Raw genomic sequence first — 72,089 nt, 5'->3', positions numbered from 1 at the left:
ATCCAAGGAATTCTCCAGGCAAGAATCCTTGAATGGGTTGCCATTCCCTTCTCCAGAGGATCTTCCCTAACCAGGAATCAAACTTAGGTCTTTTGCATTGCAGGGAGATTCTCTACCATCTGACCCACCAGTGAATCCCAGCTTCCAATGAGACATTCTTAGAATAAGAAACTCTCTTTACCAAAGTAACAGGATAATTCTGACCCCAAAATCCCATTTTCCCCATAACCATCAAGTGAAGCAAATTCCCTGGCATTGAGCCAGTCTACTGTAGAGTGGCCAGTCCAGTATCCATCATCCAGAAGCCTGTTTCTTCCTCCTCTTGTTTCTACCCAATAGAGATGAAAACTCTATGCTTATTCCCATTACTATAGATGAGACTGTTGAAAAGCTTTCTGCTCCTTGGGCTCCTTGGGAAACTGAAAGTTTAGTTTACAAGAAGAGGTTTTCATCAGAAGCAGGAAAGTGAGAGGTGCCCAAACAACCTTGAGAAATGGGTTGGGGGTTTCTTTTTGTGCTTTGTCAAGTTTTAAGACTCATAAATGAATGATTTCTATCATCTGCCAAGTTTTAAGGTGTGTTTGTTGCCATAAAAGTTAGCCCCTCTATAAAGACTTGAAAGAATTCACTGCTGATAGAATTTGGCCCTTATGCCTTCAAAGGAGAAATACATACTTAGAAGTTTTACAATAATTTCTGTGTTGGTTTTCTGAGATTGATGCACACACATAACTAAATTTCAGTGATTTATATTTTTCCACAAATTGCCCATCATGAAACTTTTTCTTTCAATAGATGACATTCTCTTAGAGTTCTATTGTTGTTGTGTTGTATTTTGCAGTTTTAAATATAAGAAGAACTTACTGAAAGGCTAAGGGATAAAACAGGTGAACACACCAAACTTGAGAGTCACAGGGCTCATTAACCAGTTCACCACATATTGTGGAATCTCTGTGTAAAATCAGATTTGTGGTTGAGCTGGTGCTATGCGGTTTATTAAGAAGATGACATCTCTCTGACTTACCATACTCTCTACTGAAGATGAATGAAAATTTACTTTTAGCTGAAGGTATTTCCACATTTCTTACATGTGCTGGGCTTCTCTGTGTATGGCCTTTCAAATGTAGAGTAAGAGATAAGGTTCAAGAGAAAACTTTATCATAATCAGTACATTCAGAGCTAACTCTAAATTTTCTAAAATATTCAGTGAAGATTTATAACCTTCACTGACTTCTCTCCAGTATGAATTTTCTTCTGCTCAATGAGATGTTATCTAGGTAAAGACTTTTCAATATTCTTTAGAAGCACAGGATTTCTCTCCAGCCTGACTTCAACATTGAATGAGGTGCAGCATACAAATGAAAGTTTTCCCACATTCAGTAAATTCATAGGTTTTCTCTCCAGTATGAATGCTCTGATATCATGTGGGGTTCAAATTTTTAATGAAGGCATTTCCACACTGATTTTATACCCTTTTATAAAAAGGGTTATTACTACAAGGAGTAAGCTGTGGCAGATTTCCACACTATTTAAATTTATGATTCTTTCCTACACAACTAACTCTAAATTGTGTTTCAAACTCTAGGTTGAAAAAGTTTTTGCCTTAAAATATAGTCTGATATCAGAGGAAGCACTTCTCCAATTTTCTTAGTCACTGCTTTTTTTCTGTCTGTACTTTATTGAAGCTGGATGCAAATTGTCTCCCAAGTCTTGTTGCCAATCTATCTGTTCATCATCTTCTCAAGCTTACTCTGAGCAAACTTCCTTTCCACTTCTTTCTCCACCATCCAGAGTTCGTCTTCATGCTTTAACAGAGGATCACATCCAGCCTGATCAGTTCACAACCTGCTACTGGGGAAATGACACAGCACTAGAATGTTAATGCTGGAGCCAAAGTTCTCTCCTAAAACTCGGCTGAGCCCTGGGGCCTCCAGGCCTTCTGAAGGATGAGGACGGTGCACAAAGAAGTGACCCTCCTATTTTCACGCCATGTGGACCCAGGGGCCGGACTGACCCACGGACAAAGACCAAAATGTCTGGGTTGTTCTATATATCAATATAAATTGGCCCCATGTTAACATATTCTTGTTATTGATCGAATTCAGTTCTTGGCAGTTGTAAAACTGACGTTTTCATTTTAATTTGGTTGTAGGCTTTCTTAGCTTCTGGAGACCACCACATGTCCTGAATTTCTGTCCCTCTTACTCCATCTTCAAATACAGAAATAGTATGTCAAATTCTCATCTTTCATCTTTCTGACTCAGTTTTCTACCTCTTATTTTTCTAGTTTTGTGAACTTTCATGATTAAAATAGGACACCTGGATAATTTAGAGCAATCTCCCACTCTCAAGGACCTTAACCTTGATCACATCTGTAAGACATACACAGTCTCAGGTTCGGGGATTAGTACATGGCCATAACACAAGAAAATAATGAGTATAGATAATGAAGAAAAATTATATGGATGGTCTGTGTCTGACCCCTGGGATATTCCAGAATTTAGAGATTGAAGAGATAAGAAAGAAACTAGTCAAAGCAACTAGGGAGCTACCACTGAGTGTGAGAGAAAGGATTGAGACTGTTGAATGCAAGGTGATGCAGGGATTCAAGCAAAGACAGCTCCATTGCTGCTGAGATTGAAGGGAGATGAAACAGGTTGTCTATTAGATTTATTGATAGTTTAATGAAGTTTCCTACTGACTTGAACAAAAGCAGTTCTATTGGTGTGGTGGGAATAAAGCATGATGAGAAAGACCCAGAGAGAGAAATGAATTAATTCAAATAAGGTATACAAATGATTAATACACAGGAAGTGATGTTCAACCTTGTTATCATTATTGTTGTTGTTGTTACGTCACAGTCATGTTCGGTTCTTCACAACCCCATGGGTTGCAGCACTCCAGGTTTCCCTGTTCATCACCATCTACCAGACTTTGACAAAGTTCATGGCCATTGAATCAGTGATACCATTCAACCACATCATCCTCTGTAACTCTCTTCTCCTTCTACCTTCAATCTTTTTCAGCATTGGGTTTTTCCAGAGTCAGCTGTTGTCATCAAGTGGCCAAAGTATTGGAGCTTCAGCTACAGCATCAGTCCTTCCAAAGAGTATCCAGTATTGATTTCCATTAAGATTGACTGGTTTGATCTCCTTACTTTCCAAAGGATTCTCAAGAGTCTTATCCAGTACCACAGTTCAAAAGCATCAATTCTTTGGTGCTCAGCCCTCTTTATGGTCAAACTCTCACATCCATATATGACTACTGGAAAAACCATAACTTTGACTATATGGGCCTATGTCACACAGTGATGTCTGCTTTTTAAAACACTGTTGAGACTTGTCATAGCTTTCCTGCCAAGAAGCAATATTCTTCTAATTTCATTAATCATTAGGGAAAAGCAATTCAAAAATGACAATGAGATATTACATCACACACACTAGGAAGGCTATAATTTAAAAATGCATAATAGTTATACACAGAAATTCTCCTATAATGCTGGTGGCAATGTGAAAATGGTGAAACTGCAGGTAGAATATAGGAATAAAGGAATGAGAGGAGGATGGACTACAAGAAGCATGCTGAAGAATAACCCAATGGAAGATGATGATTGGTTGGATGTCCTGAGAAATCTGTATGCAGGTCAAGAAGCAACAGTTAGAACTGGACACAGAACAACAGACTGATTCCAAATAAGGAAAGGAGTATGTCAAGGCTGTATATTGTCACCCTGCTTATTTAACTTATATGCAGAGTATATCATCCATAATGCCAGGCTGGATGAAGCACAAGCTGGAATCAAGATTGTTGGGAGAAATATCAATAACCTCAGATATGCAGATGACAACCACCCTTAAGGCAGTAAGCAAAGAAGAGCTAAAGAGCCTCTTAATGAAAGTGAAATAGGAGTGTGAAAAAGATGGCTTAAAACTCAACATTCAGAAAACTAAGATCATGGCATCTGGTCCCATCACTTCATGGGAAATAGATGGGGAAACAATGGAAACAGTGAAAGACTTTATTTTATTGGGCTCCAAAATCACTGCAGATGGTGAGTGCAGCCATAAAATTAAGAGACACTCACTCCTTGAAAGAAAAGCTATGACCAACCTAGACAGCATATTAAAAAGCAGAGACATTACTTTGCTGACAAAGGTCCATCTAGTCAAAGCTATGGTTTTTTCCAGTAGTCATGCATGGATGTTAGAGTTGGACTATAAAGAAAGATGAGCACCAAAGAATTAATGTTTTTGAACTGTGGTGATGAAGAAGACTCTTGAGAGTCCTTGGACTGCAAGGAGATCCAACCAGTCCATCCTAAAGGAAATCAGTACTGAATATTCATTGGAAGGACTGATGCTGAAGCTGAAACTCCAATACTTTGGCCATCTGATGAGAATGGACTCATTTGAAAGGACCCTGGTGCTGGGAAAGATTGAAGGTGGGAGGAGAAGTGGAGGACAGAGGATGAGATGGCTGGATGGCATCACTAACTCGATGGACATGAGTTTGAGCAAGCTCTGAGAGTTGGTGATAGGCAGGGAGGCCTAGTGTGCTGCAGTTCATGGCATCACAAAGAGTTGGACACAAATGAGCAACTGAACTGAACTGAATTTACCTGGATGCCTGGAATAATGGAGGAAAAAAGAGTCAGAATTAGTGAAATTATAATCCTCTGTAAACCCAAATCAGGCATATTACTTTATTTGGGGAACTTAAATGTGGTGTTTAACATCTGTAAGTTTTATTTTTCCATCTCTTCAGTGGAAATTTCTGCCTCACAGTATCATTGAATGTTTAAATGAAAAACTTATGTAAAACATATTGAGCAGACCTCTGAATAACAATGTCAGGGCAGCTAGTTGGAAGACTGTGCTGCTGAAATCCAAAACACACCTTGTAAAGAGAGGAAGAACACTTACAAAACCGGAGATTGAGAAGCATGTCGTCTCAGAATGTTTCCTCTGAACTGAAGTCAAGGTCCCCCTTTCCAGGTCTCCCCATTGTTCATTTAAGGGGTAATTCCTCTATTAGCCACCAGCTGATTCATCAACAGTGAACTCAGTCCATATTGAAGCAGCAGCATCAGAGACTAGGTCCTTGGGAGAGGAACAAATGAAGAATATTCCCATCCAATACTCCAGGATTCACTGACCATGTAGAGAAAGGATAAGATGTGAAATCTGCAATCACTCAGTGTTGGATTTAAGGCTTTCCTCTGTCACCAACCAGCTTGGGAATAACAATTACTGTCCTGTAAAATACAGAACATGGTACCTACCTAGAGGGTTCTTGTGAGAATTAGAAGAGATAATATTTGTAGAGTGACTATCAGGGAATGTTTAACAGGAGGATTCCTACGTGCTGTTTCTCATAAATTCTCTGTTCCTTATCAGTTCTTATTCCGAGAACAAGTAGAGCTGCATGCAGCTCTCAGGACTGAGATCATGAAAAACAGTATCTGCTTGGATTCCTTTCAGTAACTCCCTTCAGTGACTCTTTTCAGCATCAGCGACCTCATATGTATTAGACTATCCATATTGTGGCTATTGATAAAATTTCATCCTGTGTATGGACCTAACAGAAGCAGAAGATATTAAGAAGAGGTGGCAAGAATACACAGAAGAACTGTACAAAAAAAGATCTCCATGGCCAAGATATTCACCATCGTGTGATCACTGATCTAGAGCCAGACATCCTGGAATGCTAAGTCAAGTGGGCCTTAGAAAGCATCACTATGAACAAAGCTAGTGAAGGTGATGAAATTCCAGTTGAGCTACTTCAAATCCTGAATGATGATGCTGTGAAAGTGCTGCACTCAATATGCCAGCAAATTTGGAAAACTCAGCAGTGGCCACAGGACTGGAAAAGATCAGTTTTCAATCCAATCCCAAAGAAAGGCAATGCCAAAGAATGCTCAAACTACTGCACAGTTGCATTCATCTCACACGCTAGTAAAGTAATGCTCAAAATTCCCCAAGCCAGGCTTCAGCAATACATGAACATGAACTTCCTGATGTTCAAGCTGGTTTTAGAAAAGACAGAAGAACCAGAGATAAAATTGCCAACATCCACTGGATCATGGAAAAAGCAAGAGAGTTCCAGAAAAAGATCTCTTTCTGCTTTATTGACTATGCCAAAGCCTTGAGTGTGTGGATCACAATAAATTGTGGAAAATTCTGAAAGACATGGGAATACCAGACCACCTGACCTGCCTCTTGAGAAATCTATATGCAGGTCATGAAGCAACAGTTAGAACTGGACATGGAACAACAGACTGGTTCCAAATAGGAAAAGGAGTACATAAAGGCTGTATATTGTCACCCTGCTTATTTAACTTATATGCAGAGTACATCATGAGAAACACTGGACTGGAAGAAGCACAAGCTGGAATCAAGACCACCGGGAGAAATATTAATAACCTCAGATATGCAGATGACACCACCCTTATGGTAGAAAGTGAAGAGGAACTCAAAAGCCTCTTGATGAAGGTGAAAGAGGAGAGTGAAAAAGTTGGCTTAAAGCTCAACATTCAGAAAAAGAAGATCATGGCATCTGGTCCCATCACTTCATGGGAAATAGATGGGGAAACAGTGGAAACAGTGTCAGACTTTATTTTTGGGGGCTCCAAAATCACTGCAGATGGTGACTGCAGCCATGAAATTAAAAGACGCTTACTCCTTGGAAGGAAAGTTATGACCAACCTAGATAGCATATTGAAAAGTAAAGACATTACTTTGCCAACAAAAGTCCGTCTAGTCAAGGCTATGGTTTTTCCTGTGGTCGTGTATGGATGTGAGAGTTGGACTGTGAAGAAAATTGAGCACCGAAGAATTGATGCTTTTGAACTGTGGTGTTGGAGAAGACTCTTGAGAGTCCCTTGGACTGCAAGGAGATCCAACCAGTCTATTCTAAAGGAGATCAGTCCTGGGATTTCTTTGGAAGGACTGATGCTAAAGCTGAAACTCCAGTACTTTGGCCACCTGATGCAAAGAGTTGACTCATTGGAAAAGACTCTGATGCTGGGAGGGATTGGGGGCAGGAGGAGAAGGGGATGACAGAGGATGAGATGACTGGATGGCATCACCAACTCGATGGACGTGAGTTTGAGTGAACTCCGGGAGTTGGTGATGGACAGGGAGGTCTGGCGTGCTGCAATTCATGGGGTCGCAAAGAGTCAGACACGACTGAGCGACTGAACTGAAAGAGCTGAGTAATCGTCTTACTAAAGATATGTAAGCCTGCATTTTTGCTAATAAAATACCTTTGCTCCATCAGAGCTTGGGTCCCCTTTCTTTCCTTCCTTCCTTCCTTCTTTCTTTCTCTCTCTCTTTCTCTTTCTTATCATCATTTCTGGACCACCAGGTTCCGGTCCATTAAAGGACCCCAACAAGTGATGCCCAGAACAGGGACGCTGGTATACATGGCATTTCGGATGGAGTGACTCAAGGCCTATTGAGGTTGGGACCTATTGAGGTCGATAAGTACTAAGACACAGGTCAAATGGCTGGAAAGCCCCATCCTTTCTCTACTTTACTTCATCATTTGTTTAAAACTCAGGGGCTTTTGGTTTCATGCCAATGAATAGAGGCTTGCTTTCAAACATTGGCTAAATGTAATCTTTGGTTCCCTGATAAATGCAGTTTTGACTTAGAAATTTGGCACTGGGTCAAAGAAAATGTTGAACGAGCCGCCACGCAGGGAAAAAAATATTCCAGTTGATTTCTCGCCCCTATGGGCTCTCATTAAAGCTGTAATTCTGCCATTTCAAGGTAAATTCTAGCCCTCCCAATATTCAACAACAGACAGAACACTTATTACATGAATATAAATTAAATGATAAAACTTTACAAAAGGCCCAATTAAAACAACATAAAATATTTCAGAATTTTCCTACAAGCCCTGCCCCAGCTACTCCAAATGCTCCTCCTCTGCCAACAGGTGCAACTCCAAAAGTCTCTCCTTTGCTAGAACCTAATGGTTCTAACAACGACTCTCCTGAGACACTTTTTGACATCAAAACTGGAAATACTTTTTTAGATAATAATGGTAAGTCCTTAGCACAGACTCATATTTGCAAAAAATTGGCCCTTACTCACTCTCCTCTACAACAGAGGCTCTCTGAATTACTGGCTTTGCAATCACAAGTCTCTGAAGCCAATGGGTTTTCCATCTTCCCAGTTTTAAGAAATCCTGATGCTCAAGGGCACATAATACCTCAATATGAAGGTATTAGTTTTTTTTTTACATGCAACAAATGAAAAAGGCTATAACTATGTATGGCCCACATTTGCCTTTTACTAAAGAGCTTCTGAATGTTGTGGTATCTTCTATTGGAAACTTTATTCTCTATGATTGGCAAGTTTTAATGAAAGCTCTCCTTAAACCAGGAGAATATCTTCAATGGACAATGTAGTTTCATGATATAGCCAGAGATCATGCTAACAAGAAAGCTCGAGCTGGCACTCCCCAAAACCAAATTACTTTTAAAATGTTAACTGGCACCAAACAATTTAATACCAAAGAAGCTCAAATACAATGCCCTCCTTTGTTGCATGAACAATTAAAACAGTGGCCTTGAAGCTTGGGATAGAATTACTCCTCAAGAAGAGCCTACAGGTAGCTACACTAAAATATTAAAAGGACCTAATGAAAATTATGCTGATTTTTTAGCTAGAATAGAAACTGCTATTTCCTGTACACTAATCAGAGAAGAAACCAAAGAACAACGAGAGAAATTATTTACTTATGAAAATGCATATCAGGAATGTCAAAAAGCTATTGCTCCAATTCGTGCTGCTGCTGCTGCTGCGTTGCTTCAGTCGTGTCCGACTCTGTGCAACCCCATGGACTGCAGCCTACCAGGCTTCTCCATCCATGGGATTCTCCAGGCAAGAACACTGGAATGGGTTGCCATTTCCTTCTGGGACTGAAACTATTTTTGATTATTTGAAGGCTTATCGAAATCTAGGATCAGAAACTAAAAGATGCAAATGCTAGCTGACACAATGGCTGCTGTCTTTAGAAAGGGAAATAAAGGATGCTTTACATGTGAAGATAAAAACCATTTAAAAAGGGGCTACCCTAAGAAGACTAATAAAAAAACCTACAAAAATCTACCCTCAGTGCCATAGAGGAATGCACTGGGCCAAAGACTGTAAATCTAAATTTGATATTGAGAGAAAACCTATTCCAGGAAACTCCAAGCAGGGGAACCCCCAGTTCCCCTTCAACAAAAACCAGGGGCAAATCTATCTTTTAATAATATACTGTAATAGATGGGGAAACAGTGGAAACAGTGTCAGACTTTATTTTTGGGGGCTCCAAAATCACTGCAGATGGTGACTGCAGCCATGAAATTAAAAGACGTTTACTCCTTGGAAGAAAAGTTATGACCAACCTAGATAGCATATTGAAAAGCAGAGACATTACTTTGCCAACAAAGGTCCATCTAGTCAAGGCTGTGGTTTTTCCAGTGGTCATGTATGGATGTGACAGTTGGACTGTGAAGAAAGCTGAGCACCTAAGAATTGATGCTTTTGAACTGTGGTTTTGGAGAGACTCTTGAGAGTCCCTTGGACTGCAAGGAGATCCAACCAGTCCATTCTGAAGGAGTTCAGCCCTGGGATTTCTTTGGAAGGAATGATGCTAAAGCTGAAACTCCAGTACTTTGGCCACCTCATGCGAAGAGTTGACTCACTGGAAAAGACTCTGATGCTGGGAGGGATTGGGGGCAGGAGGAGAAGGGGACGACAGAGGATGAGGTGGCTGGATGACATCGCTGACTTGATGGACGTGAATCTGGGTGAACTCCAGGAGTTGGTGATGGACAGGGAGGCCTGGCGTGCTGTGATTCACAGGGTCACAAAGAGTCGGACACAACTGGGCAGCTGAACTGAACTGAACTACAAAAAGGAGAAATGATATTTTTGACACTGAATGGCTATGATATTCTTTAGACTCCAGAGAAAACTGATTAAAATAAAATCTTTTTTGAAGTTGCAAAACCGGTTCTTCTTACACATGCAGTTAGGAAAAGGTTAACTTGTTAAAATACTTTTTTGGAGCTCCAATTCTGCCTGGGAAACAAAAACTGGCCTAAGAAAAAACCTAAAGTTAACTCTTATCATGTCCTTGGGATACACAGTCCACTCTATCTGGGACTCCAGCCATAAACAAATTGGTGGAACTCAAAAAAAAAAAAAAAAAAGGACAAAAAATTTTTAAATTTCAAGTGGAAAACTATGTCTGTCTATCTATCTAAAATTATCTATGTCTCAATGTATGTCTTTATTTTTAGATAATACGAAGTTAATGAGCTCTATTTAAATTCAAGTTCACATGGACTGAAAAATATTCAATATTAAATATAATGTTTATTTCAATATAAATATATAATTTAAATATAATTGTTTGCTAATCTAATTAAGATATGTCTTAAGTCATCAACATTGTATAATACTTTTATTATGCCTAAGTTTAAGATAAAACGAAATTTGTCAACAAAAAACTAACTCTTTATATATATATAAATATATTAATAAGATGAAAACTTTTGGATAAACTCTATTAAAAATAATTAATTTTTTTAAAATGTCTATCTAAAATAATCTCTTTGACTCAAATTTCTTTTTTTTTTTTTATTTTTTAAACTTTACAATATTGTATTAGTTTTGCCAAATATCGAAATGAATCCGCCACAGGTATACCTGTGTTCCCCATCCTGAACCCTCCTCCCTCCTCCCTCCCCATAACCTCCTTCTGAGTCGTCCCAGTGCACCAGCCCCAAGCATCCAGTATCTTGCGTCAAACCTGGACTGGCGACTCGTTTCATACATGATATTATACATGTTTCAATGCCATTCTCCCAAATCTCCCCACCCTCTCCCTCTCCTACAGAGTCCATAAGACTGATCTATACATCAGTGTCTCTTTTGCTGTCTCGTACACAGGGTTATTGTTACCATCTTTCTAGATTCCATATATATGCATTAGTATACTGTATTGGTGTTTTTCTTTCTGGCTTACTTCACTCTGTATAATAGGTTCCAGTTTCATCCATCTCATTAGAACTGATTCAAATGTATTCTTTTTAATGGCTGAGTAATACTCCATTGTGTATATGTACCACAGCTTTCCTATCCATTCATCTGTTGATGGGCATCTAGGTTGCTTCCATGTCCTGGCTATTATAAACAGTGCTGTGATGAACATTGGGGTACACGTGTCTCTTTCCCTTCTGGTTTCCTCAGTGTGTATGCCCAGCAGTGGGATTGCTGGATCATAAGGCAGTTCTATTTCCAGTTTTTAAAGGAATCTCCACACTGTTTTCCCTAGTGGCTGTACTAGTTTGCATTCCCACCAACAGTGTAAGAGAGTTCCCTTTTCTCCACACCCTCTCCAGCATTTATTGCTTGTAGACTTTTGGATCGCAGCCATTCTGACTGGCATGAAATGGTACCTCATAGTGGTTTTGATTTGCATTTCTCTGATAATGAGTGATGTTGAGCATCTTTTCATGTGTTTGTTAGCCATCTGTATGTCTTCTTTGGAGAAATGTCTATTTAGTTCTTTGGCCCATTTTTTGATTGGGTCATTTATTTTTCTGGAGTTGAGCTGTAGGAGTTGCTTGTATATTTTTGAAATTAGTTGTTTGTCTGTTGCTTCATTTGCTATTATTTTCTCCCATTCTGAAGGCTGCCTTTTCACCTTGCTAACAGTTTCCTTTGTTGTGCAGAAGCTTTTAAGTTTAATTAGGTCCCATTTGTTTATTTTTGCTTTTATCTCCAATATCCTGGGAGGTGGATCATAGAGGATCCTGCTGTGATGTATGTCGGAGAGTGTTTTGCCTATGTTCTCCTCTAGGAGTTTTATAGTTTCTGGTCTTACGTTGAGATCTTTAATCCATTTTGAGTTTATTTTTGTGTATGGTGTTAGAAAGTGTTCTAGTTTCATTCTTTTACAAGTGATTGACCAGTTTTCCCAGCACCACTTGTTAAAGAGATTTTCTTTAATCCATTGTATATTCTTGCCTCCTTTGTCAAAGATAAGGTGTCCATAGGTGCGTGGATTTATCTCTGGGCTTTCTATTTTGTTCCATTGATCTATATTTCTGTCTTTGTGCCAGTACCATACTGTCTTGATAACTGTGGCTTTGTAGTAGAGCCTGAAGTCAGGTAGGTTGACTCCTCCAGTTCCACTATTCTTTCTCAAGATAGCTTTGGCTATTCGAGGTTTTTTGTATTTCCATACAAATTGTGAAATTATTTGTTCTAGCTCTGTGAAGAATACTGTTGGTAGCTTGATAGGGATTGCATTGAATCTATAAATTGCTTTGGGTAGTATACTCATTTTCACTATATTGATTCTTCCAATCCATGAACATGGTATATTCCTCCATCTATTAGTGTCCTCTTTGATTTCTTTCACCAGTGTTTTATAGTTTTCTATATATAGGTCTTTAGTTTCTTTAGGTAGATATATTCCTAAGTATTTTATTCTTTCCGTTGCAATGGTGAATGGAATTGTTTCCTTAATTTCTCTTTCTATTTTCTCATTATTAGTGTATAGGAATGCAAGGGATTTCTGTGTGTTGATTTTATATCCTGCAACTTTACTATAATCATTGATTAGTTCTAGTAATTTTCTGGTGGAGTCTTTAGGGTTTTCTATGTAGAGGATCATGTCATCTGCAAATAGTGAGAGTTTTACTTCTTCTTTTCCAATTTGGATTCCTTTTATTTCTTTTTCTGCTCTGATTGCTGTGGCCAAAACTTCCAAAACTATGTTGAATAGTAATGGTGAAAGTGGGCATCCTTGTCTTGTTCCTGACTTTAGAGGAAATGCTTTCAATTTTTCACCATTGAGGATAATGTTTGCTGTGGGTTTGTCATATATACCTTTTATTATGTTGAGGTATGTTTCTTCTATTCCTGCTTTCTGGAGAGTTCTTATCATAAATGGATGCTGAATTTTGTCAAAGGCTTTCTCTGCATCTATTGAGATAATCATATGGTTTTTATTTTTCAATTTGTTAATATGGTTAACAATCAAATATCAATAATTGATTGATTTGTGGATATTGAAGAATCCTTGCATCCCTGGGATAAAGCCCACTTGGTCATGGTGTATGATCTTTTTAATGTGTTGTTGGATTCTGATTGCTAGAATTTTGTTAAGGATTTTTGCATCTATGTTCATCAGTGATATTGGCCTGTAGTTTTCTTTTTTTGTGGGCTCTTGTTCAGGTTTTGGTATTAGGGTGATGGTGGCCTCATAGAATGAGTTTGGAAGTTTACCTTCCTCTGCAATTTTCTGGAAGAGTTTGAGCAGGATAAATTTTTGGTAGAATTCAGCTGTGAAGCCATCTGGACCTGGGCTTTTGTTTGCTGGAAGATTTTTGATTACAGTTTCAATTTCCATGCTTGTGATGGGTCTGTTAAGATTTTCTATTTCTTCCTGGTTGAGTTTTGGAAAGTTGTACTTTTCTAAGAATTTGTCCATTTCTTCCTCGTTGTCCATTTTATTGGCATATATTTGTTGATAGTAGTCTCTTATGATCCTTTGTATTTCTGTGTTGTCTGTTGTGATCTCTCCATTTTCATTTCTAATTTTATTGATTTGATTTTTCTCCCTTTGTTTCTTGATGAGTCTGGCTAATGGTTTGTCAATTTTATTTATCCTTTCAAAGAGCCAGCTTTGGGCTTTGTTGATTTTTGCTATTGTCTCTTTTGTTTCTTTTGCATTTATTTCTGCCCTAAATTTTAAGATTTTTTTCCTTCTACTAACCCTGGGGTTCTTCATTTCTTCCTTTTCTAGTTGCTTTAGGTGTAGGGTTAGGTTATTTATTTGACTTTTTTCTTGTTTCTTGAGGTATGCCTGTATTGCTATGAACTTTCCCCTTAGGACTGCTTTGACAGTGTCCCACAGGTTTTGGGTTGTTGTGTTTTCATTTTCATTCATTTCTATGCAAATTTTGATTTCTTTTTTGATTTTTTCTGTGATTTGTTGGTTATTCAGCAGCATGTTGTTCAACCTCCATATGTTGGAATTTTTAATCGTTTTTCTCCCGTAATTGAGATCTAATCTTACTGCATTGTGGTCAGAAAAGATGCTTGGAATGATTTCTATTTTTTTGAATTTACCAAGGCTAGATTTATGGCCCAGGATGTGATCTATCCTGGAGAAGGTTCCATGTGTGCTTGAGAAAAAGGTGAAATTCATTGTTTTGGGATGAAATGTCCTATAGATATCAATTAGGTCTAACTGGTCTATTGTATCATTTAACGTTTGTGTTTCCTTGTTAATTTTCTGTTTAGTTGATCTATCCATAGGTGTGAGTGGGGTATTAAAGTCTCCCACTATTATTGTGTTCTTGTTAATTTCTCCTTTCATACTTGTTAGCATTTGTCTTACATATTGCGGCGCTCCCATGTTGGGTGCATATATATTTATAATTGTTATATCTTCTTCTCGGATTGACCCTTTGATCATTATGTAGTGACCATCTTTGTCTCTTTTCACAGCCTTTGTTTTAAAGTCTGTTTTATCTGATATAAGTATTGCTACTCCTGCTTTCTTTTGGTCTGTATTTGCATGGAAAATCTTTTTCCAGCCCTTCACTTTCAGTCTGTATGTGTCCCCTGTTTTGAGGTGGGTCTCTTGTAGACAACATATGTAGGGGTCTTGTTTTTGTATCCATTCAGCCAGTCTTTGTCTTTTGGCTGGGGCATTCAACCCATTTACGTTTAAGGTAATTACTGATAAGTATGATCCCATTGCCATTTACTTTATTGTTTTGGGTTCGAATTTATACACCTTTTTTGTGTTTCCTGTCTAGAGAATATCCTTGAGTATTTGTTGGAGAGCTGGTTTGGTGGTGCAGAATTCTCTCAGCTTTTGCTTGTCTGAAAAGCTTTTGATTTCTCCTTCATACTTGAATGAGATCCTTGCTGGGTACAATAATCTGGGCTGTAGGTTATTTTCTTTCATCACTTTAAGTATGTCTTGCCATTCCCTCCTGGCTTGAAGAGTTTCTATTGAAAGATCAGCTGTTATCCTTATGGGAAATCCCTTGTGTGTTATTTGTTGTTTTTCCCTTGCTGCTTTTAATATTTGTTCTTTGTGTTTGATCTTTGTTAATTTGATTAATATCACATTTGTTTTATAAAAGAGAGAATTTTCTTACTCTGAAATTTTATACCAATTTATATCAATTTCACTATCATTATTTGGAATTCTTTATCAGGTAGATTCCTTATCTCTTCCTCTTTTGTTTGGTTTGGTGGGCATTTATCCTGTTCCTTTATCTGCTGGGTATTCCTCTGTCTCTTCGTCTTGTTTAAATTGCTGAGTTTGGGGTGTCCTTTCTGTATTCTGGCAGTATGTGGAGTTCTCTTTATTGTGGTGTCTCCTCACTCTGTGTGGGTTTCTACAGGTGGCTTGTCAAGGTTTCTTGGTTAGGGAAGCTTGTGTCAGTGTTCTGGTGGGTGGAGCTGTATTTCTTCTCTCTGGAGTGCAATGAAATGTCCAGTAATGAGTTATGGGATGTCTATGGTTTTGGGGTGACTTTGGGCTGCCTGTATCTTGGAGCTCAGGGCTGTGTTCCTTGCTGCTGGAGAATTTGCTTGGTATGTCTTGCCCTGAAACTTGTTTCACCCAGAGAAGTTTACAGCGTTATATGGAGAAGAGAAGAGTGAGGAGGGAATTAGAGGTGACCCGAATGAGATGAGGTGGAATCAATAGAGGAGAGAGTGGGCTATTCAGTAATCTCTTCCTTATGTGCACTCCACAACTGGACCGCTCAGAGTTGTTCACAGAGTTATACAGAGAAGAGAAGAAGGAGGAACGTGGCAGAGGTGGCCAGGAGGATAAATGGGGGAAATGAAAAGGAGGAAGACAGAGCCAGCCAGTAATCAGTTCCCTAAGTGTTCTCCACCGTCTGGAACACACAGAAATTCACAGAGTTGGGTAGAGTAGAGAGGGGTTATGGAGGAGACACAGGCGACCTGGTGGAGAAAAAGGAGAGTCCAAAGGGAGAGAGAGCAGTTAAGCCAGTAATCTCGCTCCCTAGTGAAAAATGGGTACTGAAGATTGGGTTCTTAAAGGTACAAAATTGGTAACAAATACATAAAAGCAAAAATTTTAAATCTAGAGTAGAGTTTGAAATTTCAAAAATACGATGTTAAAGAAAAGAAGAAGGAAAAGAAAGAGAGATAAAACAAACAAACAAAAACAAACAAGGTCGTGAAAATTATAAAGAAAATATAGGTACAAAATTGATAACTAATAACACAAAGCAAAAGTTAAAAATCTAGAGTAGAGTTTGGAATTTCAAAAATACAATGCTAAAAAAAGAAGAAAAAAAAGAGAGAGAAAACAAACAAACAAACAAACAAGAACAAAGTCACATAAATTATAACAAAAAAAAAATACAGGTACAAAATTGATAACAAATACTAAAAAGCATAAATTAAAAATCTAGAGTAGAGTTTGGAATTTCAGATATACAATGTTATTTAAAAGAAGAAGAAGAAAGAAACAGAGAAAAAGAAAAAGGGTCACAGAAATTATATTAAAAAAAAAAAAACTATGGGTACAAAATTGTTAACAAATACCAAAAAGCTAAAATTAAAAATCTAGAGTAGAGTTTGGAATTTCAAAAATATAATGTTAAAGAAAAGAAGGGAAAAAAAAGTTCAAAAAATTATAAAATATATATATATATATGAAGTTTGCTTTAAAAAAATAGGGTCTTTTTTTTTTTTTTTTGCAGGTAATTAGTTATAACAGTGGAAATTAAAGGAATAATAGAGGATTTAAAATTTTTTTTAATTAAAAAAAAAGAAAGAAAGAATGATCGTACAAATAGTAAAAATATATCTAGGACTTTCTCTGGTTTGGTTGTGAGTATTGTGGGTTCACTTCATTTTTGGCTAGTTCCTTGGTCCGACTTATATTTCCCAAGATCTATAGGCCCCTTCCTATGTAGTTGGTAGTAACCACAGGGTTTTAATCTATTGCCTGTAGCTTCCAAGGCGGTTCCCTCTGTTATAGCTTCTTCTGTTTGCTGGTCTCTTCAGTGTCTGGTTTCCGCCCTGACACAAAGGGTATGGTGGAGGACACTTTTTTTTTTTTTTAGGCTCACTTGTTCAGTCGTGCTGAGGGTAGGTAGGGAGGGATGCTGCAAACAAATAACACTGGCGTGTGCTCGCAGTGCCTCAGCCACACTGGGTCTGCCCCGCGTTCAAGGCGCATGTAGCCTCCCTGCCCACGCTACTCAGGCTCTAGGTTGCTCTGCCGGGAACCATCCGTGGCCGGCCCTGGGCTGCCTGTACTTCCCAGGTCCAAGCCGCTCAGGTTCAGGCACTTGGATAGTCCTCAGAGGCGCAGACTCTCGGTTGGGCCTGCGTTTTGTGCCCTTCCCAGATCTGAGCAGCTCAGGTGATGAGGTGTTTGGCGCGTGTGATTGCTGCGACTTATTGCCTCCCCGCCGCTCAGTTATCTAGGTGTGCACCAGCACACCTTCTCAGGCAGATGTTGACTGTCCAGACCCCCACGAAGTTTTAGTTAGCAAAGAAGCCTGCTTACAGTTTTATAGATAATGTCTCTCTGGGGCTGCGATTGTCCCCTTCCAGCTCTGGCTGCCTGTCACCGGAGGGGGATGGTCTGCAGCCGGCTATCTCTGTTCAGTCCTTTGTTCTGTGCGCGGGCCTGGCGGTGTCTTAGGTTAGGGCTGGCTTTTCGCGTGGTAGATATCCCACAGTCTGGTTTGCTAGCCCAAGTTATTTCGCTCAGCTAGCACTCGGGGTATTCAGGCCAGATCCTTACTCTAAGCGATGCAGCCCACGCCGCGCCTCCCTGCCCAGCCCCCACTTGCTAATGGCGGATGCAGGCGTCTGCGCTGCTTCTCCGCTGGGGGAGTTATCGTAGGGCTCGAAATGTGTGGGTTTTAATTGTTTATTTATTTTTCCTCCCTGTTATGTTGCCCTCTGTGCTTCCAAGGCTTGGCACAGATTCAGCAGTGAGAAGGTTTCCTGGTGTTTGGAAACTTCTCTCTTTTTAAGACTCCCTTCCTGGGACGGAACTCCATCCCTCCCTCTTTTGTCCCTTTTTTTGTCTTTTATATTTTTTCCTACTTCCTTTCAAAGACTTGGGTTGCTTTTCTGGGTGCCTGATGTCCTCTGCCGGCATTCAGAAGTTGTTTTGTGGAATTTACTCGGTGTTTAAATGTTCTTTTGATGAATTTGTGGGGGAGAAAGTGTTCTCCCTGTCCTAATCCTCCGCCATCTTAGCTCCTCCCCCAGCCTGACTTAAATTTCTACAATTGTACTAAACTAAATGATAAAAGTTTATTAAATAACTAGGTCATTTCCAAATAAAGTAAGATTTTTAAACATTAATTACTGAACACTAATTTCCTCTTTACAAAAAGTTTTTCTTACAGAAAAACTAAAGAGATTTTAGACTATTAACAAATATAAATATATATATATAAATAATATATATGTAATATAAAATATAATAAATATGTTCACCAATCTATAAAATGCTAATAAACAAGGCACTTCATAGTTGCTAAAGAAAAAAATATATATGCTTTTAATAAAAAGATATAAAAATGGCAAATAAAATGATGAATACAAAAATATAAAAAAGGTTTAAAACAAGTGAAAGATAATTTTATGGCAAATGAATATAACGCATTGCCCTGAACTTTCTTCCTCTTCCTTCTTACATGTCTCGATCAATACAAATTCTTTTATATGGGCCACACTTCCCCGAGGTGAAACTACATGAGACGTTATAACCCACTTGTTAGCTTACTTTGCAATAATGAAAATACCTAATTCTATAAAAACAGACAATGGCCCTGCCTATATTTCTAAGCAGTTCAAACAATTTTTGCATTAATTCTCTATTAAACAAATTATAGACATTCCTTATAATCCACAAACACAAGACATAATTAAACACATTACACACTGAAACTACAAATAAAAAATTAAATAAGGGTGAATACACAGAAACACTTTTATCTTTCTTATCCAGAGCAGACTTTACTAGATTCCAACGTAATATATTCTTTAAGCCTATAACTATTGTTAATATAGCTTTATTTCTGTTTCCAGTCTGTCAGATTCTTAAAACAAAATAACATCAGCTTCAGTGCCTATTTCACAACACAAAACAAAAACAACAAAAAAAAAAAAAAAAAACACCATTTGCCAAATAAGTTATTTGTTCCTAAAAGTATCAAAAGTGCAAAATATTCATCTTCTTTTCAGGTCTGTCTTGAAAGTATAATCATCTTCCTTGACACACTGAACAGAGAGATTCAATAGCTGCCAGGCTGCATTTCTTTTCCAGGGACAAGGTCAGGTATTTGGACGTGAACAGCGTTTCATTTGTCAAGTTGTTCTGCATAAGCTTTTCAGTAATTTCACTTAGGAAAAAATGTTTGCGTGTTTGTTCCTAATCCTTTGCCACAAATAACACAAACCATTTAAAACACAGTCAGATTCCATTTCTTTTTATATCAGGAAAAATGTATATACTGAATGAGGAAGAACTCAACCCATTATTTCAAAACCACAGCCAAATTTTCATGGTTAGTCAATGATGGCAGGAAGACTGTGGTGCCTCATGGAAGTTAGGGCAGGCTTGCTTACTGACACGTTCCTTGGTTGGAGCTGATGAACTCTTATGTTAGACAGACTATGCCACCGACACCTGGGCCTAATGAAAAAAAAAACATTTTTTTAATGGGTGCATATGTCTACAAAGTCTCGTTTTAGGCCAGTGACTGTCCCATCTGTTAAACATGAGACATAAACTGTATCAACCAGAAAAACCTATCTCTAACACCATCAGTGTTGTCAGTTCCAAGACACCCGAAGACCAAGAAGTTAACTTAAAGCCAAAATTGGGTCTGTTTGATTTACATATGTGAAAAAGAGAAACAGTAGCATTGGCTGAGCAAGATGGTGGCTCATACATTTGACACAAAAGTAAACAAATTCATGGAAACAACATTCAGGAGGAAAGGCTTAGGTAGTCAAGAGTTAAGGTCAATTTAAAATAAAAGCTTCTCAGTGTCCTCTTGGGGGACATTATCTACCAGTCCCCAAACTGATCTCTAGATGATTTTTTTTGGACTGAAATATTTCCTAGGAATGTTTTCATCATTATCACTTTCCTTTCTTTCTATAACTATTGTTAATATAGCTTTATTTGTTTTAAATTTTTTAAACTTACAAGGAGATATTTTGACAAAAGCAGAAAAACATTTTGAGACATTGAAGGACACCTCCCTTCCTTTGCCCATTTGGTATCAAGACGGGTTAACTAATCAATGGAAATCTAGAAAACTAATCTTACAGGGAAAGGGGTATGCTTCTATTTCTCCAGATGGATTCAACGAACTTACATGGCTTCCTCTTCAAAAGATTCGACCTAAGGGGGCCCCCAATATTCAAACTAGAGATGAAACAACAAAAACCACAGGAGGAAGAAATTCCAATACAAGCCATGACAGCTTTAAAAATTTCCAAAAGACGCCGAACTCAACGTCATCGACCTCATGATCTCCCTACTTGGGGACAGATAAAAACCCTTACTAATCAAGCTGAACCTCTGATTTCTCAACAAGGAATGCCTCAGAATCCTGAAAATATTTTTTTCACTATGCTTGCTTTGCTTGCTTCTGCTTCCCCTGCTCAGGCTGACTTGATTGATTACACTTATTGGACTTATGTATCTAACCCCCCCCCCTCTTATTGCAGGTTGTAGAGTGGACAGATATAGGACTAATCGTATCCACTAATGACTCAACACATATGCCCCCTTCTTGGAGTTTGGAGGGGCCCTCTCATCCTGAGGAAGAAGGAAGACTAATTGACATTTCTCTAGGCTATGAAATCCTTACTTTATACATGGGCCCAATAAAATTATGTATTAATGTTGATCGACAAACATGGGCTTTCATCCTGCCTCCAAAAAGGGAACTTCCACACAGTGCTTGGACTATTTACTGTCCTGTCCTTTTATAAAAACCATGTCAATACTCCCAAAACTCTAGGAAAAGGACAAAAGTTAAAATGTAAGGGGTTTACTTATAAAGACTTTAAACATACTCCTGTTTATTGAGATAAATGTCAAGCTAAATCAGGGAAATTAATATTTATGGCCAATTACACCACTGTTGACTGGGGACCCCATGGTATGTGGGTATCTAACTGCTCAAATGATTTTAAAGAATAGCAAGAAGAGATAAGAAAGCCTTCTTCAGCGATCAATGCAAAGAAATAGAGGAAAACAACAGAATGGGAAAGACTAGAGATCTCTTCAAGAAAATCAGAGATACCAAAGGAACATTTCATGCAAAGATGGGCTCAATAAAGGACAGAAATGGTATGGACCTAACAGAAGCAGAAGATATTAAGAAGAGATGGCAAGCATATACAGAAGAACTATACAAAAAAGATCTTCACGACCCAGATAATCACGATGGTATGATCACTCATCTAGAGCCAGACATCCTGGAATGTGAAGTCAAGTGGGCCTTAAAAAGCATCACTACGAACAAAGCTAGTGGAGATGACAGAATTCCAGTTGAGCTATTCCAAATCCTGAAAGATGATGCTGTGAAAGTGCTGCACTCAATATGCCAGCAAATTTGGAAAATTCAGCAGTGGCCACAGGACTGGAAAAGGTCAGTTTTCATTCCAATCCCAAAGAAAGGCAATGCCAAAGAATGCTCAAACTACCACACAATTGCACTCATCTCACACGCTAGTAAAGTAATGCTCAAAATTCTCCAAGCCAGGCTTCAGCAATATGTGAACCGTGAACTTCCTGATGTTCAAGCTGGTTTTAGAAAAGGCAGAGGAACCAGAGATCAAATTGCCAACATCCGCTGGCTCACGGAAAAAGCAAGAGAGTTCCAGAAAAACATCTATTTCTGCTTTATTGACTATGCCAAAGCCTTTGACTGTGTGGATCAGAAGAAACTGTGGAAAATTCTGAAAGAGATGGGAATACCAGACCACCTGATCTGCCTCTTGAGAAATCTGTGTGCAGGTCAGAAAGCAACAGTTAGAACTGGACATGGAACAACAGACTGGTTCCAAATAGGAAAAGGAGTACATCAAGGCTGTATATCGTCACCCTGTTTACTTAACTTATATGCAGAGTATATCATGAGAAACGCTGGACTGGAAGAAACACAAGCTGGAATCAAGATTGCCAGAAGAAATCTCAATAACCGCAGATATGCAGATGACACCACCCTTATGGCAGAAAGTGAAGAGGGACTAAAAAGCCTCTTGATGAAGGTGAAAGTGGAGAGTGAAAAAGTTGGCTTAAAGCTCAACATTCAGAAAACGAAGATCATGGCATCCGGTCCCATCACTTCATGGGAAATAGATGGGGAAACAGGGGAAACAGTGGAAACAGTGTCAGACTTTATTTTTTTGGGCTCCAAAATCACTGTAGATGGTGACTGCAGCCATGAAATTAAAAGACGCTTACTCCTTGGAAGGAAAGTTATGACCAACCTAGATAGCATATTCAAAAGTAGAGACATTTCTTTGCCAACAAAGGTTCATCTAGTCAAGGCTATGGTTTTTCCTGTGGTCATGTATGGATGTTAGAGTTGGACTGTGAAGAAGGCTGAGCGCCGAAGAATTGATGCTTTTGAACTGTGGTGTTGGAGAAGACTCTTTTTTTTTTTTTATTTTTAAACTTTACATAATTGTATTAGTTTTGCCAAATATCAAAATGAATCCATCACAGGTATACATGTGCTCCCCATCCTCCCTCCCCATACCATCCCTCTGGGTCGTCCCAGTGCACTAGCCCCAAGCATCCAGTATCTGCATTGAACCTGGACTGGCATCTCATTTCATACATGATATTTTACATGTTTCAATGCCATTCTCCCAAATCTTCCCACCCTCTCCCTCTCCCACAGAGTCCATAAGACTGTTCCATACATCAGTGTCTCTTTTGCTGTCTCGTACACAGGGTTATTGTTACCATCTTTCTAAATTCCATATATATGCGTTAGTATACTGTATTGGTGTTTTTCCTTCTGGCTTACTTCACTCTGTATAATAGGCTCCAGTTTCATCCACCTCATTAGAACTGATTCAAATGTATTCTTTTTAATGGCTGAGTAATATTCCATTGTGTATATGTACCACTGCTTTCTTATCCATTCATCTGCTGATGGACATCTAGGTTGCTTCCATGTCCTGGCTATTATAAACAGTGCTGCGATGAACATTGGGGTACACGTGTCTCTTTCCCTTCTGGTTTCCTCAGTGTGTATGCCCAGCAGTGGGATTGCTGGATCATAAGGCAGTTCTATTTCCAGTTTTTAAGGAATCTCCACACTGTTCTCCATAGTGGCTGTACTAGTTTGCATTCCCACCAACAGTGTAAGAGGGTTCCCTTTTCTCCACACCCTCTCCAACATTTATTATTTGTAGACTTTTGGATCGCAGCCATTCTGACTGGTGTGAAATGGTACCTCATAGTGGTCTTGATTTGCATTTCTCTGATAATGAGTGATGTTGAGCATCTTTTCATGTGTTTGTTAGCCATCTGTATGTCTTCTTTGGAGAAATGTCTATTTAGTTCTTTGGCCCATTTTTTGATTGGGTCATTTATTTTTCTGGAGTTGAGCTGTAGGAGTTGCTTGTATATTTTTGAGATTAGTTGTTTGTCTGTTGCTTCATTTGCTATTATTTTCTCCCATTCTGAAGGCTGTCTTTTCACCTTGCTGATAGTTTCCTTTGATGTGCAGAAGGTTTTAAGTTTAATTAGGTCCCATTTGTTTATTTTTGCTTTTATTTCCGATATTCTGGGAGGTGGGTCATAGAGGATCCTGCTATGATGTATGTCAGAGAGTGTTTTGCCTATGTGCTCCTCTAGGAGTTTTATAGTTTCTGGTCTTATGTTTAGATCTTTAATCCATTTTGAGTTTATTTTTGTGTATGGTGTTAAAAAGTGTTCTAGTTTCATTCTTTTACAAGTGGTTGACCAGTTTTCCCAGCACCACTTGTTAAAGAGATTGTCTTTAATCCATTGTATATTCTTGCCTCCTTTGTCAAAGATAAGGTGTCCATAGGTGCGTGGATTTATCTCTGGGCTTTCTATTTTGTTCCATTGATCTATATTTCTGTCTTTGTGCCGGTACCATACTGTCTTGATAACTGTGGCTTTGTAGTAGAGCCTGAAGTCAGGTAGGTTGACTCCTCCAGTTCCACTATTCTTTCTCAAGATAGCTTTGGCTATTCGAGGTTTTTTGTATTTCCATACAAATTGTGAAATTATTTGTTCTAGCTCTGTGAAGAATACTGTTGGTAGCTTGATAGGGATTGCATTGAATCTATAAATTGCTTTGGGTAGTATACTCATTTTCACTATATTGATTCTTCCAATCCATGAACATGGTATATTTCTCCATCTATTAGTGTCCTCTGGATTTCTTTCACCAGTGTTTTATAGTTTTCTATATATAGGTCTTTAGTTTCCTTAGGTAGATATATTTCTAAGTATTTTATTCTTTCCGTTGCAATGGTGAATGGAATTGTTTCCTTAATTTCTCTTTCTGTTTTCTCATTATTAGTGTATAGGAATGCAAGGGATTTCTGTGTGTTGATTTTATATCCTGCAACTTTCCTATAGTCATTGATTAATTCTAGTAATTTTCTGGTGGAGTCTTTAGGGTTTTCTATGTAGAGGATCATGTCTTCTGCAAATAGTGAGAGTTTTACTTCTTCTTTTCCAATTTGGATTCCTTTTATTTCTTTTTCTGCTCTGATTGCTGTGGCCAAAACTTCCAAAACTATGTTGAATAGTAGTGGTGAAAGTGGGCATCCTTGTCTTGTTCCTAACTTTAGAGGAAATGCTTTCAATTTTTCACCATTGAGGATAATGTTTGCTGTGGGTTTGTCATATATACCTTTTATTATGTTGAGGTATGTTCCTTCTATTCCTGCTTTCTGGAGAGTTTTTATCATAAATGGGTGTTGAATTTTGTCAAAGGCTTTCTCTGCATCTATTGAGATAATCATATGGTTTTTATTTTTCAATTTGTTAATGTGGTGTATTACATTGATTGATTTGCGGATATTGAAGAATCCTTGTATCCCTGGGATAAAGCCCACTTGGTCATGGTGTATGATCTTTTTAATGTGTTGTTAGACTCTTGAGAGTCCCTTGGACTGTAATGAGATCCAACCAGTCCATTCTAAAGGAGATCAGCCCTGGGATTTCTTTGGAAGGAATGATGCTAAAGCTGAAACTCCAGTACTTTGGCCACCTCATGGGAAGAGTTGACTCATTGGAAAAGACTCTGATGCTGGGAGGGATTGGGGGCAGGAGGAGAAGGGGACGACAGAGGATGAGATGACTGGATGGCATCACCAACTCGATGGACGTGAGTCTGAGTGAACTCCAGGAGTTGGTGATGGACAGGGATGCCTCGCGAGCTGCGATTCATGGGGTCACAAAGAGTCAGACAGGACTGAGCGACTGATCTGATCTGATCTGATCTGATGTGTTACTGTGCTACTCAGGTAGCATAGAAGGTTACTAACACTACAGTGGAACATTACCATGACAAAGGACTTCTTGGATGGCTTGACAATAGAATTGCCCTCCCTCGCCCTTGAATCGTCCTCGATAAACAGATTGGGCCTAAACAATGGAACATCTGGAAACTTGCTGCAAGCACTGAAGAACTTGGGACTTGGACTGGACATTTCATAGGTACCAATCGTAGTCATAGAAACTATTTCTTTTGTTATAATCAATTATATTTCATGCAAGCTTGTGTTCCCCTTCCCTTTGTTCTAGCATAGGAAGTTTACAATTCAGTAAGACTTTATGTTCTATAACTTATGTAAATTGCAAATTATGTACTTGTTTCAATTCTTCTGTTTCCTTAAGAAATGAATCCCTTTTGATTCTTCAATCTTAAAGTAGTCTGTGGTTACCAATAAATCTCCAGTGGCCCTGGAAAGAAGGTCCATGGCTGGACTTGCTTCTCAGTTACTTACTAAATTGCTCCAGTGATCTAAACGATTCATTGGATGGCTGATTTTTGGCATTTTGGGATTAGTAGCTATTTGCACCACTGCTGCTGTCACTGACATTGCATTACAAGCCTCAATTCAAACACATAATTTTATCCAAAATTGGACTATAGATGCTCACACTATGTGGAACACTCAAGCTCAGATAGACGAAGATATTCAGGATGAAATACAGGAACTAAAAACAACCATCAGATGGGTTGGTGATCAATTAATAGATGTACAAAAACAGGTGATGCTAAAATATGATTGAAATTCTACTCAGTTTTGTGTTACTCCTGTTCAATTCAATAGTGCCTACAACTGGAAACAAACTGAATTTCATTTATAAAACATACATGATAATGCCTCTCTGAATATACAATTATTACAAAAAAAAAATCTTTGAAACCTTTTCTAAAAATCTGCCCTTTTCCACTAATTTGAAAACTTTAGCTGAACAACTAGCTGATCGATTATCTGGGCTAGACCCAAGCAGATGGTTTCAAAGCATTATTCACAGCATCGGGTCTGGGACTGTAATTTTTGTGATTGTCTTGACAATTATATTTGTCATTTACCATTGCCTTCATGCAAAAGTTGTTAAAACTATACAAACTCAAATGGTCAGAACACTTTTTACAAATATTATAAATAAATAAAGGGGAATTGTCAGGGAATGTTTAACAGGAGGATTCCTACGTGCTGTTTCTCATAAATTCTCTGTTCCTTATCAGTTCTTATTCCGAGAACGAGTAGAGCTGCACGCAGTTCTCAGGACTGAGATCATGAGAAAAGGTATCTGCTTGGATTCCTTTCAGTAACTTCCTTCAGTGGCTCTTTTCACTGTCAGCGACCTTGAATGTATTAGACTATCCATATTGTGGCTATTGATAAAATTTCATCCTGTGTAACAGCTGAGTAATCATCTTACTAAAGATATGTAAACCTGCATTTCTTCTAATACAATACCTTTGCTCCATCCGAGCTTGGGTCCCTGTGTCTTTCCTTCCTTCCTTCTTTCTTTCTTTCTCTCTCTCTCTCTTTCACTTTCTTATCGTTGACTTCATATCACCAGGTTCTGGTCCATTAAAGGAATCCAACAAGTGACCAGGACAAAACTTGGCCCAATATAGGCTCTGAAACTCCAGCTCAGTCTCTTGCTGAGCTGGCATCACATGAGTCAAAGTAAAAGACCAGGGGCAGCTGGGGCTGAAACTGAATTGGAGAAGCGGGTGTCTGAAGGATGTCAGCATCAGAGTGGAGGAGGTGTCCCAAGAGTACCCTGTTTTTTAAATTTTCTTCATGCTCTGGCCTGTGTTCTGGATCACAGAGTAGACAGTGCTGAGAGGTAACTCTTCTTTCAGACATTGCTCACTGATACCCTGGGAATAAAAGAAAATGGATTCTAAAAGCAGATGAAGTATAAAGCAGATCCAGATTTGGAAAACTCAGCAGTGGCCATAGGAAAGGACAGTTTTCATTCCAATCCCAAAGAAAGGCAATACCAAAGAATGTTCAAATTACAATACAATTGCTCTCATTTCACATGCTAGCAATGTAACACTCAAAATCCTTCAAGTTAGGCATCAGCAGTACATGACCAAGAACTTCCAGATGTATAAACTAGATTTAGAAAACACAGAGGAACCAGAGATCAAATCGCCTACATGCCTTGTACTATAGAAAAAGCAAGGGAATTCCAGAAAAACATCTACTTTGCTTCACTGACTACACTGAAGCCTTTGTCTGGATCACAACAAACTGTAGTAAATTCTTAAAGAGATGGGAATACCAGATCACCCTACCTGTCTCCTGAGAAATCTATGTGCACATCAAGAAGCAACAGTTATAACCAGACATGGAACAACAGACTGGTTCCAAATTGGGAAAAGGAGTACATCAAGGTTGTATATTGTCACCTTCTTATTTAAATTGTATGCAGAGTACATTATGGGAAAAGCTGGGCTGGATGAATCACAAGCTGGAATCAACATTGCTGGGAGAAATATCAGCAACCTCAAATATAGAGATGATACCACTCTAATGGCAGAAAGTGAAGAGGAAACTAAAGAGTCTCCTAATGAGAGTGAAAAAGCTGGATTAAAATTCAACATACAAAAAACTATGATCATGCCATCCAGTCCCATCACTTCATGGCAAACAGACTGGGAAAAAGTGGAAACAGTGACAGATTTTATTTCCTTGGGCTCTAAAATCAGTGCAGATGGTGACTGCAGCCATGAAATTAAAAGATGCCTGCTTCTTGGAAGAAAAGCTATGACCAAACTAGACAGAATATTAAAAAGCAGAGACATCACTTTAACAGAAAGAACTGTATAGTCAAAATATGATTTTTCCAGTAGTTATGTATGGATGTGAGAGTTGGACCATAAAGAAGGCTGAGAGAGAACCAAAGCATGAATGTTTTCAAACTGTGGTGCTAGAGAAGACTCTTGAGAGTCCCTTGGACTGCAAGATCAAACCAGTCAATCCTAAAAGAAATCACTCTTGAGTATTCATTGAAAGGACTGATGCTGAAGTTGAAGCTCCAATAATATGGCCACCTAATGCAAACAGCTGACTCATTGGAAAAGACCCTGATGCTAGGAAAGATTGAGGGCAAGATAAGAAGGGGGCAAAAGAGGTTGTATGACATTGCTAATTCAATGGACATGAGTCTGAACAATCTCCATGAAATAGTGAAGGATAGGGAAGCCTGGCATGCTACAGAACATGGGGTCACAAAGAGTAGGACACAACTTAGTGACTAAACAATAAACAACAAAGAAACCCACATGGAACCAATGCTGCTGACACGCACTGTTTATGGATGCCCCCCAAGTTCCCAGTACTACACAGGTCTCAGATGTAAAATTTCCCAGTTAATACTGTTGATTGTTCAGAAAGAGGCAGTGGGACAAGAAGCAGCAGTGATTAGGTTTGATAAGCACAAATGCAGCTGCAGAGGAACCTGGTACAGCCCTCGATGATCACAGCTCCCGCCTCTTGCCTGGTACATGCCTTCTTGATACTCTTCTTAACTCTGCTCTGTCCCATTGCCATCATCATGTTTCCTCTGGTCCTCCTGAAATGCTTCTCCTGAGTCACACACACACACAGAGTGGAGATTGAATCTCAGTCTCAAAAACCTGTACCCATTTCCATGGTTATGACCCCAATGCCATTATCACACCCACCAGCCCTTTTGCAGGGGGAAATCTCTGAGCAGCAAAGTGAAGAAAAAAGGGTTTCAGTGGAAGAGAGGAGTTATCTGAGGAGGAAAAAGAAGTGCAACTTGCCTCTTCCAGTATCCATGTTCCTTTCCCTCTTATACATTTTCCAAAAGCACAGTCCAGTTCCCAGGAAGAATAGCACAACCACGATGGTCCACAGGATGCCTCCAAGGGAGTCCAGCAATCATCTGTCTGTGTGAACCTGTTTCCCTCACACAGAGAGAATGGAGAATGGTTAAGGGAAGACAAAATTTTAAATAACCATTGCCATAGGGAGATAGAAACATGGAGAAGTCCAAAGTCCTGGTTCAGAAGTTGAAGAGGTAAGAGTGCAGTAGGTTCATTCATAACTGAACTGAGAAAATACCACCTGTACACATGCCTTCAGGGTGGGCCTTCCAGAGGAGGTGATGCATAAACTGAGTCTTGAGGGAGGAGTAGGAGTTCCCCAGATATTCAAGGTGGGCACAGAATTTCAAAAGGAGGAGCACCATTTCAGGGAATGTTATTGTCAGATCATCAGACCTGGGGGTTGCCATCACCCCACACTCCAAGCTGGAGAGGAACAGAGCAGGAAGGAACCAGATGAAGAGGATAAGAGGGAGAAAGAATCTCTTTCCCAAGGGTCTTTCTGAATGTTTATTTTATCTGAGAGTCCATGATGAGGCTGAGGGGAGGGTAATAGGGGTTTAAGTGATGCTGACATATCAGATCCCTCCAGCAGGTCAGGTCTCCCTTGTGGAGGATGGGTTAGAAGGGTGAACTACACATATTCATTCATGATTCAATGAAACAATGAATGTGAGCAAACATTGCTAGAATCTTTGCTTGGGACATGAATTCAAAGAAAACAAGACATGGCCTCTGCCCTCAAGGTGTTCTAATTTACACAGGAGACAAGTCCACAAACAGCATTGTTAACTCAGTGTGGGGTGGCCTTGGACCAACCTTTAAAAAACATAATGTCTATGCTGGAAGGTTATAACACCTGCAAGGTCCTGTACCAAATGAGATGGAGGTTCCTTTTCTTCAAACATTATTAAGAGCAGAACCATAACCAAGCACAGGACCCTGTGTAACTGTATTGATCACTCCCCCATGAAGCTGGCCTTAACTGAGAGACATCCTTCAACAGGAGTAAATAAGAAAGTGAAGGGTTCTTGACTTTGGAGGACTGATGACAGAGGAAACAGCATTTCCAGAGGGTCAGAAGCTGTTAATAAGACTCATTCAGGGTCTCTAGTTAAGCAATCCAGTGTGAAATACATGAGGAGAGAGACGTGGGCAGAAAAGCATTTGAGCCCTGGATCCTACAGGGAGACACTGGAGGTCAAATCCCTCAGATGACACAGTTGACACAATCCAATTCACTTTTTCTAAAGACCACAATAGACACACAATGAATGATGAATGATGTGGGGAGAGGTACTGGAAGGCTACTGTCTGGACCAGCAATGGCAAGAGGTGGAGAGGAGAGCATGGATGTGAGAGAAATTTAAAAACAGAAGCAAATTGGCTGTGCTTTGCAGGCTCCTGTATGGGGTGACCCTGATGGAAGGTGGTGCTAATAACAGAGTGGGGAGAAAAGCCCAGAGCTCTCACCCCAGTACACTTGAACTCCAGGAGTGTCCCTCCCCTCTGGCAGGTTGCACTCACCATGGGAACAGACTTGCTCAAAGTCTACAGAGGCAGTTTTCTTGTCCACATTGTTGCTGACCACACAGGTGAGGCTGGCATTGGGCTGATTCAGAGACAAGTTCATAGTCAGTTGCCAGGTGTTGGGGGCTAGTTCTGGTGTCTCACTCCACACCAGCTCACTGGGAAGGCCCTCGCTCTCCCAGGTCACCTTCAGGTCTTCTCTGTTTCCTGGGGTCTTGCACTCCAGGGTGACATTGCACCAGCTTGGTGTGATGGATGATGACTTGACCAGGATCTCAGGAAGGATCACGGGCTCTGGGGCAGGTGAGACAAAAGAACGGAGCATCACATGTGTGGAGAACACGGCAGTTCACATTCTCTCATCCATTGTCTCACTGAAGCTCAGGCAACCTCCCTCTCAGGATGGTAAATGCATTTTCCAGAAGAAACACCATTTTCCCAAATCCCAAATATACAGGAATGACAATAGAAAGGAAACAATTGAGGTAAGCCCTATGTGATCTCAGTAGATTACTAAGCCTTAAAATTCTTCCATTAAAAAGAAAAGCTATATGCTGGACCTCACCTTCCAGGATTCATTGAATATAAGAAATTGGGATGTTTCCTTCTTTCCAGGGAAAGAAGTCAGGGAAGGAAGGACTTGACCTGGTCCAGGACCATTGCCCTGCTTCTCCTGTTCAGATGATGCCTGGGACTGCACAGCCCTTATGGAGCATTGACATATGGCCTGTGCTTGGATGCCAAAAGTAGAGACATTTCTGAGAGATACAGTGGTAGTGACCAGCAACTACAACCCAAGTGTGGTTAGAACATGCCACTAAACTTGAGGTCCACACAGGCAGAGAAGTCACTAACAAGTTGGTCATAGATATCACATGGGAAACAAAAGCTGTCAAAGTCACTCTCACAGCAGATATTTCCCTATGCAGCAGAAACTTTAGGGGAAAAAAAGAGTTGACTAAATGAGGCTCTTAAGACATATCGCAGTGTAAATTTTCCCCTATATCTATTGAGGATTTGAGAGCTAGATTTGAGGGGTCTTTGTGAGCAATTATATCTCTGACCTTTTCATACCAGAGTTTGAGCAAGCTCTGGGAGTTGGGGATGGATAGGGAAGCCTGGCATGCTGCAGTCCAGGGAGTGGGAAAGAGTCAGACACAACTGTGTGACTGAACTGAATTGAAACCTCTGGCTGGTAAGAAGAGAGAGGACAGGGAGGACTGCCTACATGTGGATTTCCAAATTGTGGTAGATGAATAGGGCCCCAAATCCAGAACCTCTGAATGTGTTAGCTTATTTGGCAAAGGGAAATGAAAGTAACAGATGAATTAAGGATATTTATTAACTGACCTTCATATGGGGAGATTATTCCGGAATATCTGGTTGGAACCAAGGTAATTACAAGGGTCCTTACAAGAAGGAGGAAGAAGAGGAGGAGGTCAGAGAGATCAATGTGAGAAGGAATTGTCCCTCCATTGCTGGCTCTGAAGATGGACAAGTGTGACCATGAGCCAAAGAATGCAGGCAGCCACTAAAAGGTACAAGGTGAAAGAAAATGTTTGTTCCTCTGGAACCTCCAGGAAGGCACACAGCCCCGACAGCACTGAGAAATGGAGCATTTCCTGCCATATCAATAAACAAGGATGTCACAGCCATCAGTGATTCCAGCCCCCAAATGTGAATTTCTGAGCTCAGAAGGGACCCAGGAAGAACAGTGCCTGTTATCTTGCAGCCATCAGTCATTTCCCATGGTGATCCCTGAGGACCTGGGGTGGTGGGGGCAGAGGGGGTGTGAAAAAGCCCCAGAGAGCTGAGCTGAATATGAAAGGAATGATTTCAGTAAGCCCAGACTTTTCTACCTTCCCACACATAGAAAAGTGCTAAATTCCTTGAGATATCTGTTTTTCCTTAATTAGTAATTGTCTTTTGATGTTCAGACCACCTGCCCCTTGTTGCAAACTTACATATGACCTGACTCCTTCCTCTGCCTACTCAGAGCAGTTCTCTCAGGGTTACTTGAGATGCTGTCTCTCAGGCTTGAAATCGTAAAAAGGTCCACCAAATAAAACATAATTCTCAATTTCTTGGTTGTGATTATTTTGTTTTAATTGATTTGATTTAGCCCAGTGAGACCCCTATCTGACTTCTGATATCCAGAAAGATAAAATAATACTTTTGTGTTTTAAGCCACTAGTCACTCAGACTAGTCACTCAGTCGTGTCCGACTTTTTGCAAGCCCATGGACTGTAGCCCGCCAGGCTCCTCTGCCCATGGGATTCTCTAGGCAAAAATACTAGAGTGGGTTGCCATTTCCTCCTCCAGGGGACCTTTCCAACTGTACATAAAGGAGACTTCATTAATGTGCATTAGAGGATACCCCAGGTTAACTGTCATAGAAAACTGTCTCTTGAGCCTTTAAATTCCATACCAATTCTACACCTCAGGTTGGCTGATTGTTTGTTTCTTTATTTAGGTTTTAAGGTGTGCTGGGAGCTGGCATATTGCATATTGAGTGCATATTGCATATTGAGTGCAGCACTTTCCACAGCATCATCTTTCAGGATCTGGAATAGCTCAACTGGAATTCTATCACTGCCGGGAGCCAGCGTGAGGAACTCCGCCCGTGGCAAAGGTCATGAGGAAGGAGGCTCGGCATACGCAAAGGCGGGATCGAGCCTCAGGAGTCCCCCTGGAAATTCTCAAGCATCTACCCCCCAAACCAGAGTCTGCCTACTTTCTGCTTTGTGCTCTCACCTACCCCTCTGACTTTACGGGGGGCTGTTCCCCACTACCTCTCTCTGAAAAAAGAGTTAGCTTACAGCTCCAGTTAATAATTCCTGGGTGTGACAGTGTTTCAACCTACAAACTCCTTTGGAAATCCTCTAGCCTGCCTGAATAGGTTTTTCCGGCCACATGTGATTGTTCAGAGCCTCCCAACTGTGAGAGGCGGGAGATGTTCTAAACTGTCTAAACACAGAGTCCTTTGAGTAGTTAAAAGATTGATTAGAAATTGTATTGGTGAAGGGTTTTTCACTTATTGGGCCAATGTTTGCTGCTAAGTACTTACCATACCCCTTACCTACTGTGTCCTTGGCAGAGTATTGATTGATATAATGGGTTTATAGAAATGTAAGTAGTAGCCTCAATGTTTGTGACCTTGGACCCTTGAGTTAATTCTTTTCTTGATTGAGCCCACCTCACCTTTGCCCTATAGGAATGCAACTCTATCCAATGCTTTTTGGAGGCTGGCGCCTGACTTTAGAATAATCACCTTTAGAGAAAAATAAGTTTCTTAAAATGTTAACAGGACTCCGGACCAGAAGATGATGTAGTTCACCTCTTTTGCGTATGATAAGTTTGCAGGAAGAAAGCCTGGCTTACTGCATGACTTTACCCCTTCCCCCATTATCCTCTATGCATAACTTAAGGTATAAAAAACTACTTTGGAAAATAAAGTGCAGGCCTTGTTCACCGAAACTTGGTCTCCCCATGTCACTCTCCCTCCCAAATTCTGGCTGAGTTTCTATCTGAAGTGCGGAACCCGCCATGCTTGCTAATTATGCCTGGGCTTCTAAGATCCGACCAGGGAGGCCTCAGTGTCTCCTCTCCTTCGGGAGAACGGAAGGACGCCAGCGGCCTATGTTAAGTGGTGCAAACTTCTTGTCTTGAAGTTTTATTTGGTCTCCCACGTAAACCAAGCTACTCAGCCTCTTTTCTCCACTGAATTTCCTCACTGAGCTATCCTAATTCTATTACTCTTTATATCTTTGATAAATATTTAAATAAATAGGTCACCTATGCCGTCTCTCCTTCCAATACCCTGGATCAGCCGGGGCTGGACCCCGGCAAAGGTGAATGACCTGGGGCTATTTGTTTCCAACAACCTAATTGCAAATCTAAAGGCGCAGTTGAAATGTCTATTTTTCTTGCCTTCCTCAGAAGAGATTGCTGCAGATCTACTCTATGATTCTCATTCTTTTCAGCTTACAATACAAATAACTTATTGTTTTTTGCAAACTACGTCTTATAATAAAGCAGTGCTGAAAAATTAAATAGAAGAATGTTAAGTTGCCATATAGGCTATGAAAATGATTGCTGGTGGTGATTTTTAAGCTTGATTCTAAATAAATTTATGAAGAATGGCACTTGGAAGATGTGGTTCAAATTTTGCTATTTGAGGTATCTTGAAATTATAGGCTCACTGTCCCTAAAATTTCAAAAAGCATAGCGCTTAGGCTCTTAATGGTATAGCAGTGATAAAAGCTTTCATAGTCATTTCTAAAAAGCAACACTTCATAGTTTTCTGTCTCCAATGGTTCTCTAATACACTTGTAGAAGGAAGGCAACAGAAAACCAAGAATAAAAATAGCTGAGCTCTCCACAACTGGGCTTCCTGCTTACTTTCCCTGTTCAAACTTTATACTAATCTGTGATAGAAGCAATAGAAAATTAATATACAAATCAAATAAACTGAGTCCTATAAAGAATAATAATTATTATGACAAATACTAATGAAGAACTATGGATGGAGGTTCATAACATTGTACAGGAGGTGGTGCTCATAATCAATCCCAAGAAGAAATGCAAAAAGGCAAACTGGTTATCTGAGGAGGCCTTACAAATAGCTGAGAAAAGAAGAGAAGTGAAAGGCAAAGGAGAAAAGGAAAGATATAGCCATCTAAATGAAGAGTTCCAAAGAATAGCAAGGAGAGATAAGAAAGCTTTCCTCAGTGATCAATGCAAAGAAATAGAGGGAAACAATAGAATGGGGAAGACTAGAGATCTCTTCAAGAAAATTAGAGATAACAAGGGAACTTGTCATGTAAAGATGGGCACAATAAAGGACAGAAACTGTATGGACCTAACAGAAGGAGAAGATATAAAGTGAGGTGGCAAGAATACACAGAAATTATACAAAAAAGATCTTCAGTTCAGTTCACTTTAGTCACTCAGTTGTGTCCGACTCTTTGCGACCCCATGAATTGCTGCATGCCAGGCTTCCCTGTCCATCACCAACTCCCAGAGTTCACTCAGACTCAAGTCCATTGAGTCAGTGATGCCATTCAGCCATCTCATCCTCTGTCGTTCCCTTCTCCTCCTGCCCCCAATCCCTCCCAGCATCAGAGTCTTTTCCAATGAATCAACTCTTTGCATGAGGTGCCCAAAGTACTGGAGTTTCAGCTTCAGCATCATTCCCTCCAAAGAAATCCCAGGGCTGATCTCCTTCAGAACGGACTGGTTGGATCTCCTTGCAGTCCAAGGGACTCTCAAGAGTCTTCTCCAACATCACAATTCAAAAGCATCAATTCTTCAGTGCTCAGCCTTCTTCACAGTCCAACTCTCACATCCATACATGACCACAGGAAAAACCATAGCCTTGACTAGACGGACCTTTGCTGGCAAAGTAACGTCTCTGCTTTTGAATATGCATGACCCAGATAACCATGGCCGGAGAAGGCAATGGCACCCCACTCCAGTACTCTTGCCTGGAAAATCCCATGGATGGAGGAGCCTAGTGGGCTGCAGTCCATGGAGTTGCTAAGAGTCGGACACGACTGAGCGACATCACTTTCACTTTTCACTTATATGCATTGGAGAAGGAAATGGCAACCCACTCCAGTGTTCTTACTTGGAGAATCCCAGGGATGGGGTGCCTGGTGGGCTGCCATCTATGGGGTCGCACAGTGTTGGACACGACTGAAGCGACTTAGCAGCAGCAGCAGCAGATAACCATGGTGGTGTGATCACTCACCTAGAGCCAGACATCCTGGAGTATGAAGTCAAGTGGGCCTTAGGAAGCATCACTATAAACAAAGCTAGTGGAGGGGATGGAATTCCAGCTGAGCTATTTCAAATCCTAAAAGATGATAGTGTTAAAGTGCTGCACTTAATACGCCAGTAAATTTGGAAAACTCATCAGTGGCCATGTTGCAAAAATACGACTGTTGAGAAACCAAGCACCACACTTGGAGGTTGGAGAACTCAGGTTTATTAAGCCAGTGGTCCCAGATGACCTAGCACTCTGAAGTTCTAGGAGCCTGAACTCAGGGTGAACTTTACTCTTATAGGTTCAGTACACACAATTACACTTGGCACTGGTTGATTGGTTACCTGGTTGCTATGGGATACGGGCAGTTACACAGCAGGGGAGTTGCTATGGGTTATGTGCAGGGAATTGCCAAACAGAAACTCATAGAAGCAGGACTAGAACATTCCATACTTATCAGAACATCTTACAGTAATAGTTGATTGCTAGGTCATCTTGTTCCTATTTTGGTGCAGCAAGCATATTTTTCAGAAGCAGAACTAGCATGAAGTTATTTCCTAGGGTATGTTTTAAATTTTCCTCTTCAGGCTCCCCTCTTGAAGCCCCTTAAATCATATAAGTCATCAACTTCTTGATTTTCTTGGCCCAGGGCTGATAACCACTCAGGGCTAGGAGGTGTGTGGTGCCCTCCATCTGCGGCAGCTTCTGCTAGGCTGGAAACTGTCCTTATGATTGATTAATGGCAAAAGGCACCATAAGAGGAGGCAGATCCCAAGGAAGAGTAGGACTATTCATACTAGAGTTTTGAATCCTCCTAGATAAGAAAACCATCCTTCAAGTAGCTCTCCAGGATTCCATCCCTTCCAAGTCTGGGCTGGAACATGAGCTATTTTAGTCATGTTCCTGGTTATTTCTTCTATGACCTTGCCTTTATCATCTATCTGTAGACAACAGTTGCTAAGATTGAACTTCCCACAGATGCCCCCACCCCCACCCCCTGTAGCCAGTAAGTAATCTAGAGCCAGGTGGTTCTGATAGATAACATTATGCACCTTGGTTTGTTGTTCTGCTAATAAGTTATGAAACTTGACCATTTCATTAGTAAAGATCTCAGCCATTGCCTGGAGCCAGATAATTCTGTTATGCATGTAAATGGGGTTTGGTAGCCCCAGGACCCATCTTCTGCCCAATCGGCTGGCCCATAGTATTGGATTAGGCATTCAGGAGGCCATTTGTCAACTTTCTAATTTCCAGTCTGTAGAGATCTGTGCTTTTTGATGAGGCCTCTGTCTTTATAAACTGGGACTCCCAATGATTCACCTTGGGCTAGGGGAAATAGGAAAAAGGAGAGATGGAAAGTCCCCAATAAGCATACCTCCTGACCAGCTGGCTGGCAAAATTGAATATGCATTAGCCCCACAAATCCAGTATAATAATCCTTCTGGAGCAGGCCAATGGCCTTCAGTGGACAAGTCATCCCATCTGGTCTTTAAACTGGGAAAGCTTGCTAGAGGGTGAGGATTAGGCTCTGTATGGTTTGTGTTTCCCCATCAATCAGACATGTGAGTAGTTGCATTATAATATCTTTGTCCAAGACAATGAGGCTTCCTACCGGAACATTGAATATTGGGCCCCACAGCTCCAGACAGTTTTGCCAATTATGGAAGCCTTCAAATGCCAAATTCTGACCCTGGTTTTCTTGAATTCCCCTGAGCTGTTGAAGGATCTCTGGGAATCTGATTCTTTAGCTTTCCAGGGCCATTTTCTCCCATCATAGTTACCCCACACACATAGCAAGAAATAGCCATTAATGTCTGAGCTATGGTCTCTGCTAGAGCTAAGAACAGGTTTTTAGTTTTGACTGAAACAGGAGGGGGACCACTTTCTATCTCTTTATAAAAAGAATGGAAGAGCTTGTGTGTAGATGCCAGGAATGAAACAGAAATACTCTGGAAATCCAACACAGTTCCTGGGTCAGCACCTCTCCCATTGATATAATTACCAATTTTGAATCCATATTTTTTCATCTTGAGTTCCCTGGGTTGAAGACAGTGAAACTGACAGGATTAGATCAGATCAGATCAGATCAGATCAGTCGCTCAGTCATGTCCGACTCTTTGCGACCAATGAATCGCAACACGCCAGGCCTCCCTGTCCATCACCAACTCCTGGAGTTCACTCAGACTCACGTCCATCGAGTCGGTGATGCCATCCAGCCATCTCATCCTCTGTCATTCCCTTCTCCTCCTGCCCCCAATCCCTCCCAGCATCAGAGTCTTTTCCAGTGAGTCAACTCTTTGCATGAGGTGGCCAGAGTACTGGAGTTTCAGCTTTAGCATCATTCCTTCCAAAGAAATCCCAGGGCTGATCTCCTTCAGAATGGACTGGGTGGATCTCCTTGCAGTCCAAGGGACTCTCAAGAGTCTCTCCAAAACCACAGTTCAAAAGCATCAATTCTTCAGCGCTCAGCCCTAGTTCTCAACTGGGGCCAACAGTTCGCTTTTGAAGGAGAGTTATCTTCTTTTATCTTTCCAGGTTGTCCATGTGACACAACTCCAGTGAGGGCAGTAAGCCCAGTAATCACCATAGCAAGAGGAGTGGGTGGATGCTAATTCACACATATATTTGTCATTAAACACGTACTCTTGTCCCATGATAAGCCCCACATTTTATAGTATTCATGGAACAGACTGGTTCCAAATAGGAAAAGGAGTACGTCAAGGCTGTATATTATCACCCTACTTATTTAACTTATATGCAGAGTACATCATGAAAAACGCTGGGCTGGAAGAAACACAAGCTGGAATCAAGATTGCTGGGAGAAATATCAATAACCTCAGATATGCAGATGACACCACCCTTATGGCAGAAAGCGAAGAGGAACTCAAAAGCCTCTTGATGAAAGTGAAAGTGGAGAGTGAAAAAGTTGACTTAAAGCTATAGAACAGTCTTTTGGACTCTGTGGGAGAGGGAGAGGGTGGGATGATTTGGGAGAATGGCATTGAAACATGTATAATATCATAATTGAAATGAGTCGCCAGTCCAGGTTCAATGCACAATGCTGGATGCTTGGGGCTGGTGCAATGAGACAACCCAGAGGGATGGTACGGGGAGGGAAGTGGGAGGGGGGTTCAGAATGGGGAACACATGTATACCTGTGGTGGATTCATGTTGATATATGGCAAAACCAATACAATATTGTAAAGTCAAAAAATAAAATATATAAAAATATTGCAGCAAGGAAAAAAAAAAGCTCAACATTCAGAAAACTAAGATCATGGCATCTGGTCCCATCACTTCAAGGCAAATAGATGAGGAAACAGTGGCTGACTTTATTTTTCTGGGCTCCCAAATCACTGCAGATGGTGACTACAGCCATGAAATTAAAAGACACTTACTTCTTGGAAGGAAAGTTATGACCAACCTAGACAGCATATTAAAAAGTAGAGACATTACTTTGCCAACAAAGGTCTGTCTAGTCAAGGCTATGGTTTTTCCAGTGGTCATGTAAGGATGTGAGAGTTGGACTATAAAGAAAGCTGAGCACCAAAGAATTGATGCTTTTTGAACTGTGGTGTTGGAGAAGACTCTTGAGAGACCCTTGGACCGAAAGGAGATCCAACCAGTCCATTCTGAAGGAGATCAGCCCTGGGTGTTCTTTGGAAGGAATGATGCTAAAGCTGAAACTCCAGTACTTAGGCCACCTCACGCAAAGAGTTGACTCATTGTAAAAGACTCTGATGCTGGGAGGGATTGGGGGCAGGAGGAGAAGGGAACGACAGAGGATGAGATGGCTGGATGGCATCACTGACTCGGTGGATGTGAGTCTCAGTGAACTCTGGGAGTTGGTGATGGACAGGGAGGGAGGCCTGGCGTGTTGTGATTCATGGGGTCGCAAAGAGTTGGACACAACTGAGTGAATGAACTGAACTGAACTGAACTGAGGGGTTTCTGTTAATAGCAGCACACACATCAAAGTGAACTGACACCAGAAATTCTAAATTTGTAATTCGTATCTGGTTAGTCAGAAGCCCTCCTTCTTGGTGCCAAACCTCTAACCAATCTACATTAGGAGGGGAATCTGGTTGTCAAAACAAATATACTGGCCTTCTTGTTGACAAATAGAATAGGTTGCCTTGTTATGAACACAGGTTTCATTGGGCCTCTCCTTGGCTGGGGAAGTGAGTATGGTGAAGCAAGGTCCAAGTTACCTCCTGACCTGATCTAGTCATGTGAATGCATGGAGTACATGTGGGGTCTGTTTTACTTTCTAATACACTATAGCTCAGCAGGATAGAAACTGCTATTATACAAAACATTTGATTCCATTATTAATTCCATTACTTTTGGGATAGATTGTAGCCAAAGCAATCCCTCATGTTTGACCCACAGAAAGCATCAAGGCCAGTGGTGCAACCAGTCCTTACTTGGCAGGGTGTCATCATAACCCTGACTTTCAGATGTCCCTTATCAAATTCCTCAATTTCCATCATGTGTGGACCAGCCAGCCCTGGAGTGACTGGAGCAGGGTTGAAGATCTTGGGCAGGATTTGGGTGTCTATGAAGGAAGACCCAAAATGGCTGGTTCAGATGAGCCTCAGCAGTCCAGTTCTCTTGCACTTCTAGAGGTGCTGCTATCTTCACCCAGGTATGGTGAATCCACGGAGTGACACATGTAACTTAACAGCAGTAGGGGTCACCAGGACAACTGTTTGAGGGCCTGTCCAGACTGCCTGAAGTGGTTCCTATTTCCAATCTTTAACCCGTACCTCATCTCCTGGCTTATAGGAATGAACCCAATTCCCCAAAGGAACAGGGGGTCCTTTCTAAGGTTTCTCGAGTGATATGGTGGAAGACTCTTCCCAGGGCCTGGAGGTGTCAGGACATCTTCAGATCAGCTAGTTGTTGGGAGTCTCCCTTGAGCTTCCCTATCACTGGGGGTGGTCTCCCGTATATGACCTCTAAGGGAGAATAGCCTGAGGATCTCCGGGAGCACTGGGCTCAGAGCAAAGCTGAGGTAGCATGTCGACCCGAGGTAACTGGCTCTCTACTGACAGAGCTTAACTAACATAGTCTGATTCATGTGCTCAACTTTCCCTGAGCTTTGTGGCCTGTAAGCAGGCCACCAAGTGGAGCTTCCATTTGACTCTCAGTGTCTTGGACAAAGTCTGGATTATCTCAGACACAAAGGCCGGCCTGTTGTCATACCCTATACAGAGAGGTAGCCCATATCTCAGGATTATCTCTCTTAGTGGGGCCTTGGCCACTTCACATGCCTGGGATAGACCTCAGCACATCCCGAGTAGGTGCAGACTACCACAACTAAATATTTAGAACACTTGCAGGGCTTGACTTCTGTGAATTCAATTTCTAAATCTTCAAAGAGCAGTGTCCCAACTGTGTGAACCCCTGGGCTGGATCTTGGTCCTTGGCTGGCATTGTTTTGCATACAAGTCACATACCTAGCACTGATCTGGGGACACAGGGTTGGGAACTTAGGAACGAAATAGTAGCAGCTCAGTAAACTTTCCAGCACAGTTTTCTTTAAGTGAGTTGTCTCACGGTGCTGTTTCATCAGCTGGACTGCTATATTGCTGGGGACAGAGACCCTTTGGTCTGGAAGCCTCCACCAGCCCTCTTTTTCTTTTGTTCCACCCTCATCTAAAGCCCATAGATCTTCTTCCTTGGTATATCTCAGGAGTGGAGGCAATTCTGGTGCCAAGAGTACCTTAGAAATTGGCTCAGGGCCTACCGTGGGACTTGGTTGGGTTGCTGCCTTCTTGGCTGTCTGGTCGGCCAATAGATTCCCTTTGCTAACTAGATCAGTTCCTCTTTGATGGCCTTTGCAATGAATGGCTGCCACTTGGGAAGGCTTTCAAACTGCCTCCAACAGCTGAAGAATTTCTTCTTTGTTTTTGATCTCCTTTCCCCCTGCTGTCAGTAGTCCCCTTTCTTTATAAAGGACTCCATGAACATGTAAAGCAGCAAACTCGTACCTTGAGTCAGTGTAGATATTGACTCGCTTTCCTTCAGTGTGCCTTAGTGCCTGAATAAGTGCCCATAGCTCAGCCCGTTGTGCTGCCTACCCTTGTGGCAAGGCCTCATACTTAACTATCTTGTCTGTTGTCATTATTGCATAACCTGCCTTGTGTTGTCTGCCCTGACGAAACTGCTTCCATCAGTGAACAGTTCCAGTTCTGGGTTTTGGAGGAGAATATCCATCAGGCTTGGTCTGCTCAAGTAAATTTCATCAATGACCTCTTTGCAGTTATGATCAGGGTTTCACGCCTCCTTAGGTAAGAAGATAGTGGGATTCAGCATCTGCACAGTCTCAAAGTGGACCCGTGGGTTTTTGCAGAGTAGTCCGTAACAATGAGTCATCCTGGTGTTGGTGAGCCACTTGTGCCCTTGGCTGTTTATCAGCACCGTAATAGCATGGGGAAATTTTACATTTATATTTTGTACTAGTGTAAGCATTCCCTTGTGGCTCAGACGGTAAAGCGTCTGCCTACAACGCGGAAGACCCGGGTTCAATCCCTGGGTCGGGTAGATCCCCTAGAGAAGAAAATGGCAACCCACTCCAGTGTTCTTGGCTGGAGAATCCCATGGATGGAGGAGACTGATGGGCTACAGCCCACAGGGTCGCAAAGAGTTGAACACAACTTCACTTTCACTTTCAGTGTAAGCTTATCTTCTTCTCTAACCAGGACCACAGTGGCAGCTAATGCCTGGAGACATGGAGGCCATCCCGTGGTCACAAGATCCAGTCATTTGGACAGATATGTGACCAGGCACTGCCATGGCCCAACTGTGTGAGGACCCCAAGTGCAGTGTGATTTGTCTATGCACGAAGAGGTTAAAGTCCCACGTCACATCTAGCAGCTCTAATCCTGTAGTGGTGGTCAAAAGTCTCTTTATCTCCCTGAAGGCTTTTTCTTGTTTAGGCCCCCACTCTAGGGGGTCCTTACCAGACCTTGCTGTGGTTTCATACAATGGTTTGGCAATTTCAGAAAAACCGAATATCCAGATCCGGCAAAATCTGGCAGCCCCAAGGAACTCACAAACATTTCTTGGTGCCTGGCTGAGGTATTGAGCAGATAGTTTGTTTCCTCTCATGCCCAAGTGCCCAGTGGCCTCTAGAGATAATAAACCCAAGGTACTGACCTCCTGTCTGCAGATCGGAACCTTTTTCCTTGACATCTTGTACCTTGTGGTGGAGAGTAGAGCCAGCAGGGCTTTGGTGGCTTTCTAGCAGTCCTTTCTGGTTTGACTGGCTAGAAACAGGTCATCTATGTACGGGAGGAGGGTGCAGTTCAAGGTTTCTCTGGGGAAGGCAGCAAGACCCATAGCCAGGACTTCACCAAACAGGGTAGGTGCGTTCTTGAAGACTTGCAGCAGTCGGGTCCAAGTCAGCTGTGTCTGTCTCCTGGTGTGTGGGTCTTCCCACTCAAAGGCAAAGAAGGACTGGCTGGCCCATGACAGCGGAGACAGAAGAAGGAGTCCTTGAGATTGAGACAGGTGAATCAGCTTGCATAGATGGGTAAGAGGCTCAGGAGTGTGTAAGGGTTTGGGACCACTGGATGGCTAGTGATCATTGTGTTGATGATGGTGCTGAGATACAGGTTATGGAGACAGTAGTTCCCTCCAGGTTTCTTAACTGGTAGGAGCATAGTGTTTAAGGGAGACTGACAATCAAAATTTTGGTGCCTGCAGGCATTGGGTGTGGTCTCAAATTCCCAGGCATGCCTCCTGTGACACTGGATATTGCTTCTCTGACAGGAGTGCCCCTTGGCTTCATGTCCACCATGATGAGTGTGTGATTTTTGGCTAAAACTGGGGACCCCTTTTCTGCTCAGACAGCAGGAAACTCTTTTAGCAGGCTGGTTGGATTTGTCTGTTCTCTGTCTGAAGAATAGAGGCAAATTTCATCTTCCCTGGGCATGGTCACAGCCATCATCAAAGTTGATTGGCTCCACAGGATGAGGCTCACATGCTTCCTGGGGGCAAAGGTAATCTGCACTCCAAGCTTTGTCAGTAAATCACTGCCCTGTAGGGGAATAGGGCACTCCAGTAAGAACAGGAATTCATGAGTCACTAGGGGACTTGCTGGCATGAGTGGGCAGTCCTGTCCCCTGTGGCCCTGATGATAATTGCTGTTCGACCTGGGAGGGGAGCACAGGTGTGATTATCACAGAGCATTCAGCTCCAGAGTCCACCATAAAAGTCACTAATTGCCCTCCCTACTTTCATTGCCACCATAGGCTGCCAGGAGACCAGGGTCAGGGAGTCTGGTCCTTCCTAGTCTGATTCTTCCCTGCCAGGCCAATAAAGTCTTGGATGACTGGCTCAGGCTGGTACCTTCCTTTATTGAGTTGATTGAACTTCTTTGACCATTCACACATCCTTCTGCAATGGAAGCATTCATTCTTCCAGTGTCCAGTCTCTTTGCAATAGGTGCACTGGTCAAGATGTAAGAGTGGTCTCTTCTTGTCTTTCCCTTTCCAAGGGGGAACAGTCTGTTTCACTGGATCTGGGTTCCCCAGTGCAGCAGCCAGCAGCCACAGCTTCTGCTTCATTTGCTTGTCAGCCATCCTTTGGGCTTCTCATAGTGGTTCACAAACACCTTGTTTGCAACCTCCAGCAGCTGAGTGGCATTCATTCCAGTGAAGCTGTCAAGTTTCTGGAGCTTATGTCAGATGTCAGTGTAAGACTGAGCCACAAACACTGCATTGAACATGTGTTGGTTTTCTCGCACTGCAGGGTCAAAAGGGGTACACACCCAGAATGCTTCACACAGTCTCTCATAGAACTCCATGGGTGATTCACCTGGCTTCTGGTGCACCTTTGTTGTCTTAGACATATTGGTTGGTTTTCTTGCTCCTGCCCTCAGTCCCTGTAGCAGTGCTTTCCAGGACATGTTGAGGGAGTCCTTTCCATCCAGTGCACTGAAGTCTCAGTTGTGCTGAAGGTCCAGGGTAGCCCCCAGGGCCCAGGCTGCAGGATCTACTGTACCAGCTGATCCCTGCCCTTGGATCCATCTCTGAGCCTCTGAAAGGATTCAGCAGCATTTCTCAGTGTCGAAGAGAGTCAGCAAAAGATGACAACAGTTGTCCCGGGTAGGTTGGTGGGTGTGAAAAACAGACTGAAAAAGATCAATCATTGCCTGCTGTTTCTCTGAGTAAGATGGAGTGTGGTGTTTCCAGTTGAGGAGGTTGGTAGTGGTAAAGGGTTGGTAATAAAGGACTGGGCATCCTAGCTGGACAGAGTCATCCTCATTAATCTGGAGAGGGCCTCAGGTCTCTCGTAAAGATATCAGCAGGGCTTAGGGCTGTTGAGCCGGCTGGTTGTCTGAGCAAAGTTGCTGTGGGCTCGGAGGGTGCTCTGGATTTGGAGGTGATGGTGACACAGATGGTAAACAGCTGTCTGGTAAACGGTGAGAAGGCTGAATGAGGACTGGTGGAGCAGTTGGAATGTAGTGCAGAGGCACAGGGGACTCTTCTTCAGGGTCCCCTTGGTGGGTAACCTTTTTTTGGCCCTTCTTTGCCTTTTCTTGGAGCCAGCTGGGTCACAAAGACCCTACAATGTCCCTGCCGGTTTGCACAGAACTGAACCCAAGGAGTTAGCTGATTGGTGGTTTGAAACCAGGACTCTATGTATGGAAACTGGTCTGGGTGCCCAGGGGTCCCTGTCACTGCTCAGTATACAGCACTAACCGTAGGAATGTCTAGAGTACCCTCTGCAGGCCAACCCACCCTGAAGGTGGGCCATTCTGACTCACACAGGGTGCAGAGCTTTCCCAAGGTCATCTTAACCCCATAGTCTCCAGAGAAATTTTTCTTAAAATTTTTCATCATACGATCTAAAACAGTTGGCTTAGAGTAGCTTCCCCCATATTGATAAATGTAATCTACCTCTCTGACCAGGAAGGAGAGGGGTGCACATGGGAAGGGCCTTGACTTAGGGCCTTAAAGCCTAGGTAGCACTGACATCACCACTCCTGGAAAGCCCAGTATTCCCACACAGCGCAGTTACAGGTCTCCTTGAAGATGGCCCTGATCACTAAATGCCTCAGGGAGACAGGACTGAAAGGAGGCAATCCCTTGTAATGGGATTCATGGAGGAATAATTTCAGGTGGGGCTCAGTGCCTTTGATTGACCCTCTCAAAGGCACTGAGCAAGTGGAGAGAGCAGTATGCATACTCCTTGCCTAGGTGAAGGGCCTGAAACCCTTGGGGAATCAGGGAATCATGAGGAAAAGGTGAAAGAGGAAGGCAGCCTCATAATGAGAATCCAAAAGTATGCAGGAGCACGTCAGAGTGTGCCCCTCCACACGGGCTGGCTCAAGGGATCAAGAGAAAAGGAGGTGCAGAACTGCCTGGCAAAAGAGGCAAGTTTTTTGAGGAAAATTCAATTTTTCAATAATTGGCTCAAAGAGTCAGCTGATGGAAGGGGGAAATGAGCATTCAAAATTTTAAGAAAATAATTTTGACAGAGTGTCCTAGGGCAAAAGAGCCATTTGGACATACACAACTTCTAAATCAAATCAGTAACCAGTTTTCCCCCTCCCTGTGTATCCTTCCTTGTGTTGGTGGCACGAAGACAAACAAGTGTGGGTTCCCCCTCCAGGAGGAGACCATTCAGGTGCCCACCTGGCCATGTCTCCATGTGGAACTTAGATACCTCTTAGCTTTGGCAAGTCAGTATAAGCCCCTGACCAGAATCTGACTCACAGGGAGGGACAGGGTCCCTCAGAGACAGACACTGCCCTGAGCCATATGAGGTCACCACGGAACTGCAGGTTAGGACCCACTCAGAATCCAAAGCCATGAGGGCCATGTAGCCACACAGTCACCCTGGAATGAGGACAAACCAGGGAGTTCGCTCACACACACATTCAGAGCAGAGGTCGTCACAATACCTCCCTTCTCCATAGTTCCCGGGTTTCCCTAACTGTTGCTCAAGGAGATGATCAATCTCCTCTTCTACCCATTGAGGTATGACATGACTGGGGACTGGCTCTGGGGCCTTACCTTATTGAGAAGTCTTGCCTGATGAACTGGCCCATCCCTCCAATGAGTCCAGTCAGGGCTCAGCCACATGGAGAGTCAGAATGCCAGTCCGAAAGAGAACCCAGAAAACCATAAAGGTTCTCCTCATTTGTTTTGGAGTTACTCCACTCCAAACTGGCCAAGCCACCAGTGCAGTGTCTCAAGGGACCAGTGTGGCTGGAATCTCCCTGGGGCTTCCAGAAATGTTTCAGAAGTCAGACCATCAAGAAACCAAGCATCACACTTTGAGGGTTGGAGAACTCAGGTTTATTAAGCCAGTGGTCTCAGACAAGCTAAACTTCTGAGGTTCTGGGGGCCTGCGTTCAGGGTGAGCTTTACTCTTATAGGGTCAGTACACATAATTACAGTTGGCACTGGTTGATTGGTTACCTGGTTACTATGGATTATGGGCAACTACAGAGCACAGGAGTTGCTATGGCTTACATGCAGGAAATGTCCAAACAGAAACTCATAGAAGCAGGAACAGAACATTCCATACTTATCAGAATAACTTATGGTAGTAGTTGATTGCTAGGTCATTGTGTACCATCCTGGCCCAGCAAAAATATCTAACAGAAGCAGAATGAGCATGAAGTTATTTCTAACTGAGTGTAAATTTTAAATTTTCCTCTTCAGCCACAGGATTGGAAAAGATCAGTTTTCATCCCAATCCCAAAGAAAGGCAATGCAAAAAATGTTCAAACTACTGAAAAATTGTGCTCATCTCACATGCTAGCAAAGTAATACTAAAAATTCTCCAAAATAGGCTTCAACTTTATCTGAACTGAGAACTTCCAGGTATTCAAGCTGGATTTAGAAAAGGAAAAGGGATCACCAGAGATCAAATCACCAACATCTGTTGATTATAGAAAAAGAAAGAGAGTTCCAGAAAAACAAGTACATCTGCATCACTATGTTAAAGCCTTTGACTGTATGGATCACAACAAACCGTGGTAAATTCTTAAAGAGATGGGAATACCAGACCACCTTACCTGCCTCCTGAGACATTTGTACGCAGGTCAAGAACCAACAGTTAGAACGGGACATGGAACAATAGACTGGTTCCAAATTAGGAAAGGAGGATGTCAAGGCTGTATATTGTCACCCTGCTTATTTAACTTCTATGCAGAGTACATCATGGAGAAGGCAATGGCACCCCACTCCAGTACTCTTGCCTGGAAAATCCCATGGACGAAGGAGCCTGGTGAGCTGTGGTCCATGGTGTGGCTACGAGTTGGGCATGACTGAGCGACTTCACTTTCACTTTTCACTTTCCTGCATTGGAGAAGGAAATGGCAATCCACTCCAGTGTTCTTGCCTGGAGAATCCCAGGGATGGAGGAGCCTGGTGGGCTTCCTTCTATGGGGTCGCACAGAGTCGGACACTACAGAAGTGACTTAGCAGCAGCAGCAGCAGAGTACATCATGCAAAATGCTCTGCTGGATGAAGCACAAGCTGGACTCAAGATTGCCAAGAAAAATATCAATAACCTCAGATATGCAGATGACACCACGCTTATGGGAGAAGGAAAAGAGGAACTAAAGAGCCTCTTGATGAAAGTGAAAGAGGAGAGTGAAAAAGCTGGCTTAAAACTCGACAGCAAAAAACTAAGATCATGGCATCCAGTACCATCACTTCATGGCAAATAGATGGGGAAACAATGGAAACAGTAACAGACTTAATTTTCTAAGGCTCCAAAATCACTGCAGATGGTGATCACAGCCATGAAATTAAAAGACACTTGCTCCTTGGAAGCAAAGCTATGACCAACCTAGACAGCATATTAAAAAGCAGAGACATTATTTTGCCCACAAAAGTCCATCTAGTCAAAGCTATGGTTTTTCCAGTAGTCATGTATGGATGTGAGAGTTGGACCATAAAGAAAGCTGAGAACCAAAGAGTTGATGTTTTTGAATTGTGGTGTTGGAGAAAACTCTTGAGAGTCAATTGGACTGCAAGGAGATCAAACCAGTCAATCATAAAGGAAATCAGTCCTGAATATTCATTGGAAGGACTGATGCTGAAGCTGAAGCTCCAATGCTTTGGCCACCTGATGTGAAGAACTGACTGAAGGCAGGAGCAGAAGGGGAAGACAGAGGATGAGATGGCTGGATGGCATCATTCACTCATTGGACATGAGTCTGAGCAAGATCTGGGACTTGGTGATGGACAATGAAGCCTGGCATGCTGCAGTCCATAGGGTCACAAAGAGTCAGACATGACTGAGTGACTGAGCTGAACTGAACTGAACTGATGACAAATACACTTACCCCAAATTTTCTTTCTCCTTTTCCAAAACACTGAAGTGATTTTATCCCTGGTTTGAATCTCAGCTCTGTTCATTTTGTGGTGAACCTACTTATCCTAATTCTGAATGAGAAAATAGGATATGAAGACTGGTGTCTTGAAGGGATCCTGAAAAATGGGGCCTGTGTGAAACTCCTAGCACAAAAGCAGGAGGGAAGGCTTAGGGTGGGGTGAGGAGGTGTCACTTACCATAGACAGTGAGGTGGAAAACCTGGGTAAGTTCTCTTCCTCCAGTGAACCTGGCTCGAGCCCGGTACTGCCCACTGTCCTCTTGGGTCAGGTTCTCAATCTTCAAGGATGTCACATTGGGCACATGGACCCTCTGCTGGTACTTGTCCTGGAGGCTGACCCAGGTTGGGGTGTCTGCCCCACGGTGGACTTGCAGCAGGACTCTGTAGTTTGACTGAGGACCAAAGCCCCATGAGACCTCCTCTGGGTCAGCTTCTTGCTTCTTGATCACATGAAACAACACAGAACCTCCTTGGGTCCCATACATGGGAACAAATCCAGGATCCTGAGCTTCAGAACCATGTGATACAGAACTACTGGCCACTGTGCTACAGATGCCTAGGACAATGGACATAGAAAATGTGAGTAGTTTTTCAGTTAAGAAGAAAAAGAAAAACAACAGAACTCATCTTTTTCATGAAATCCATCCAATATACTCTCCTGATTCTTGGAATGCAAGTACAATCAATTTGAAATAATTTTGGAATCTAATCCTGGTTCTCATGGTGCCTAACCTTGAACAAGTTACTTAAACTTGCTAACCCAGATTTTCCTTGCTTGGCTGATATTGATGTGTGTGAATTATGTCAGATCATGGTCTGAATCACATTTTCAGGTACATATAAGTGTGAAATTGTAGAAGGAGCTCCCAAAGTGTCTCCCAAAGACCCCCCTTCCTCCTGTTCACACCCTTTTGACACCTCTTCCCTGGAATATGGGCTGCACCTAGTGATCTTCTTTCAAGGAACAGAATATGGACACAGATGGATGTCACTGCATGATACTAGGTTACACAAGACTGTGATGTCCCTCTTCCTTGCACACACACTCTCTTTCTCTCCTTCACTCTCTTTCTCTCCTTAACTTTCTTTCTTTCTCACTCTGAGGAACCCAGCTATCATGTTGTCAGCTGCCCTAAGGAGGGGCCCACATGGCAAGGCACTGAGGGAGCCTCTGGCCCACAGCCAGGGAGGAACTGAGGCCCTCATCTCAACAAGCACAGAAACTGCCTCCCATCATTAATTGCACAAGTAAGCTTAGAAGCAGATCCTTCTCAGATGACCCTAGGGCTGATGCAGCCCCAGCCAAGACTTTGATTTTAGTTGGGGACACTTTGAGCCAGAGAGGACCCAGCTGAACTACCCCTAAGCCCTGACCCACGGAAACTCTGAAACCATATTGGGTGGTGATTAAGGCACTACGTTTTGGCGTGACAGGTTATACAGCAGTAGACACCTAATACAAATATGAAGGCTGCTGTCCTTCCTGTCCTTTACAGGCAGTGTAGTAGTCAGGACAGATAGACTGTGCTGTGTAAAAAAGAGTTATAATACCTCAGGGGTCTTAGAACAAGGGGTGTTTATATCACCCACCCCAGGTCCCAAAAGAGAGTGAGAGAGAAGTCCTATCACACATGGAGGAGGTGCCACCTCCTTGTAGCTGCACCATGGAACTCACAGCATCCTCACAGGCTCCCAACCCCCCAGCAGGGAGGGGAGACAGGAGAATCACCTAAGGGTTTTCCTGCTTCTGTCCAGAAATAGTGTGATTTCTGTTTTTGCTTTTTTGCCAGCACTGGTCACAAGGCCCTGGCTAACTGCCAGCGACTAGAATATGAGAGGGAGCAAGTGAGCATTTAGTGAACTCTGCAGTCCATGCCACCAAGTCAGCACTTCCCAAAGAGTCTCTGAGAGATCGCAGTGGGCCTTACTCAGACACTTTAGTGCAGAACTGTGACCAGTTGGCACATTACCCTCAGGGCAAATTGCTCCAGAGCTTACTTTCCACCTTGAGGCTTACATTCCAGGGACCTGATACCCTCTGCCCTTTAGGAGACCAAGGTAGGACAGGGAAAGTGCCACAGAATAACTTTATCCTGAAAGGAAAAACAATCTCCTTCTTCCAGCATGTCAAGATTTGCCTGGGTGGGCCTCTGACTGCCGGGAAACAGTCTTCTCTCCAAATCAGTATATTCTCATCTCAAACCTGCCTTCCTCCTGCTGTACTAATACCCATTCCTGGTCTCACTGGAAGCAGAGAATAGCTCATGCCAGCATTCATATGCACAGGTGTTTCAGATATTTTTGTATTCATTTAATCATCAACTCATTTAAGAAGGCATTTCCTCAGGATCAGGCCTTCACCACAGTCCTTTCAGCTCCTCTTACAGAACTCACAGACCCTCTTACAGACCCTCACAAAGCTTAATGACCTTTTAGTCCCAGGTCAAAAGGCTTCACAACATGTATATTAGGGACAGTGGTTCATGAGAGCAAAAGGTATTCACTCATCCATATATCCTGTCTGGCTCCTCAGAGCTCCTCTTTTGTCCCTTCTTTCCACACTTCACTCCCCTATGAGACCCTAGTGCAAGACTAAGTCTGGTGCAAAGGACTGATGCCCTGTAGAGCAGCAGTCACCAACCTTTTGATACTAGGGACTGCTGTCATGGAAGACCATTTTTCCACAGACTGGGGATGGTTTCAGGATGATTCAATCACATTACACTTATTATGCACTTTATTATCATAATAATACATTGTGACATATAATTAAATAATTATACAGCTCACCATAATGCAGAATCAGTGGGAGCCCTGAGCTTGTTTTCCTGAGTTTTGGCAGTAATTTGAGTGATGGGGAGTGGCTGTCAATACAGATGAAGCTTCACTCACTCACCTGCCACTTAGCTCCTTCTCTGTGGCTAGGTTCCTAACAGGCCAGGGACCAGTGCTTGTCCATGTCCCAGGAATTGGGGGCCCCCACTGTAAAGCACACACCCTGGTGTGAGAATGGACACCCCCACACAGTTCACAGGAGGTCAGTTGAGAAGAACTGGGCAGAACTTTGCTACCAGTCCCTCTAAACAAATCAGGACACAAACACCGTGGCCAGCAGGTGCCCATGAAACAGACCCCTATCCTTCTCTCATCAGAAACAGCTGGCACAAAACTTGATCTTAGACTATAACCTCCAGAACTAAGGGAAAACAAATTTCTGTTGTTAAGCCACTTGGTCTGTGGCATCTTGTTTTAGCAGTCCATGCAGTGTAACACAACCTACAAGTTTTAGAGAGAATATATTCCTGCTGACACCTTGCTTTTGGACTTGTGAGCACCAGAACTGAAACCATACATTTTTGTTCTTTTATGTCATCCAGATTTGGGGTTCTCATGAAGAGATTAGTGCCTATAAAGGAAGAAGAAGAAGAAAGAGAGAAGTTGTCTCTCCCCTCCACCATTCTCTCCCCCTTTCTCTCTCCACCATCTCTACATGTCTGTCTGTCTTTCTTATGTAACCTTTGAGTCTCAGGAACTATAGGAAAAACAAAATAACTCTAACATATCTCTCTAGTGAAATAAAATTGACAGAAGAGAAAGCTTACATTTTACTGTTGACACAAAGGTACTTAATCAAACAGGATGCAATGTCATGCAAAGTTCATTGTTGTTTCAAAACATCTGTTTACAAATGCTTTCCAGGTGGCACTGGTGGTAAAGAACTGGCCTGCCAATGCAGGAGACTTAAGAGATATGAGTTCGATCCCCGGGTCAGGAAAATCCCCTGAAGGAGGGCATGGCAGTCGACTCTAGTATTCTTGCCTAGAGAATCTCATGGACAGAGAAGCCTGGAGGGCTATAGTCTATAGGGTCACAAAGAGTCAGATACAACTGAAGCAACATAGAATGAATGTTTGCAAATGCTCTCTAATCGGGAGCCGCATGAGGCATGCATGCTCCTCTGCCTGATAATCGCCAGCTGGGCCGCAGGATTCCCGCCTTTTCAGCTGCTTGATAATCGCCAGCTGGGCCGCATGATTCATGCCTGCTCATCTGCTTGATAATCGGCAGCTGGGCCGCAGGATTCATGCCTGGTCAGCTGCTTGATAATCGCAAGCTGGGCCGCAGGATTCATGCCTGCTCAGCTGCTTGATAATCGCCAGCTGAGCCGCAGGATTCATGACTGGTCAGCTGTTTGATAATCGCCAGCTGGGTCGCAGGATTCATGCCTGCACAGCTGCCTGATAATCGCCAGCTGGGCCGCAGGATTCATGCCTGCTCAGCTGCCTGATAATCGCCAGGTGGGCCGCATGATTCATACCTGCTCATCTGTTTGATAATCACCAGGTGGGCCGCAGGATTCATGCCTTCTCAGCTGCTTCATAATCAACAGATTGGCCGCATGATTCATGCCTGCTCATCTGCTTGATTCTTGCCTGCTGAGGCACATGAACCATGCTGGAGAGCTACCTGATCAGCACATGAGCAGTCACATGATCAGCGCCTCAGTCACCTGATCACTGCATGACAGCCAATGATCAGTGCCTGCTGAGTTACGGGGATTACGCCTGCTCATCTGCTTGATAATCGCCAGCAGGGCCACAGGATTTATGCCTGCTCAGCTGCTTGATAATCGCCAGCTGGGCCGCATGATTCATACCTGCTCATCTGCTTGATAATCGCAAGCTGGGCCGAAGGATTCATGCCTGGTCAGCTGCTTGATAATCGCCAGCTGGGCCGCAGGATTCATGCCTGCTCAGCTGCTTGATAATCGCCAGCAGGGCCGCAGGATTCATGCTTGCTCATCAGCTTGATAATCGGCAGCTGGGCCGCAGGATTCATGATTGGTCAGCTGCTTGATAATCGCCAGCTGGGCCCCAGGATTCATGCCTGCTCAGCTGCTTGATAATCGCCAGCTGGGCCGCAGGATTCATGCCTGCTCAGCTGCTTGATTCTTGAGGCACATGATCCGCGGCAGAGCTACGTGATCCGCGCAGGAGAACAGCACCTTCAGTCACCTGATCACCACATGCGCGATCAATGCCTGCTGATGAACAGCAGCTGCTTGATAAGTCAGCCTGATCACCGCAGGAGAGCCACGATCAATGCCTCAGCTGCTGAGCTCGCCATTAGGCCGCATGATTCACCTGCTCAGCTGCTTGATAATCGCCAGCTGGGCCGCAGGATTCATGCCTGCTCAGCTGCTTGATAATCGCCAGCTGGGCCGCAGGATTCATGCCTGCTCAGCTGCCTGATAATCGCCAGCTGGGCCGCATGATTCATGCCTGATAATCGCTCATCTGCTTGATAATCGCCATAATCGGGCCGCAGGATTCATGCCTGCTCAGCTGCTTGATAATCGCCAGCTGGGCCGCAGGATTCATGCCTGCTCAGCTCCTTGATTCTTGCCTGCTGAGGCACATGATCCGTGCAGGAGAGCTACCTGATCAGCACATGAGCAGTCGCATGATCAGCGCCTCTCAGTCACCTGATCACTGCATGGCAGCCACGTGAGCAGTGCCTGATGAGTTACGGGATTAGCGCCTGCTCATCTGCTTGATAATCGCCAGGTGAGCCGCATGATTCATGCCTGCTCATCTGCCTGATAATCGCCAGCTGGGCCGCAGGATTCATGCCTTCTCAGCTGCTTGATAATTGCCAGATGGGCGGCATGATTCATGCCTGGTCAGCTGCTTGATAATCGCCAGCTGGGCCGCAGGATTCATGCCTTCTCAGCTGCTTGATAATCGGCAGGTGGGCCGCAGGATTCATGCCTTCTCACCTGCTTGATAATCGCCAGCTTGTCCGCATGATTCATGCCTGCTCAGCTGCTTGATTCTTGCCTGCTGAAGCACATGAACCGTGCAAGAGAGCTACCTGATCAGCACATGAGCAGTCACATGATCAGCGCCTCTCAGTCACCTGATCACTGCATGACAGCCACGTGATCAGTGCCTGATGAGGTACTCGATTAGCGCCTGCTCATCTGCTTGATAATCGCCAGCTGGGTGGCATGATTCATGCCTGCTCATCTGTTTGATAATCGCCAGCTGGGCCGCAGGATTCATGCCTGCTCAGCTGCTTGATAATCGCCAGCTGGGCCGCAGGATTCATGCCTGTTCAGCTGCTTGATAATCGCGAGCTGGGCCGCAGGATTCATGCCTGCTCAGCTCCTTGATTCTTGTCTGCTGAGGCACATGAACCGTGCAGGAGAGCTACCTGATCAGCACATGGGCAGTCGCATGATCAGCGCCTCTCAGTCACCTGATCACTGCAGGAGAGCCACGTGATCAGTCCGTTTTGAGTTACGGGATTAGCGCCTAATCAGGTGCTTGATAATCGCCAGCTGGGCCGCATGATTCATGCCTTCTCATCTGCCTGATAATCGCCAGCTGGCCCGCAGGATTCATGCCTTCTCAGCTGCTTGATAATCGCCATCTGGGCCGCATAATTCATGCCTGCTCAGCTGCTTGATTCTTCCCTGCTGAGGCACATGATCCGTGCAGGAGAGCTACATGATCAGCACATGAGCAGTCACATGATCAGCGCCTCTCAGTCACCTGATCACTGCATGAAAGCCACGTGATCAGTGCCTGATGAGGTACTCGATTAGCGCCTGCTCATCTGCTTGATAATCGCCAGCTGGGTGGCATGATTCATGCCTGCTCATCTGTTTGATAATCGCCAGCTTGGCCGCAGGATTCATGCCTGCTCAGCTGCTTGATAATCGCCAGCTGGGCCGCAGGATTCATGCCTGCTCAGCTGCTTGATTTTTGCCTGCTGAGGCACATGATCCGTGCAGGAGAGCTTACCTGATCAGCACATGAGCAGTCGCAGATCATCAGCTCAGTCACCTGATCACTGCAGGAGAGCCACGTGATCAATGCCTGCTGAGCTACGGGACTAGCACCTGCTCAGCTGCTTGATAAGCGCCAGCTGAGCCGCAGGATTCATACCTGCTCAGCTGCTTGATAATCGCCCGATGGGCCGCAGGATTCATGCCAGCTCAGCTGCCTGATAATCGCCAGCTGGGCCGCATGATTCATGCCTGCTCATCTGCTTGATAATCGCCAGCTGGGCCGCAGGATTCATGCCTGGTTAGCTGCTTGATAATCACAAGCTGGGCCGCAGGATTCATGCTTGCTCAGCCGCTTGATAATCGGCAGTTGGGCCGCAGGATTCATGCCTGGTCAGCTGCCTGATAATCGCCAGCTGGGCCGCAGGATTCATGCCTTCTCAGCTGCTTGATAATCGCCAGCTGGGCCGCATGAGTCATGCCTGCTCATCTGCTTGATAATCGCCAGCTGGGCCGCAGGATTCATGCCTGCTCAGCTGCTTGATTCTTGCCTGCTGAGGCACATGATCCGTGCAGGAGAGCTACCTGATCAGCACATGAGCAGTCGCATGATCAGCGCCTCTCAGTCACCTGATCACTGCATGGCAGCCACGTGAGCAGTGCCTGATGAGTTACGGGATTAGCGCCTGCTCATCTGCTTGATAATCGCCAGGTGAGCCGCATGATTCATGCCTGCTCATCTGCCTGATAATCGCCAGCTGGGCCGCAGGATTCATGCCTTCTCAGCTGCTTGATAATTGCCAGATGGGCGGCATGATTCATGCCTGGTCAGCTGCTTGATAATCGCCAGCTGGGCCGCAGGATTCATGCCTTCTCAGCTGCTTGATAATCGGCAGGTGGGCCGCAGGATTCATGCCTTCTCACCTGCTTGATAATCGCCAGCTTGTCCGCATGATTCATGCCTGCTCAGCTGCTTGATTCTTGCCTGCTGAAGCACATGAACCGTGCAGGAGAGCTACCTGATCAGCACATGAGCAGTCACATGATCAGCGCCTCTCAGTCACCTGATCACTGCATGACAGCCACGTGATCAGTGCCTGCTGAGTTTCGGGATTAGCCCCTGCTCATCTGCTTGATAATCGCCAGCTGGGACGCATGATTCATGCCTGCTCAGCTGCTTGATAATCGACAGCTGGGCCGCATGATTCATGCCTGCTCAGCTCCTTGATTCTTGTCTGCTGAGGCACATGAACCGTGCAGGAGAGCTACCTGATCAGCACATGGGCAGTCGCATGATCAGCGCCTCTCAGTCACCTGATCACTGCATGGCAGCCACGTGAGCAGTGCCTGATGAGTTACGGGATTAGCGCCTGCTCATCTGCTTGATAATCGCCAGGTGAGCCGCATGATTCATGCCTGCTCATCTGCCTGATAATCGCCAGCTGGGCCGCAGGATTCATGCCTTCTCAGCTGCTTGATAATTGCCAGATGGGCGGCATGATTCATGCCTGGTCAGCTGCTTGATAATCGCCAGCTGGGCCGCAGGATTCATGCCTTCTCAGCTGCTTGATAATCGGCAGGTGGGCCGCAGGATTCATGCCTTCTCACCTGCTTGATAATCGCCAGCTTGTCCGCATGATTCATGCCTGCTCAGCTGCTTGATTCTGCCTGCTGAAGCACATGAACCGCGCGCAAGAGAGCTACCTGATCAGCACATGAGCAGTCACATGATCAGCGCCTCTCAGTCACCTGATCACTGCATGACAGCCACGTGATCAGTGCCTGCTGAGTTTCGGGATTAGCCCCTGCTCATCTGCTTGATAATCGCCAGCTGGGACGCATGATTCATGCCTGCTCAGCTGCTTGATAATCGTCAGCTGGGCCGCAGGATTCATGCCTGCTCAGCTGCTTGATAATCGCCAGCTGGGCCGCAGGATTCATGCCTGCTCAGCTCCTTGATTCTTGTCTGCTGAGGCACATGAACCGTGCAGGAGAGCTACCTGATCAGCACATGGGCAGTCGCATGATCAGCGCCTCTCAGTCACCTGATCACTGCAGGAGAGCCACGTGATCAGTCCGTTTTGAGTTACGGGATTAGCGCCTGATCAGGTGCTTGATAATCGCCAGCTGGGCCGCATGATTCATGCCTTCTCATCTGCCTGATAATCGCCAGCTGGCCCGCAGGATTCATGCCTTCTCAGCTGCTTGATAATCGCCATCTGGGCCGCATAATTCATGCCTGCTCAGCTGCTTGATTCTTGCCTGCTGAGGCACATGATCCGTGCAGGAGAGCTACATGATCAGCACATGAGCAGTCACATGATCAGCGCCTCTCAGTCACCTGATCACTGCATGAAAGCCACGTGATCAGTGCCTGATGAGGTACTCGATTAGCGCCTGCTCATCTGCTTGATAATCGCCAGCTGGGTGGCATGATTCATGCCTGCTCATCTGTTTGATAATCGCCAGCTTGGCCGCAGGATTCATGCCTGCTCAGCTGCTTGATTCTTGCCTGCTGAGGCACATGATCCGTGCAGGAGAGCTACCTGATCAGCACATGAGCATTCGCATGATCATCAGCTCTCAGTCACCTGATCACTGCAGGAGAGCCACGTGATCAATGCCTGCTGAGCTACGGAATTAGCACCTGCTCAGCTGCTTGATAAGCGCCAGCTGAGCCGCAGGATTCATACCTGCTCAGCTGCTTGATAATCGCCCGATGGGCCGCAGGATTCATGCCAGCTCAGCTGCCTGATAATCGCCAGATGGGCCGCATGATTCATGCCTGCTCATCTGCTTGATAATCGCCAGCTGGGCCGCAGGATTCATGCCTGGTTAGCTGCTTGATAATCACAAGCTGGGCCGCAGGATTCATGCTTGCTCAGCCGCTGATAATCGCAGTTGGGCCGCAGGATTCATGCCTGGTCAGCTGCCTGATAATCGCCAGCTGGGCCGCAGGATTCATGCCTTCTCAGCTGCTCGCCAGCTGGGCCGCATGAGTCATGCATGCCTGCTCATGATAATCGCCAGCTGGGCCGCAGGATTCATGCCTGCTCCGCTGCTTGATTCTTGCCTGCTGAGGCACATGATCCGTGCGGGAGAGCTACCTGATCAATGCACATGAGCAGTCGCATGATCAGCGCCTCTCAGTCACCTGATCACTGCATGGCAGCCACGTGAGCAGTGCCTGATGAGTTACGGGGATTAGCGCCTGCTCATCTGCTTGATAATCGCCAGGTGAGCCGCATGATTCATGCCTGCTCATCTGCCTGATAATCGCCAGCTGGGCCGCAGGATTCATGCCTTCTCAGCTGCTTGATAATTGCCAGATGGGCGCATGATTCATGCCTGGTCAGCTGCTTGATAATCGCCAGCTGGGCCGCAGGATTCATGCCTTCTCAGCTGCTTGATAATCGCAGGTGGGCCGCAGGATTCATGCCTTCTCACCTGCTTGATAATCGCCAGCTTGTCCGCGCATGATTCATGCCTGCTCAGCTGCTTGATTCTTGCCTGCTGAAGCACATGAACCGTGCAGGAGAGCTACCTGATCAGCACATGAGCAGTCACATGATCAGCGCCTCTCAGTCACCTGATCACTGCATGACAGCCACGTGATCAGTGCCTGCTGAGTTTCGGGATTAGCCCCTGCTCATCTGCTTGATAATCGCCAGCTGGGACGCATGATTCATGCCTGCTCAGCTGCTTGATAATCGCCAGCTGGGCCGCATGATTCATGCCTGCTCAGCTCCTTGATTCTTGTCTGCTGAGGCACATGAACCGTGCAGGAGAGCTACCTGATCAGCACATGGGCAGTCGCATGATCAGCGCCTCAGTCACCTGATCACCGCATGGCAGCCACGTGAGCAGTGCCTGATGAGTTACGGGATTAGCGCCTGCTCATCTGCTTGATAATCGCCAGGTGAGCCGCATGATTCATGCCTGCTCATCTGCCTGATAATCGCCAGCTGGGCCGCAGGATTCATGCCTTTCTCAGCTGCTTGATAATTGCCAGATGGGCGGCATGATTCATGCCTGGTCAGCTGCTTGATAATCGCCAGCTGGGCCGCAGGATTCATGCCTTCTCAGCTGCTTGATAATCGCAGGTGGGCCGCAGGGATTCATGCCTTCTCACCTGCTTGATAATCGCCAGCTTGTCCGCATGATTCATGCCTGCTCAGCTGCTTGATTCTGCCTGCTGAAGCACATGAACCGTGCAAGAGAGCTACCTGATCAGCACATGAGCAGTCACATGATCAGCGCCTCAGTCACCTGATCACTGCATGACAGCCACGTGATCAGTGCCTGCTGAGTTTCGGGATTAGCCCCTGCTCATCTGCTTGATAATCGCCAGCTGGGCCGCAGGATTCATGCCTGCTCAGCTGCTTGATAATCGCCAGCTGGGCCGCAGGATTCATGCCTGCTCAGCTGCTTGATAATCGCCAGCTGGGCCGCAGGATTCATGCCTGCTCAGCTGCTTGATTCTTGTCTGCTGAGGCACATGAACCGTGCAGGAGAGCTACCTGATCAGCACATGGGGCAGTCGCATGATCAGCGCCTCTCAGTCACCTGATCACTGCAGGAGAGCCACGTGATCAGTCCGTTTTGAGTTACGGGATTAGCGCCTGATCAGGTGCTTGATAATCGCCAGCTGGGCCGCATGATTCATGCCTTCTCATCTGCCTGATAATCGCCAGCTGGCCCGCAGGATTCATGCCTTCTCAGCTGCTTGATAATCGCCATCTGGGCCGCATAATTCATGCCTGCTCAGCTGCTTGATTCTTGCCTGCTGAGGCACATGATCCGCAGCAGGAGAGCTACATGATCAGCACATGAGCAGTCACATGATCAGCGCCTCAGTCACCTGATCACCGCATGAAAGCCACGTGATCAGTGCCTGATGAGTTACCCGCTCATCGATTAGCGCCTGCTCATCTGCTTGCGATAATCGCCAGCTGGGGCAGGATTCATGCCTGCTCATCTGTTTGATAATCGCCAGCTTGGGCCGCAGGATTCATGCCTGCTCAGCTGCTTGATTCTCGCCAGCTGGAGGCACAGGATCCGCGTGAGGAGAGCTGCCTGATCAGCACATGAGCATTCGATTCATGATCATCAGCTGCTCAGTCACCTGATCACCGCAGGAGAGCCACGTGATCAATGCCTGCTGAGCTGAGCCTGATTAGCACCTGCTCAGCTGCTTGATAAGCGCCAGCTGAGCCGCAGGATTCATACCTGCTCAGCTGCTTGATAATCGCCAGATGGGCCGCAGGATTCATGCCAGCTCAGCTGCCTGATAATCGCCAGATGGGCCGTGATGATTCATGCCTGCTCATCTGCTTGATAATCGCCAGCTGGGCCAGCTGAGGATTCATGCCTGCTCAGCTGCTTGATAATCGCCAGCTGGGCCGCAGGATTCATGCCTGCTCAGCCGCTTGATAATCGCCAGCTGGGCCGCAGGATTCATGCCTGCTCAGCTGCCTGATAATCGCCAGCTGGGCCGCAGGATTCATGCCTTCTCAGCTGCTTGATAATCGCCAGCTGGGCCGCAGGATTCATGCCTGCTCAGCTGCTTGATAATCGCCAGCTGGGCCGCATTCATTCCTGCTCAGCTGCTCGCCAGCTGGGCCGCTGGATTCTGCTGAGGCACATGATCCGCGCAGGAGAGCTACCTGATCAGCACATGAGCAGTCGCATGATCAGCGCCTCAGTCACCTGATCACTGCATGGCAGCCACGTGAGCAGTGCCTGATGAGTTACGGGATTAGCGCCTGCTCATCTGCTTGATAATCGCCAGGTGAGCCGCAGGATTCATGCCTGCTCAGCTGCCTGATAATCGCCAGCTGGGCCGCAGGATTCATGCCTGCTCAGCTGCTTGATAATCGCCAGATGGGCGCAGGATTCATGCCTGCTCAGCTGCTTGATAATCGCCAGCTGGGCCGCAGGATTCATGCCTGCTCAGCTGCTTGATAATCGCCAGGTGGGCCGCAGGATTCATGCCTTCACAGCTGCTTGATAATCGCCAGCTGGTCCGCATGATTCATGCCTGCTCAGCTGCTTGATTCTTGCGCCAGCTGAGCCGCATGAACCGCGCAGGAGAGCTACCTGATCAGCACATGAGCAGTCACATGATCAGCAGCCTCAGTCACCTGATCACCGCATGACAGCCACGTGATCAGTGCCAGCTGAGTTTCGGGATTAGCCCCGCTCATCTGCTTGATAATCGCCAGCTGGGCCGCATGATTCATGCCTGCTCAGCTGCTTGATAATCGCCAGCTGGGCCGCATGATTCATGCCTGCTCAGCTGCTGATAATCTTGTCTGCTGAGGCACATGAACCGCAGCAGGAGAGCTACCTGATCAGCACATGAGCAGTCGCATGATCAGCGCCTCTCAGTCACCTGATCACTGCATGGCAGCCACGATATCAGTGCCTGCTGAGTTACGGATTAGCGCCTGCTCATCTGCTTGATAATCGCCAGCCGAGCCGCAGGATTCATGCCTGCTCAGCTGCCTGATAATCGCCAGCTGGGCCGCAGGATTCATGCCTTCAGCTGCTTGATAATCGCCAGATGGGCCGCAGGATTCATGCCTGGTCAGCTGCTTGATAATCGCCAGCTGGGCCGCAGGATTCATGCCTTCTCAGCTGCTTGATAATCGCCAGCTGGGCCGCAGGATTCATGCCTTCTCAGCTGCTTGATAATCGCCAGCTTGTCCGCAGATTCATGCCTGCTCAGCTGCTTGATTCTGCCTGCTGAAGCACATGCCGTGCTCAGAGCCACCTGATCATCGCCAGCAGTCACATGATCAGCGCCTGCAGTCACCTGATCACGGCATGACAGCCACGTGATCAGTGCCTGCAGAGTTTCATTAGCCCCTGCTCATCTGCTTGATAATCGCCAGCTGGGCCGCATGATTCATGCCTGCTCAGCTGCTTGATAATCGCCAGCTGGGCCGCAGGATTCATGCCTGCTCAGCTGCTTGATAATCGCCAGCTGGGCCGCAGGATTCATGCCTGCTCAGCTGCTTGATTCATGCCTGCTGAGGCACATGATCCGCGCAGGAGAGCTACCTGATCAGCACATGGGCAGTCGCATGATCAGCGCCTCTCAGTCACCTGATCACCGCAGGAGAGCCACGTGATCAGTCCGCCTGATAATCGCCAGTTACGGATTAGCGCCTGATCAGGTGCTTGATAATCGCCAGCTGGGCCGCAGGATTCATGCCTGCTCATCTGCTTGATAATCGCCAGCTGGGCCGCAGGATTCATGCCTGCTCAGCTGCTTGATAATCGCCAGCTGGGCCGCAGGATTCATGCCTGCTCAGCTGCTTGATTCTTGCCTGCTGAGGCACATGATCCGCCTGGAGAGCTGCCTGATCAGCACATGAGCAGTCACATGATCAGCGCCTCTCAGTCACCTGATCACCGCATGAAAGCCACGTGATCAGTGCCTGAGGAGGTACGTGATTAGCGCCTGCTCATCTGCTTGATAATCGCCAGCTGGGCTGCAGGATTCATGCCTGCTCATTCCGCATGATAATCGCCAGCTGGCCGCAGGATTCATGCCTGCTCAGCTGCTTGATAATCGCCAGCTGGGCCGCAGTCATTCATGCCGCCTGCTCAGCTGCTTGATAATCGCCAGCTGGGCCGCAGGATTCATGCCTGCTCAGCTGCTTGATAATCGCCAGCTGGGCCGCAGGATTCATGCCTGCTCAGCTGCTTGATAATCGCCAGCTGGGCCGCAGGATTCATGCCTGCTCAGCTGCTTGATAATTTGGGTCAGTGCCTGCTGAGGCACATGATCCGTGCAGGAGAGCTGCCTGATCAGCGCATGAGCAGGGCGCAGATCAGCGCTGCTCAGTCACCTGATCACTGCCAGACAGCCACGGATCAGTCCATGCTGAGTTACGGGATTAGCCCCTGCTCAGGCTTGATAATCGCCAGCTGAGCCGCAGGATCATGCCTGCTCAGCCACGTGATAATCGCCAGCTGGGTCGCAGGATTCGCGCCTGCTCAGCTGCCTGATAATCGCCAGCTGGGCCGCAGGATTCATGCCTGCTCAGCTGCTTGATAATCGCCAGCTGGGCCGCAGGATTCATGCCTGGTCAGCTGCCTGATAATCGCCAGCCGGGCCGCAGGATTTATGCCTGCTCAGCTGCTTGATAATCGCCAGCTGGCCGCAGGATTCATGCCTGCTCAGCTGCTTGATAATCGCCAGCTGGGCCGCAGTGATTCATGCCTGCTCAGCTGCACGGATAATCACCAGAGCAGGGCCGCATGATTACGGGATTAGCCTGCTCAGCTGCTTGATAATCGCCAGCTGAGCCGCAGGATTCATGCCTGCTCATCTGCTTGATAATCGCCAGCTGGGCCGCAGGATTCGCGCCTGCTCAGCTGCTTGATAATCGCCAGCTGGGCCGCAGGATTCATGCCTGCTCATCTGCTTGATAATCGCCAGCTGGGCCGCAGGATTCATGCCTGCTCAGCTGCTTGATAATCGCCAGCTGGGCCGCAGGATTCATGCCTGATCACCTGCTTGATAATCGCCAGCTGGGCCGCACCTGATTCATGCCTGCTCAGCTGCTTGATAATCGCCAGCTGGGCCGCAGGATTCATGCCTGCTCATCTGCTTGATAATCGCCAGCTGGGCCGCAGGATTCATGCCTGCTCAGCTGCTTGATAATCGCCAGCTGGGTCGCAGGATTCATGCCTGCTCAGCTGCTTGATAATCGCCAGCTGGGCCGCAGGATTTATGCCTGCTCAGCTGCTTGATAATCGCCAGCTGGGCGCAGGATTCATGCCTGCTCAGCTGCTTGATAATCGCCAGCTGGGCCGCAGGATTCATGCCTGCTCAGCTGCTTGATAATCGCCAGCTGAGGCACATGATCCGCACAGGATTCATGCCTGATCAGCTGCATGATAATCGCCAGCTGGGCACGCAGGATTGATGCCTGCTCAGCTGCCACGATAATCGCCAGCTGAGCCGCGGATTCAGCCTGCTCATCTGCTTGATAATCGCCAGCTGAGCCGCAGGATTCATGCCTTCTCATCTGCCTGATAACTGCGCCAGCTGGGCCGCAGGATTCATGCCTGCTGAGGCACTTGATAATCGCCAGCTGAGCTACCTGATCAGCCATGAGCAGTCACTTGATAATCGCCAGCTGGGCCGCAGGATCACTGCCTGACAGCCACGCCTGATCATCGCCTGCTGAGTTACAGGATTAGCGCCTGCTCATCTGCTTGATAATCGCCAGCTGGGGACGCATGATTCATGCCTGCTCAGCTGCTTGATAATCGCCAGCTGGGCCACAGAATCAGCGCGCCAGCTCACCTGATCAGCACATAATCGCCACGCTGGGCCGAGTCACCTGATTCATGCCTGCTCATCTCCTTGATAATCGCCAGCTGGGCCGCAGGATTCATGCCTGCTCATCTGCTTGATAATCGCCAGCTGGGCCGCAGGATTCATGCCTGCTCAGCTGCCTGATAATCGCCAGCTGGGCCGCAGGATTCATGCCTGCTCAGCTGCTTGATAATCGCCAGCTGGGCCGCAGGATTCATGCCTGCTCAGCTGCTTGATTCTTGCCTGCTGAGGCACATGATCCGTGCAGGAGAGCTACCTGATCAGCACATGAGCAGTCGCATGATCAGCGCCTCTCAGTCACCTGATCACTGCAGGAGAGCCACGTGATCAGCGCCTGCTGAGTTACGATTAGCGCCTGCTCAGCCGCTTGATAATCGCCAGCTGGGCCGCAGGATTCATGCCTGCTCATCTGCTTGATAATCGCCAGCTGGGCCGCAGATTCATGCCTGCTCAGCTGCTTGATAATCGCCAGCTGGGCCGCAGGATTCATGCCTGCTCAGCTGCTTGATAATCGCCAGCTGCAGGATTCATGCCTGCTCAGCTGCTTGATAATCGCCAGCTGGGCCGCAGGATGATCATGCCTGCTCAGCTGCTGATAATCGCCAGCTGGGCCAGGATTCATGCCTGCTCAGCTGCTTGATTCGCCAGCCCGCTGAGGCACATGATCCGCGCCGAGAGCTACCTGATCAGCACATGAGCAGTCACATGATCAGCGCCTCAGTCACCTGATCACTGCATGACAGCCACGTGATCAGTGCCTGCTGAGTCAGCGGATTAGCGCCTGCTCATCTGCTTGATAATCGCCAGCTGGGCCGCAGGATTCATGCCTGCTCAGCTGCTTGATAATCGCCAGCTGGGCCGCAGGATTCATGCCTGCTCAGCTGCCTGATAATCGCCAGCTGGGCCGCAGGATTCATGCCTGCTCAGCTGCTTGATAATCGCCAGCTGGGCCGCAGGATTCATGCCTGCTCAGCTGCTTGATAATCGCCAGCTGGGCCGCAGGATTCATGCCTGCTCAGCTGCTTGATAATCGCCAGCTGAGGCAGCGCCTGCAGATCCGGCCTGGGGAGCTACCTGATCAGCACATGAGCAGTCGCATGATCAGCGCCTCAGTCACCTGATCACTGCATGACAGCCACGTGATAAGTCGCCAGCTGAGTTACGGGATTAGCGCCTGCTCATCTGCTTGATAATCGCCAGCTGGGCCGCAGGATTCATGCCTGCTCATCTGCTTGATAATCGCCAGCTGGGCCGCAGGATTCATGCCTGCTCAGCTGCTGATGATAATCGCTGGGCCGCAGGATTCATGCCCGCTCAGCTGCTTGATAATTGCCAGCTGAGGCACATGATTCATGCCTGGAGCTGCTTGATAATCGCCAGAGCAGTGGGCCGATCAGCGCCTCAGTCACCAGATGCCATGATCAGCCGCCAGCTGGGCCGCAGTCATTGATGCCTGCTCATCTGCTTGATAATCGCCAGCCGGGCCGCAGGATTAGCGCCTGCTCAGCTGCTTGATAATCGCCAGCTGGGCCGCAGGATTCATGCCTGCTCAGCTGCTTGATAATCGCCAGCTGGGCCGCAGGATTCATGCCTGCTCAGCTGCTTGATAATCGCCAGCTGGGCCGCAGGATTCATGCCTGGTCAGCTGCTTGATAATCGCCAGCTGGGCCGCAGGATTCATGCCTGCTCAGCTGCTTGATAATCGCCAGCTGGGCCGCAGATTCATGCCTGCTCAGCTGCTTGATAATCGCCAGCTGGGCCGCAGGATTCATGCCTGCTCAGCTGCTTGATTCTTGCCTGCTGAGGCACATGATCCGCGCCTGAGAGCTGCCTGATCAGCACATGAGCAGATCAGCGCCTCAGTCAGCTGATCACTAGTCACCAGCTGATCAGTGCCAGCTGGGTCACGTGATCAGCGCCTGCTGAGCTGGGGATTCATGCCTGCTCAGCTGCCTGATAATCGCCAGCTGGGCCGCAGGATTCATGCCTGCTCAGCTGCTTGATAATCGCCAGCTGGGCCGCAGGACATGGCGCCTGCTCAGCTGCCTGATAATCGCCAGCTGGGCCGCAGGATTCATTAGCCCTGCTCATCTGCTTGATAATCGCCAGCTGGGCCGCAGGATTCATGCCTGCTCAGCTGCTTGATAATCGCCAGCTGGGCCGCAGGATTCATGCCTGCTCATCTGCTTGATAATCGCCAGCTGGCGCCGCAGATTCATGCCTGCTCATCTGCCTGATAATCGCCAGCAGGGCCGCAGGATTCATGCCTGCTCAGTCACTGCTCACTGTGCCTGAGCCACGCGATCAGCCAGCTGAGCGCCACAGGATTAGCGCCTGCTCAGCTGCTTGATAATCGCCAGCTGGGCCACAGGATTAGCGCCCTGCTCAGCTGCTTGATAATCGCCAGCTGGGCCGCAGGATTCATGCCTGCTCAGCTGCCTGATAATCGCCAGCTGGGCCGCAGGATTCATGCCTGCTCAGCTGCCTGATAATCGCCAGCTGGGCCGCAGGATTCATGCCTGCTCCGCTGCTTGATTCTGCCTGCTGAGGCACATGATCCGTGCGGGAGAGCTACCTGATCAGCACATGAGCAGTCACATGATCAGCGCCTCTCAGTCACCTGATCACTGCATGACAGCCACGCGATCAGTGCCTGCTGAGTTACGTGATTAGCGCCTGCTCATCTGCTTGATAATCGCCAGCTGGGCCGCAGGATTCATGCCTTCTCAGCTGCTTGATAATCGCCAGCTGGGCCGCAGGATTCATGCCTGCTCAGCTGCTTGATAATCGCCAGCTGGGCCGCAGGATTCATGCCTGCTCATCTGCTTGATAATCGCCAGCTGGGCCGCAGGATTCATGCCTGCTCATCTGCCTGATAATCGCCAGCTGGGCCGCGCCTCTTCAGCCTGCCTGCTCGCGCTGGGCCGGCGTGATCATGCCAGCTCCGCTTGATTCACCTGCTGAGGCACATGATCCGTGCAGGAGAGCTACCTGATCAGCACATGAGCAGTCACATGATCAGCGCCTCTCAGTCACCTGATCACTGCATGACAGCCACGTGATCAGTGCCTGCTGAGTCACGTGATTAGCGCCTGCTCATCTGCTTGATAATCGCCAGCTGGGCCGCAGGATTCATGCCTGCTCAGCTGCCTGATAATCGCCAGCTGGGCCGCAGGATTCATGCCTGCTCAGCTGCTTGATAATCGCCAGCTGGGCCGCAGGATTCATGCCTGCTCAGCTGCTTGATAATCGCCAGCTGGGCCGCAGGATTCATGCCTGCTCAGCTGCCTGATAATCGCCAGCTGGGCCGCAGGATTCATGCGCCTGCTCAGCTGCTTGATGCCAGCTGGGCGCAGGATTCAGCCTGCTCATCTGCTTGATAATCGCCAGCTGGGCCGCAGGATTCATGCCTGCTCAGCTGCTTGATAATCGCCAGCTGGGCCGCAGGATTCATGCCTGCTCATCTGCTTGATAATCGCCAGCTGGGCCGCAGGATTCATGCCTGCTCAGCTGCTTGATAATCGCCAGCTGAGGCACATGATGAGGCGTGCAGATAAGCGCACCTGATCAGCACATGAGCAGTCACATGATCAGCCCTCAGCACCTGATCACGCTTGATAGCCACGCCAGTGCCGGCGTGATTAGCGCCTGCTCAGCTGCTTGATAATCGCCAGCTGGGCCGCAGGATTCATGCCTTCTCAGCTGCCTGATAATCGCCAGCTGGGCCGCAGGATTCATGCCTGCTCAGCTGCTTGATAATCGCCAGCTGGGCCGCAGGATTCATGCCTGCTCATCTGCTTGATAATCGCCAGCTGGGCCGCAGGATTCATGCCTGCTCATCTGCTTGATTCTCGCCTGCTGAGGCCGCATGATCCGCGCCTGGAGAGCTACCTGATCAGCACATGAGCAGTCATGATCAGCGCCCTCTCAGTCACCTGATCACTGCATGACAGCCACGCAGATCAGTGCCTGCTGAGTCACGTGATTAGCGCCTGCTCATCTGCTTGATAATCGCCAGCTGGGCCGCAGGATTCATGCCTTCTCAGCTGCCTGATAATCGCCAGCTGGGCCGCAGGATTCATGCCTGCTCAGCTGCTGATAATCGCCAGCTGGGCCGCAGGATTCCTGCCTGCTCATCTGCCTGATAATCGCCAGCTGGGCCGCAGATTCATGCCTGCTCAGCTGCTCTTGATAATCGCCAGCTGGGCCGCAGGATTCATGCCTGGAGAGCTGCTTGATAATCGCCAGCTGGGCCGCAGGATTCATGCCTGATCAGCACCTGATAATCGCCAGCTGGCCAGCCGCAGGATTCATGCCTGCCTCAGCTCATCTGCTGATAACGCCAGCTGGGCCGCAGGATTCATGCCTGCTCAGCTGCTTGATAATCGCCAGCTGGGCCGCAGGATTCATGCCTGCTCAGCTGCCTGATAATCGCCAGCTGGGCACCAGCTGGGCCGCGATTCATGCCTGCTCAGCTGCTTGATAATCGCCAGCTGGGCCGCAGGATTCATGCCTGCTCAGCTGCCTGATAATCGCCAGCTGGGCGCAGGATTCATGCCTGCTCCGCTGCTTGATTCTTGCCTGCTGAGGCACATGATCCGTGCAGAGCTACCTGATCAGCACATGAGCAGTCACATGATCAGCGCCTCTCAGTCACCTGATCACTGCATGACAGCCACGTGATCAGTGCCTGCTGAGTCACGTGATTAGCGCCTGCTCATCTGCTTGATAATCGCCAGCTGGGCCGCAGGATTCATGCCTTCTCAGCTGCCTGATAATCGCCAGCTGGGCCGCAGGATTCATGCCTGCTCAGCTGCCTGATAATCGCCAGCTGGGCCGCAGGATTCATGCCTGCTCAGCTGCCTGATAATCGCCAGCTGGGCCGCAGGATTCATGCCTGCTCATCTGCTTGATAATCGCCAGCTGGGCCGCAGGATTCATGCCTGCTCCGCTGCTTGATTCTTGCCGCTGAGGCAGATCCGCACATGATCCGTGCAGGAGAGCTACCTGATCAGCACATGAGCAGTCACATGATCAGCGCCTCTCAGTCACCTGATCACTGCATGACAGCCACGTGATCAGTGCCTGCTGAGTCACGTGATTAGCGCCTGCTCATCTGCTTGATAATCGCCAGCTGGGCCGCAGGATTCATGCCTTCTCAGCTGCCTGATAATCACCAGCTGGGCCGCAGGATTCATGCCTGCTCAGCTGCCTGATAATCGCCAGGTGGGCCGCAGGATTCATGCCTGCTCAGCTGCCTGATAATCGCCAGCTGGGCCGCAGGATTCATGCCTGCTCATCTGCTTGATAATCGCCAGCTGGGCCGCAGGATTCATGCCTGCTGAGGCATGATCCGTGCGGGAGAGCTACCTGATCAGCACATGAGCAGTCACATGATCAGCGCCTCTCAGTCACCTGATCACTGCATGACAGCCACGCGATCAGTGCCTGCTGAGTCACGTGATTAGCGCCTGCTCATCTGCTTGATAATCGCCAGCTGGGCCGCAGGATTCATGCCTTCTCAGCTGCCTGATAATCGCCAGCTGGGCCGCAGGATTCATGCCTGCTCAGCTGCCTGATAATCGCCAGCTGGGCCGCAGGATTCATGCCTGCTCATCTGCTTGATAATCGCCAGCTGGGCCGCAGGATTCATGCCTGCTCAGCTGCCTGATAATCGCCAGCTGGGCCGCAGGATTCATGCCTTCTCAGCTGCTTGATAATCGCCAGCTGGGCCACAGGATTCATGCCTGCTCAGCTGCCTGATAAGCGCCTCATCCAGCTGCCAGCAGCCACGATCCATGCCTGCTCAGGCTGCATCTGATAATC

The 72,089-nt window shown here is 45.6% G+C and overlaps 1 protein-coding gene across 1 annotated transcript; it reads right to left on the bottom strand.

The window, feature by feature from the left end:
* Positions 1-21,058: 21,058 nt before the first annotated feature.
* Positions 21,059-50,668, bottom strand: LOC138987288 (SLAM family member 8-like; the record flags this gene model as incomplete). Its single annotated transcript, XM_070368705.1, has 3 exons — positions 21,059-21,075; positions 30,977-31,273; positions 50,291-50,668. Coding segments are annotated over 3 exons (692 nt in total), but the record flags the coding sequence as incomplete, so codon positions are not given.
* Positions 50,669-72,089: the final 21,421 nt, after the last annotated feature.

Source organism: Bos mutus, chromosome 3, assembly GCF_027580195.1.
Source record: "Bos mutus isolate GX-2022 chromosome 3, NWIPB_WYAK_1.1, whole genome shotgun sequence".
NCBI classification, from domain to species: Eukaryota; Metazoa; Chordata; class Mammalia; order Artiodactyla; family Bovidae; genus Bos; species Bos mutus.
The sequence above is the reverse complement of the archived record's forward strand: the minus strand, read 5'-3'. Positions and strand labels throughout refer to the sequence as shown.